Source organism: Rousettus aegyptiacus, unplaced genomic scaffold (genome assembly GCF_014176215.1).
Source record: "Rousettus aegyptiacus isolate mRouAeg1 unplaced genomic scaffold, mRouAeg1.p scaffold_m13_p_2, whole genome shotgun sequence".
NCBI classification, from domain to species: Eukaryota; Metazoa; Chordata; class Mammalia; order Chiroptera; family Pteropodidae; genus Rousettus; species Rousettus aegyptiacus.
In genome coordinates, this window is record NW_023416295.1 from 112,471,630 (window position 1) to 112,530,372 (window position 58,743).

At 36.4% G+C, this 58,743-nt stretch overlaps 1 long non-coding RNA gene and 1 pseudogene across 1 annotated transcript; one reads left to right on the forward strand and one right to left on the reverse strand.

Annotated features, from left to right (window-relative positions):
- The first annotated feature begins 18,482 nt into the window (after positions 1 to 18,482).
- LOC118613617 lies at positions 18,483 to 55,477 on the forward strand. Its single transcript, XR_004955551.1, has 3 exons — positions 18,483 to 18,528; positions 20,905 to 20,974; positions 55,431 to 55,477. It is a non-coding gene; the product is annotated as an uncharacterized LOC118613617 (long non-coding RNA).
- A 1,004-nt stretch (positions 55,478 to 56,481) lies between these two features.
- LOC118614727 lies at positions 56,482 to 56,600 on the reverse strand (annotated as a pseudogene).
- Between the last annotated feature and the right edge of the window lie 2,143 nt (positions 56,601 to 58,743).

Sequence of the window (58,743 nt, forward strand, 5' to 3'; positions counted from 1 at the left end):
CTATTGTTTCTTTCTAGGAGATAGAGGTTACCTTTAGTTTTGCGATGTCTTTTTGCATTTTTAACAAATGCTACAGTTAACTGAGTCCTTGGCCAATTCAAGCTGTTATCATTGTTAAACGGGCAGTAGTACATCGTGTTCAATAATTTTCATGTCCAAATGCCCCTAAACTGAAATGTTAACACGCATTTCCTTTGAAGGTTAACTTGTCTGATTGAACTGACTTTGGCTAAATTAAAAATTTTATGGAAAGTAGTCTAAGAGAACAAAATTAATGTGTCTCTCCCAAATTTTATGATTATTTCAAAAGAGAGGAGAGAAACTCATATAGAATTTATCTGGCAGTGAGTTTAGCTGAGGTAGAGAGATAGCAGCAGAGGAGGAAAATTGCCTGAGGATCTGGCAAGAGCTGGTTTAGCTTGTGATTTGAGTGTCGATTTGTGTATGGTTGTAACTTTTCAGGTATGCCAGAGGGAGACAAAAAGCAAGCAAAAGAAATTCCTCTCACCTGCAGGAGGAGAACAAAGAACCAAGGATAAACATCCACCTTTATTTCATTCTCCCAAACAATCAGACTGTATGCAAAAGGGGCTAGATACCCTCTTTTGAAGAATAATCACTAAGACTTCTCTAACTTTTTCTAGGTGCCCGTGCTAAATGCTTTATACATCTTAATCTTCTTCACAACTGTATAAGGAAAGTGGATTAATATTCCCATTTTGAAGACATCGAAGCTAACATTTATAACAGTAAAATTGCCCGAAGTCCCATACTTAGAGGAAAAGCTAAGTTTTGAACACATTCTCCCTGATCCCAGACTCTATGCTCATGAGTGCCTTTGTGGCTGCCTACATTCTTGGCAAAAGCTGTCAGTTCCTGTGCTCCTTTGGAGGCTGATATCTGTACAGTGATTATAAAGTGATAGGTAGCTCTGGGTCAGCAAGAGAAAGATACATCTTCCCTGTAATATGTCACTCACCAGCCAAGTCTCCTCTTACTAGGGTGTAAGAAATTTATATTTTTCTTTAGAGGTCATTCGTATGGGATTACGGAAAAGTTATCAACATAAATAGGATTATAGAAGAGAACATGTTGGTATTTTAGTACCAGTTGGTTAATCGGCAAGTATCTTTAAAGTTGTTCAAGGTACATGGATTTGGAGTGATGTTTCAAAGGTACATGAGAACTTACAATCTCCACAGAGAACATGAAACTATTAAGGGTTACGAGACATAAGTTTGAATGCTAAGTGCTATGATTCTAAGTGTCGAGGATGCTTGGTGGAAGGAAATGGTTTGTGTGGATCTTTAATGTGTTATTTGAAGAGTGAAGAACTACTGTGTCTTAGAGAATTGAGAGAATTTAGAAAGCAGAAGGAAATGAGGCACTGAGAAAAGCTGTGTTGTTATTTATTATGTGCTGATTGCATTTCAGTGGTGAACAAAGTATAAAGGGAAGGACTTCTGGAAACATTGGAGCTGGCTTTTACTACCTATAAAAATGTGTGCTGAATTAGTTCACTGCCTTCTGTATCAAGATCAGGATGATGGATGGAGTGTATCAAATTCAGTTTTATGTGCTGTTTGCAAAATATTAGAGTTTAAATTCTTTGATAGTAATGTCTAATGTTAACCCATTGTTTATTCTGAGCTGATTTTATAACTTGACACTTACAACAAAAAGCATGAGGGGTTTTCCCCACACCACCAATCTTTATACTCTGAAAACCATCCAAATGTTCAAAAATTCAATTCAATTATGAAACTAATTGCCAAGAGTTAGTACAGACCCCACAGGTTAAGGTCTCAGTCCCGTAAGACTGCCTCCACTTTAGATGCCCATTGTAAGTCCCAAACCTCCTGTACTTCTAACCTATGACCCCTTCCTCAGGTTGATAGTTTCCTATAATGGCTCACAGAACTCAGGAAAACACTTATTTAATATTACCAATTCATTATAAAGGAGACAAATGAACAGCTAGATGAAGAAGTATATAAGATGAGGTCTGGAAGGATCCTGAGCCTAGAAGCTTCTGTCCCTGTGTCGTTGAACTGTACCACCCGCCTGGCGCACTGAAATGTTCACCAACCCAGAGGCTCCTTAACTCCTCTAATTTAAAGGTTTTTATGGAGGTCCCACTGTGTAGAGCAATGATTAAATCATTGGCCATCTCTGATTGAATTTAATCTCCATTCCTCTCCACTCCCCAGAGGCCTGGGGTGGGTTAAAAGTTTCAAACTTCTAATCAAGGCTTGGTCTTTATGGCAACCAGCCACCTTCCTGACACTGTCTCTAAGAAACACTCAGTCAAGAGTCATGTCATTAGTATATCAAAGTTGTTCATATAACTCTGGAAATTCCAAGGGTTTTAGGAACTCTCTGTCAGCATTCAGGGGAAAGGATTAAATATATATTTCTTAAATCATAATAACATAATTATCAAGGCATGTAACTAAATTTTCTTGAACAAAACACTATAGATTATAGTTATATTTGGGGAAAGGTCAGGCTGGCATCTCTGCTTGCTCAGTAGGGTTACTGAAGTCCTTGGTACCTACCCCACTGGTCAAGGTGGCAGATGAGGGGTCCAGGAAATCTCTTTGTGAAGCTCTACTCAGACAGTTCATTTTTTTCTTATCAATGTGCTACTATTGTATTTTATGCATAGCTGTTTCTTAGCATCCCTTAAAGCATCTCTTCCACCATTAGATTGGTCAAGGTAGTTAAAGGTCTGCGCAGGTTCACAAAAAAGGAAAATACACCTTACTTCTTGATGGAAGATGTTAACATCACATTTTAAGAAGAGCATGTTGAATAGCATGTAAGTTTTTTTTCCCCTCTTATAATGAGAACTTTATTTATTTATTTTTAACATTTTATTCCCCCCGCCCCTCCTTCCCTTCTGATAACCACTAGTCCATTGTCCATATCCATAAGTCTCTGTTTGTTTGTCCTGCTCATTTGTTACTTTTAGGTTTATATCCCACATATAAGTGATATCATGTGATTTTCAACTTTTTCTGTCTGGCTTATTTCGCTTAGTATGATTATTTCAAAGTCCATCCATGTTGTTGCAAATGGCAGTATTTCAGCTCTTCTTATGGCTGAGTAATATTCCATTGTATATATGTACCACAGCTTCTTTAGTCAATCACCTTTCGTAGGATACTTCGGTTGTTTCTATGTCCTGACCACTGTAGTAATGTTGCTATGAACATCAGTGTGCAAATATCTTTTCAGATATGAGTTTTCAAGCTTTGGGGTAAATATCCAGTAGAAAGATTGCTGGATCATATGGTAGATCAAGTCTTAGTTTTTTGAGGAAACTCCATACTATTTCCCATAGTGGCTGTACCAATCTGCAGTCCCACCAGCAGCATATGAGGGTTCCTTTTTCTCCACATCCTCTCCAGCATTTGTTATTACTTGTCCTGTTGATAGCTATTCTAACAGGTGTTAGTGGTATCTCACTGTGGTTTTGATTTGCATTTCCCTAATAGCTAGCAATGTTGAGTATCTTTTCATATATTTGTTGGCCATTTGTATGTCCTCTAGGGAGTAGTGTCTGTTCAGGTCCTCTGCCCATTTTTTGATTGGATCATTTTTTTTTTTTTTTTTGGTCATTGTTGTTATTGAGTCGTATGAGTTCTTTGTGTATTTTGGATATTAAGGCCTTATTGGAGACATTGCTTGCAAATATATTTTCCCATTCGGATGGTTCTCTCTTTACCTTGTTGACAATTTCTTTTGCTGAGCAGAAGCTTTTTAGTTTGATGCAGTCCCATTTGTTTATTTTTGCCTTTACTTCCCTGAATAGCATATATATCAATGTGGCCATATTTAGAAAATGCAATCTTCCCCAATATAGAAACCGTGTAACCACACAAAGTTTAACTTTTACTAATATTACTAAATAAGTGTTTTCTTTAAGAATGAACCAGTATGTCTTCCTTTTGCTAGAACTTTAAACAGTAATTAAATAATTATTTAGTTGTGAATTGTTGGTTCGAGCTTGTCTAGTCTGCACCTACCTGCTCCTTGCAGAGACCTCTTAAAATTGAAGAGTTTTTAAATTTTACATTTTATTTTAAAATCATTTTAAACTTAATGAAGTTTTAAGAGTAGTACAAAAAACTAACTCTATAAGCCCATCTGGATTTACGTATTTCAACATTTGACCTTATTTACTTTCGCTCACTCTATCTCTGTCTCTGTTTCTTTGTCTATCTCTCTGCTATTTTAGAGTTAGTATCAGTTATCATACCCCTTTAGCCTTCATAAACCTATAGCACCATTATCAAATTCAAGAAATTTAACATCGATACAGTGCTGTTGTTTAACATACAAACCATATTCAAACTTCCACAATTGTCTTAATAATGTTCTTATTTTTTCTCTGGACCAGGATCCAATCCAGGATCACAAATGGAATTTAGTTGTCATGTCTCTTTAGTCTCTTTTACTCTGAAATAATTCTTTAGCTTTGTCTATCATAACATTGGCATTTTTGAAGTATACAGACCAGATGTTTGGTAGAAACCTTGATTTGGGTTTGCTGCAGGTTTTCTCATGATTAAATCAGATTATGAATTTTTGGCAAGCCTATCATAAAAATGGTGTGTGTCCTTACCAGTGTATCACCTCAGGAGGCATATATTATCAATTGATCCCATAGATTTCATTAACTTCGATCATTTGTGTAATGTAGTTACTGCCAGGTATGTCTGCTATAGAATTTCTACTTCCTTTTGTAATCAGTGGGGAGATAGTGAGACCATTCAACGTACTGTCCTCTCCAAACCTTTGCCTAATAGTTTTAGCATAATGAATCATACCTGAATCAGTTATTATTGTGGTGGTTTCAGAAAAGGCGGTTTTCTAATTTTTATTGTTTCCACTACTTTAATCCCCCCCAACTTTATTGAGGTACATTTGGCAAATAAAATGGTAAATATTTAAAGTGTACAACATGATGATTTAATATATGTATACCTTGTAAAATTATTACCACCATCAGATTAATTAATATATTCATTATCTCACATAGTTACATTTTGTGTATGTGGTGTGAATGCTTAAAATTTATTTACTAGGAACATTTAAAGTATATAATACAGTGTTATTAACTAGTTACCATGCAATACATTAGATCCTCAGGGGTTATTCATCTTACAACTAAGGGTTTATAACCTTTGACTAATGTCTCCCCATCTCCCCTCCCCCACCCAGCCCCTGTTAACTACCATTCTACTCTCTGTTTCTGAGTTCCACATTTCTTTAATTCTGCATATAAGTGAGAATATGCTGTATTGTCTTTCTATGTCTAGTTCATTTTATTTAGCATAATGTCCTCCAGGTTCATCCATGTTATCACAAATGTCAGAATTTTCTTTTTTTTGTGGCTAACTAATATTCCACTGTATATATACATATATGTGTGTGTATTTATGTATATATGTGTGTATGTCTGTGTGCGTATGTGTGTATATTTCATATCTTCTTTATCCGTTTATCTATTGATGTTCATTTAGGTTGTTTTCATATCCTGGCTATTGTGAATAATGCTGTATGAACATTGGTGTACAGCTACCTCTTTCAGATTTTGTTTCCTGAAATGAGATACTAATACCATTTCCTTTGGATAAATACCTAGAAGTAAGATTGCTGGATAATAAAGTAGTTCTGTTTTTAATTTTTTTGGGAAACCTCCATACCGTTTTCTGTAGTGGCTATACCACTTTACATTCTCACCAGCTCTGCACAAATGTTCCCTTTTCTCCATATCCTGGCCAACACTTGTTATCACTTGTCTTTTTCATAATAGCCATTCTAACAGGTGTCAAGTAGTATCTCATTGTGATTTTGATTTGTATTTCCCTGATAATAAGTGATATTGAATATCTTATTATGTACTCATTTGCCATTTGTGCATTTTCTTTGGAAAAAAATGTCTATTCAGTTCCTTTGCTTATTTTTTAAATTGAATTACTTGTTTTGTTTGTTTGTTTGTTTTACTATTAAATTATGTGAGTTCCTTATATATATTGGATATTAACCCCTTATCAGATGGCATACAAATATTTTCTCTCATTCTTTAGATTGCCTTTTTATTTTGTTGATTTTTTTCCTTATATTTCTATTTGCTGGCATTTTAGTGTAAGAAAAAGTTTTCCCTTTCACCTTATATATTTGAATTAGTGGATTTTTTTTGTTGTTATTAAATGAATTATAATCCAGTGTTATTAGTTAATTCATTTGAAGCTCGAATTATCTCAAATTTGTCCATCGGGTACCCTCAAAGCTCTTTTTGAGTTCTTTTGATATATCTCCTACATTAGTCTATTTGGGCTGCCCTAACAACATACCACAGACAGGAATTCATTTCTCACAGTTCTGGAGTCTGGGCAATACAAGATCAAGAGGCCAGCCAATTTAGTTCTCAGTGAGAGCTTTCTTCTTGGCTGGTAGATGGCCACCTTCTCTCTGTGTCCACATTCTCATATGGTAGAGAGATTGCTCTGGTGTCTCCTCTTACAGGGGTACCAGCCCTATTAGACTAGGGTCCCATCCTTATGACCACATTTAAACTTTATCACCTCCTCATAGGCCCTATTTCCAGATACAGTGACATTGGAGTTAGGGCTTTAATATATGAATTTTGAGGGGATACAAACATTTAGTCCATAATGTCTCCCATAATTTTTTTTTTTGAGCACTTATTTACTTTTTAGTATAATAAGATATTCCAGACTCTTCTTCTGTTTCTTTATCCCTGCCCTCTGTCCTCTGGCTCCTTTCAGTGAGCAATGGTACTAAGATCTGCAGGGAAGCATTTGTGCATGTCATCTAATGTTGAGGCTGTTTAGGCAAAAAAGAGAGAAATTATGAAACAGAGACTTTCTTGAATTAGAAAGCATAGAGGAAAAAACCATTCTTATTCTTAATGTCCTTTTAGAAAGAAAGAAAGAAAGAAAGAAAGAAAGAAAGAAAGAAAGAAAGAAAGAAAGAAAGAAAGAGAGAGAAAGAAAGAAAGATATTAGAGTGCTTCTTTAACCCTTGCCTAAAATGTTCTATATACAATATTATTTTTACATCCAATCAATAACAAAGCAATAGAATAAGAGCCATATGCCTGGGCTCTATGGAAGTGAGGATCTATTGAACACTGAGGTGGGAAGGCAGAAAGATTGTGAGATAGTAGGAGGTCAAAACCCCAAAAGAAAGTACAGCATTTGTTGGGCACCCACTTTTCAGACCAGCAGACAGAAAGCATCGATTTGAAATAGTGACTGTTTGTACCATCTGGACTTAACCAATCATAAAACTTGGTTGATATTCCAAAGATAATATGGTCTTAGAGACCATTTGTGATTTTTGGCTCAAGCTCCCTCCTTTTCAAGGATCCAACCCTTCCATGTAGAATCAGATTTCCCTGTCTTGCACGGAACTTGGATGGTCTTTGTCTATCCTGGATCTTGATATTACTTAGCCTCTCTGATTATTTAGGACAAGAAACAGCAGAGACAGAAGGAGTCTTGTCTCTGGTACTCATTAATTATACATCTTTTGATGACGAATTGACACTGTTTAGACCTAAGTCCCTTCTCTTTTCTGGGCCTTGGTTTTCTTATTTGTAAGATGAGATGCTGAGGCTAAATTCTCTCTAAGTTCCCTTCTAGTTTTCAAGTTCTACAAAACCATCCCTGCCTAAAATCTATAAAGTGCAAATTAAACTCTCACATCAAGATAAATCACCAGAGGAGCTGAGTGCATTACAGAATTTAAGTCTTCAGAGTCCCAGCAAGCCTGCTTTTCAGAGAGTGCTTTCTTTTTACAGCTGTGAAGAGGAATCAGCACACTAGCTGTAACTTCATATGACTAATGGTAACCATGGCGACCACTAAATATTCCTCCTAGACCTTGCATCTGCAAAGCTCACTGAAGCAGAAGAAATAAACGTTGCTGCTTTGAAAAATGATAAAAATAATCTGAACCAGTGACAGGCTTGGAAGGAAAGGAGAGATCTCACATCTGAAGGTCAAGCCATTTCATCTCATTATCTCTCAAGGCTTCGTTTAATCTCAGGAGGCATTCCGTGCCAACTGAATGGATAGGTCACAGGCCTGAGGGCGTTAGCATTAGACTTCTGAAGTACTTGACCAATTTTTAAAGAAGGTTCTGGTGTTCTGGCGATATTTGCTAGGTTGATGTGATGACCCCTATGTTGAAATATTGAAAGTGAACAAGAGAACATCAAAAGAGGATCCCTCCCCCCAGCTTCCTGTAGTCCTTGATGTCAGATTATCTTACTGGTTTAAGGTCAGAGTGACTAGAAGTTGGGCCAAGGTCAGATCACACTCAGAGAGCAAGAACACGGGCAAGGGAACTGGGCCACATGAAGCCTGTAAATTAGACAAGGAGAAAGCATGACAGGTAGACAGTGGTGCGTTGGGTAAAACATGAGGCAATAGCCAGGACAACTAAAACTAGTGGTGACATCCAGGAGAGCCACACAGGAAGTGTAAATGAGTGGGTTATTCAAGAGCCGGTGATTCTGTGAGCAACTGAAGAGCACGTGGCCTATCGAAGGAGAGCAGCCTGTGTGACCACGGGGGATCCAGACCTCTCGTTTTGCAGCAGGGGCTGGAAATCTGACTTTTTTTTTTCAAATATAAAATTTTAAAATAATGTCAAAATGGCGTGGGTTGCCATTTTTCATCCTGTAAAATTATACTTTTCGAGAATGAAAATAGGAAATGCCGGAGAAATGGGAGTCTATGTAATGACCTGCACAATAACCATGAGACCCCAAATGCAACAAATTCAACCAAGTCGGCCTTGATCTGTAATGTCAGGTAGGCACAACTGTGTGTGATGGTTTACATTTAAGTAATTGCATTGGGTTTGGTTTGGAGAAAGAATATGTCAACAGATAAAAATGACCTGAATGTCAGATTTAAAAGGGGCCCAAAATGACACATATTACACAGTCTGTCTCTAACACTAGAAGCTGTGAACACACTTCCAAGTGGTTTATCAGTCTTCCTGAAGCCATCTCCCATGGCCTCCCTCCCCTCACTATTTTCACCTGAACAATAGGCGCTAGCACTCAGAATCCAGCACTGAGGCAGGCCTATGCTTTAGACTAGTCTGGGGTCTGCAGATAAGTCATAAACACCTGACTAGAGTGGAGAACGAAGGGACAGAAAGAGCAAGTGGGCAGTCTCTGACAAGAAAGAAGCCAACACATGTAGCACTGACCACTAGCCTATCCACCGTGTTACCCTACTGGGGACTAGTCTGGGTACTGCCTAATAAAACCATGTGCCTGGTTTTCAGTAGGGAGCATTGGATCATTTTACTCTTTAAAAAAGCATACTTTTCAGATTATAGAATTATTATAGGAAAATCTGAAAGCTGGGGATACGGAGATAACTTGTAATCATAGCATGAAATAGAGATGAAGAGTCATTTCATAGAAAATGAGAGACTAGCCAGTAAAATGTTTCTTGTGGGAAATTACTTTAACGCAATGGGAGTGTCACACTAGACAAGTTTTTAGAGGTCATAGAATAGAAAGGCTCACAGACTGAATTAATTATGCTGCGGTCATGTAATTCATTGAATTAATTTAAAATACAAAGTGAGAAACAAGAGACAGGGGAACCCGACGCACTTAGGCAGGGTGTGCGCGGGAGGAAGGACCACACTGCCTGAATCTTGTGGTACATAGTGTTCATATGTGCTGCTGCTCTGCCACATGAACCTTCCTTCCTGGCCATGTGGATATGAAAAGCAGAGTTGAGGGGGATTACGGGGCTCAGCAGATGGAAGATGCTTGGAGCTGGTGCATAGGTCTTCTTTGGGAGAAATGAAGGGCAGGCATACCAAATGCAGCTGCCTCTCCCTCATTAACTTGATGAGCATGTGTGTATTTTAAGTGCATTTTCTAGGCAGAGGCTTTATGGTGCCAAAACGAGGCCACAATAGGTGTCACCAATGTGTAGACGATTGCGAGGATAACATAGTCAGCCCTTTGGAAGTGACATGACTTGTACCTTACTAATACTTAAGGTTTACTTGTATAGCTTTGAAACTACTGACACTGATGCGAGGTTGTCTTGCCCAAGTTTTGGGGACCTCGAACCCTTTGCTAGGAAGGACTCGAGTTTGAAGGCAGGAAATGATGGACAGAAATATATTCATTGCTGCTTTTGTGTGAAAAGAGTGTGATGCTTCCCCATGAAACTCGGAATGGAGCTATATAAAAAAGTAACCAGGTCTGAAAGAGATCCCCCTTAAGAACTAAACCAGCACTATGTTATGGGGGCCCTTAAGCCTGTGAATGCCTCGAATCTGCAAATGGGAGAGGAGATGTATGGAGTAAGATGAGGGGAGGACAGAACTCCAGAGAAGACCAACATTTAAAGGGCAGAAGGAGAAAGGGAAAAAACACGTGAAGGGGAGGGAGAACGAACAGAGAGCTTGAAGGATCAGAAGACGCTGTCACAGAAGCCAGGATACTTCATAAATCCTGCTGAAATGAAAGGGGCCGTTCATGAGAATGTCTAAGAGAGTACACCCATCTAGAAGGGAGAGGGAGGGAATCAGAGCTAGGGTAGCTCCTGCCATTCGGGATGAAAGTAAGGCAGAGAAAGACTACCTAATCCTGGTGCTTCTTACTGCACACAGAGAAGCATGGCGGTAGTGTCAGGAAACCAAAGTGTCATTTTTGGTCCCCCTCTTTGAAATTGCATCACTCCGGACTGAGGTTTATAGTATCCCGCTACCTGCCCCTTTCTTTCATTCTGCACTTCTAAGGGGTTTGCCTGTGTGCACATTCTTTTTCAGATGTCTAATTCTGACTCAGAAAATTGCTGGTTTCAACTCTTTTGCCAGATGGCTGAGGAAAGAGCAATTGACTGTTAGTACTAAATGTCTGTGTCAGAGCCCAAAGCAGCCGATTCCAATTAACATGAAAGCAGAACAGATCTCCTAACATGCAAGTATCAAAGGATGGGATGATGAAACCTTGTCCTGGCTGAAAAACGAAGACACACTGCATTCTTTTCCCTCTCAGATGCTGGCCACACTGTTGGGTTGAGAGGGGACTATGTTTACGAATGAGAGGACTACAAATCATTACCCCTAGAATGTCACCATTGGTTCCTTTCTGCTTAGCTGTAAGGGAGTGGTTCTTTAACTCACATGTCAGAAGTCTTTGGTTTTTTGTTTGGTGGATGGAGCACTCCATTGTTTTCAACACGATTTTCTGGTTTCTCAAATGAGATTTATTTCATAGAAGCAAGAGGTACTACTCTTTACATGAATGATATAGATAAAGAACTCTTGAATTTTTACATTTTATTTTTAAATTTATCTTTTTGACAGATAATACATTTAGAGACGTCAAAATAAAAATGAAATAAAAAGATCTAAATTGAGACATTTTGTTCCCACACATTTCCATCTACCCTATTTCTTTCTGCTCTTAATAACTAATCATTTTAATTATCCTCTTGCTTATTCTTTCTGTTTCTTTATGAATATACAAGTATACATGTATATATTATATATATGTATATATTTATACTCTTATTTCCCCTTTTTTCTCATAAAAGACGGCACCTTTTGCATACTATAATTGTGCCTTGGTTTTTGTTACTGAACAATATTTTTGGAATTCTTTCCATGTTAATACATAAAGTGCTTCTTTATTACTTCTGCATTGTATCACCGTGCGGATGTACTACTGTTCATTGGACTAGTCCCTTATTTTTGGACTCAGTGTTTTGCTATAACAAACAGATCTCCAGTGGATAGTCTTGGACATGTATTCTGTGATATGTATTAGAGCAACTGTATGGTAGATTCCCAAAACCAGCATTGTGGTTCAAATCTATTTGTAATTTTGATAGATACTGTAAGATATTCTTCCATGGAGTTTGACCATTCTGCATTCCCTTTAGTACAGTATGAGAGGGTCTATTCCTTGCAGCTTTACTAACTGAATGTTGTCAAATTTCTGGGGTTTGTTTATTTTATTTTTATTTTTGCTTTCTTTTTATTAGTTTTTATGATAGTTAATAAAATGGTAGCTCAGGGGAGTTTTAACTTGTATTTCTCTTATTATACTTTCTTCAGAGAATAAAACATTCTTATTTTTCTTTGTTTCCATGATCTCTCAGAGAAGGATTATGACCTGATGATGCATGGAAAAAGATCCTTTCCAGGTGCTCCACTTTGGGCCGTTTAGGACTTCATAAGATTCTGGGCTCTTTGCCATGTCCTCCTGTGTTAGTTTTATTACTTCATGTTTCCTTATACTGATTAGTAATTATAATAATACCCAGCATCTATTGAGTGCTTACTGTACTCCAGGCACAATCTAAAGCACTCTCTATATTAATTCATTTACTCTTCAAAAAAGAAGGTTGTTCTTAGCATCTCTTTCTTCTCTTTTCATTCCAAGGAGTTGCACAACACAAGGAGTCTCCAATCATATTATCTTTATTAATCAAACTCCTAGCAGAATGCTGCTGCTTGTCTTTGGTTGTCACCATTTTTGTCACATTATTTTGCTTACAGGCCAGGTCCTTGATACCTCACCTATCCTACATTCTGACACTACCTATTTTAGTGAATTTCTTTCTGGCTCATTCTTGATTAAGTCAAAGAAAACTTTCCCTCTAAACTTAAGTCACTTTTATCTCTGTTCTGACGAATGAGTCTGTTTGTCCTGATTTTTCCCCATGCGGATGTGTAAAATAGAACCCAGCATAACATGGGTCTACTTACAGGATGTCCCACTTGTGTGCTGTCTTAACACCTGACCATGTTATTTTGTACTATCTTTGGCTGTTTATTATTCATCTCTTCTATTGGGTTATAAAGCCATTAAGGGGAACAGTGTGTCTTGGTCATTGTTGAAACTTTGGTGCATATCTTAGGGTTTGATATACAGTGAGTACTCAACCAACACCTGAATGAAAATGAGATATTAACCCCTTCCCAACATGGTAGTAAGATTAACAGTTTCCATAGATAAATATACATTTTTTCAGGTTTTTGTTTGTTTGTTTGTTTGGTATGTGGATAATATCAGAAACACTTAATGGCTTTTCTAAAGAAAAAAAAATCTCATATAATCAGAAACATTGCCATCAGGGAAAACCATTGGTTGAAATGTATGAGAGCAAATATAAGGTCTAACTGCCTGTTAGTAAGCAGAGTATTTATTGTATTTTGATCAATTAATATTCTCTTCAAAGTGTGATATCTACAAGAAGTTCAATAATAGCACCCATTACTATAAACCAACATGCAGTACTAATGCAACTATATAATTTTTCAAGAGCATCCATACTTACCAATTTTCATTGTTTTCAAAAAAAATTAATTCAGTTGTTATATTTTCTGTTTCTCAAAAAATATTGACTCCATTGTTAAGTTTCAAAGAAGTATTAAAAATATCTATTAGATGAAAGGAGACTACAGGACTTATGAAAAACCCAAATTGTTTTTTGTTGACCGAGTATTGATAGGAGGACATTATGGGGACAGAGTTAGAGAAATGGGGGTGGAATTTTAAGTGACATGAGACTAAGATTAGAACTGGAATCATTGTTGTGAGGAGTCATAATTATACCAGATGCTAGAGTTCAAAGAGTAAAGTGGAAATGGGAAAAAAATAGCAAGGTCAATAGCTAAAAATAGGACACTACTAAGGCTGTAAATGGCAAATTGGTGCTTGGTATGTATTTAAGGGGTGAATATTCTCCCTGTCTTGACATAAAGCTCATTAGTCTTGTCCTTGGGAAGTTCAAGCCTTAAATATGTATTGTATTAACTAATACTAAAGTACTGTGTATATGTCTGTATAAGTGTGAATATAGAGAGTGAAAAATAGGCAATTTATGAAAAGATGTCCATATAAAATAGAGCAAAGTGGGAAGCTGTTTTTGAATGAGAACACAAATCATGTACGGATACATGTTGATTCTTCTTATAGTGAGTTTTATTGCTTTAATCTAAACAAATTACTCTTTGCAAACTTGGGAGCTAGGGAAAAAAAAAATCTCTTTTGATATGAAATGCCTTCTTAGCTATAAATAAGCCAAAAAGTCTTTGGTAAAACTAGCATTATAACCCTTGGGCCCTATTCATGAAAATGTACACACCAGCAACACAGCTCTCTTTTGCTGCTAAGCTATCTCCAGTGTTCACTCAATCAGTGTTCCAGTATTACCCCAGTAGTATTCTACAGTGCTTTCAGAGCTGATGCTGAACATTTTTTGAGGTTATCTCTGTAAATAATAAAGTTTATCCCAAAGGTTTCACTTCAATTTGTGTTTCATCAGTTGGAAAACTTTCCGACATTACATGACTTTTTTCTCTCTCTTTGAATTTCTTCCAACACTACTTCCGGCCTGTTTCTCTCTTTAAAAGTAAGTGCGAAAGGAGCTGAGTTTAATTTTAACAGCTAAAATTGGTGCCTTGGTAGGTAAAAATCACCAATATTATTGATCAGATGAAATTGTTTTGTAGACCTCAAAAGAATTTAAGTTCCATTAGGATCCTCTAGCTTGAGAGTTTTAGCTGGACCTTGGCAATCTCTTTGGCCCTAGGAATAGGCTTAGAGAGCAGAATACTGGCCTTTTTCTCTGTGGGTGCAGGATTCATCTTTTTATTTGAGCAAAAGTTGTTCTTTGGTCTTTCAAATTCATGCTATTGTGCTTTGCTTATAGTAAGTGCTTCATTGCTGTTAATTATTGATGTAGGTGATGATGGTGATATAATCTCATGAGACCAGGTGGCCATGACAGGTTTTAAGCTTTGTTCCTCATTCCTACTCAACTCAGCATGACTTTATCCTGGTATTTTCCATGTTACCAAGGTTTTGGATTATTAGAAGAGAAATGCAAATTAAAAAAAATAATAATCTCACGAAAAATTGTAGGGTATTTTAAGTCATAAAATAATTATTTTTGTCATCCTGGGGCACCATATTTTGTCTGATAAGATGCTTTCATTGGAGACAAATCTATTAGATATAGTTAGTATTTCTCTGGTTGGTAACTGAAAAAATTACTAGGTAATCTTAACACCTTGCTTTTGGCTCATTATCTACTATAATGCATAAAATTTAATCACTTCAATGTCTTATCTAAAAGGGTGAAGACACAGGGAGTAGCATTCATTTTTTTTTTTCATTCATTGTTTATTGAGTCAATAAATATCTACTATGTGCCAGATACTGTGTTAGGTGTGAGAAATACATCAATAGAAGAAACAAAAAAACTCATGATACATATTTTTTTTGGAAGACAGAAAGCAATTAAATAAAGTAAGAGATAAGTACTGTTAAGGTAAAGAAGAGAATACCATTGATGAGAAGGACTAGTCACTAAAAAATGTGAATTCCTCAGGTGTAGATAATATGTCTATAATAATCATAATTAAATAAGGCACAGTAGTATATCATATAACTACTGACCATCTGGGTATTTGCTATTTACTACAATGACTTTCTTTTTCCTTTAGCTTTTGATTTCTATTTTTATTCCCTTTAAGTTTCCTATGTTATAGGGCATCAAGGTGAGGGCATGGGAAAACAAAATTGCAGAACTTTTGATCTAATACTTACTTAGAGATGATCCAATCTAATCCCCTTCACTTTGCAAGTGATGAAATTGAGGCTCAGAAAAGTTACCTGACTTGCTCTGGGTTTCACAGCTAATTACAAGTAACTAGTGCTCCCTGTGAACTTCCAGGGAATGGCGCACCTCTAGGTTTTTAATTTATAAAACCCCAAATCTGGACTTTCATGGTCTCACATGTGAACATCCCAAGTTCTTCAGGCTCCAGGGGTTACCTTCTATTCAATAACTGATAACATACAAGCCCCCTTTGTAATCTCAGATCAGCAAGAAATCTAACCTTTCATGTGCTCTCACCCACCTCCTCTGTCTGGCTTCATGTTCTGGGCTTCTCTGTGGATGGACTTAGGTAGTTTCACAACTACTTCTCCAGGCTATTGGAAATCTTTCCACTTCGCTTAAGTCTCAGCGTGCATAGAATTCCTTTTCCAAACACTTCTAAAAACAGGCTACATAGTTTAAAAATTGTTACCATTAGTTTGCAGATAATAGAATAGAATTATTCTACACAAAGGGAAAAGTAACTTGAGTGTTAGCTATCACCAGAGGTCATTGGTCTAGCTCAAGAAGAGGTCCCTTTTCGTCATTTCAATCTTTCAAATGTCCTCTGCCACCATGTTGCAGAGACCAGTTTCACACACACCATGGCCTTTGACCAGTCCCTTCCTACCTGGAGCCCAGGCTGTTAAGTCTTCATTGCCTCTAGAGAGTCAAGAAAATCCTTTCTTCTCTCGGAGTGGCACTTTAGTCCACATTGATAATAAACTTTGACAAAATTATACCGAGGAATTTGTTCTTCATAGTCTCACATTTTCCATTCCAGATGTGAATTTGAGCTTTATTTTCACATAATCAAATGCTCTAAGTAAGAATTTTTTCCCAAGAGACAAGAGTACCCCCCCATTATGAATGATGCTTCTACTTTCAGCTAAATTTAAAAAAATATTTTTTTAAATGTTGACATCTTTGAAATAACTGCCTCACATACTTAACAGCTAGCTAGCAAACTTTCAGTCTTATTGGGTCAAGTTTCTAAACACTTTATATAATCTGTAGAATTTCCCTGACTTCTTTGCTAATTGCCTTCCCTTATCGTCTTCAAAACTTGTTTCAAATTGAACCCTTTCCTGGAAGCCTGGTCAGCTTCATATCCTTCTAATTAACACTTTATTCTTAGTACTTCTTATATATTCAGTTTGTATAATGCCATTTCATCTTATTTTGTCATTTATACATGTATATTCTCTTCCCAATTAGAACTCAAACACTTTAAAGACAATTATTTTGTTTTAAGATTCCTGCACTCCCTGTTTGACAACAGTGCCTATTTAGTACTCAACAAATATAACATATTTCCTGTCACATTGACATCTACTGTTTACCCCCAAACATTGCCAAAGGCCTTAGGCTTACCACATTGCTATTTCTATTTTGATGACTTTCATTTCACCTTCCTACTGAATTTGTCCCATGTTCTGTAGCCACTGCTCATCTTGAATTCCCATTCAAGAGCATCGTTTAATCTCATTTGACATGAGAAAATTTAATCTTTAAATCTCATACTATGATTTTCTATTGTATGACCCAACAGGAGTATAGTATGTTGAGATGCCAGAGACTGAACTGAAGCCAGGTGTCACATTGGCCCTGCTTTATCCAGTTGGACTGTATGGCTTTTTGTGAAGGGGAAGAGGGATGCTGGTCATCTTGACAGGGAAGTGGGAACTGTAATCAGAGCCTGGAGAGGAAGGTATGGGCCAAGGGATAATGCCTACTGATAGGTCTTACTGAGAGCAGGAAGATGAGCTAAGGAAGAAAAGTGGAGGAGCCTGAGCCAGTTTACCCTCAGGCCCAACTGTGGCCTGAAAACTCGTAACATGAGAGAAGGAGGCAGAGAAACGGGATCAAGGAGTGACGACTAAATTTTACAGGTCTATACTGAGTTGTATAAGTGCTAAACTCAGTGTCTGTTTTATATTAGAATTTTAGGTCAATAAAATAAAATGATAATAGATCTAATAATATTTTCATTACCCACCCTGTGCTTAGCCTCACTCTATCCTCCTTTAAAGTTTAATACCATGTAAAAATCCAAGGAACTTCGATTTTCCACTGTTTGAAATTATAAACATGCTTAAAAATACTATTTGATAGCTTTGAAGTTTTTGGTTATTGCCTTATTCAAATTATATTTTTTTCTCATAACGTTACCTATTGCTAGGAATAAACAATGTAATCCATGTTAGAAATCCAGACCCTACACATTTACAATAGTTTTAATATTAAGGAAAACTGCTTCTTTGGATGTCAGATCATGTATGTAGCTGTACATATTTGATGAAATGGCTATATGGCTAAAAGAATACAGAGTAGATACATTTGGAGTCAAACAGCTTGGGTTCCAACCTTACCTCTACTTTTAATTAACTTTGTGATCTAAGTGAGTTAACTTAGCTTCTTTAAGTGTCTGTTTTCCCATCTGTTAAACGAGGCTGTTGGTAATAGTATTTAATCTTACAGTGGTGTCAAAAGTTTAAAATGAGTTCATATGTATAAAACCAGTAGAATGATGCATCCTGCCAAATAAATGTTAATTATTATTATGATTATGCTCTTGCGGTCTAATTTTGCAGTAAGTTCATGTTTAAGGTGCTTGGAGGTGATGATTTCATTGTTAATCAATTTTATAAATATTGAAAGTTGAATTTTTTTCTTCTTTTCTTCTGAAGACTGTGTGTGACATACATATAAATGTGTACGTGTGCAAATACATATGGTAATTTTTAAAGTGTGCTTATTAATATTTTTATTATTCAATTATAGACTGAATCTTCTTTCCCTGTAATGCTGAAAATATTCTACTCATGGGGTAAGTTTTTTCTCATCTTAATCATCAGAGTTAGAATATAATCCAAACGAGGAAGCAATTTCAGTGAAGGTGTGAGCCCACAGAGTATTTTTTATATTAGGGCCAAAGGAACAGTTTAATTTTCTCTTTGTTATGTTTTAAATGCATCTCAAGCTGTGCAGGGAATATCACTCTAAGATAAAGGGGCTCTCACAATTCAGCACCTCCTACACACAGCTAATTAAATAGAAAGATAAGAAGCAGACAAGAATCAAGCTCATAAATATTATACATTTTTATTAATAACATACAAATGATCTTAATTAAATCTGCATTTTCCATGAGTAAGTCTCACACACAGTTTTGTTCCCTTGTCCAGGAACTCCAGAGGGGGTGGAAATGTCCTGGAATTTTAATATAAGGAGACTCCCTCTTGACATAACAGACTCTCCCTATCCTGTGCTTCATAGCTTTTCCCAGTTTCTAGGATTCAGCTGACTAAACGAAAGACTCGCATTTCCTCTGAGCTCTAGATGAGCTTGTGATCCTATAGACAAGTCTTGCCATTTAAAAAAAGATTTCAAATCAAGATCCATATAATCCACAAAGGTCTAAGTTAGGTCTCCGGATGTCACCCATTCTTATTGCCCCCTTCACTGTACTTCCTCAAATTCGTGATTATATATTTTTTCTGTGATTAGTATTTTAAAGTCTGTCTCCCTCTCTAGATATGAGCTCCTGAGATCGGGAGCTCTATTTATCTTGTTCACATTCCATTTATGGTGCTAACTAAGCACATCACTGCTCTGTGGTAGGTTTTTTTGTGATTTGGGGTGTGTTTGTGTGCATGCATGTGTGTATGTATGTGTGTTAGAGAGCGGTTAAAGCCAGAACCTTCATGGCTGGTTTTTAAAATTGAAAATAATTTACACACAAAACAATTTGCCTTTTAAAGTATATACTTGCATGTGTTTTGACAAATGTATAAGAGTCATGTAATTTTTACTGTAATCAAAATAAAGAGGAGTTACATCATTCTCCAAAGTTTCCTTATGCCCCTTTGCGGTCAGTCTCTTACTTTGCTTTTATCCCCAGCTCCTGGCAACCACCAATTTGTTCTCTGTTCCTATAGTATTGTTTTCTCTAGAATATTGTATCGATGGTCTCGTACAGTAGATAGTCTTTTGTGTCTGGCTTCTTTCATTTAGCATAATGCTTTTGAAACCCATCCATGTTGTTTTTTGTATTAATAATTCTGTTTTCCTTTTTATTACTGAGAAGAAAGAGTAGATTCTTAACAATTATTTGTTGAAAACATAAAAAGGAACACAGATCTGGAAGCACATGTACAAATGGATTGAGAAAATCTAAATATCTTTATCCACTTTAAACACTTGCTGTGTGTGGATAATATGTTAATTATGCTTTAATGGTAATCATAAATTTTAATACCAGCTCTTATTTTTATCTTTAGATTTTTTGATGGAGTAGTTTTCTAGGACATTTCAAATAGTACCATCTCTAGCAGAAATGAAAATTTTTGCTTCTGTGATACCTAGGAGTTAGCATCTCAATATTTTCCCATAAAACCTGAGAGAGGCTCATATTTTTGGCATAGATTGTTTCCACTAGGACAGTGGGCACTACACTTTTCAAGTAAAATTTCATACCTCAGCTAAAATGATGTCAAAATTATCTTAATTAGATGTTTAAAAAGGAGATTTTAAAATTTAGTGTTTGCCCAAACTTAGCCTTAGAAAAATAGAAATCAATATAGGATGCTCCCTAAAAATTTTATTTTGGATCCTTGAAGAGTATTTTCCTCAGTGCTTACTAGGACCATGACCAGGAGAACTTTGATATTTTAAAGAGTGTTAACATCAGGTTATTGAGATGAAAGCAAAATCAGGTCTGTCCTTTCTAGTGACATAAAGGATTAAAGAGAGACAAAATGTATAAGAAAAGAACACTAGATTACAAATGAGATGTGGAATCTTATGACAGTGGTATTCTCTGCTAAAATTGAGATAAATAACTCAGTCTGAGATAAATCTCTCAGATTGCTCCCCTCCCTCCAAAGGTAACTACAAATGCTTCTAGCCATTACATTCTCTTAGGATCACCTGTTCTTTTATAGTGAGAGTCCTGTATAATATTTTAACATGTTGCCTTCTCCCCTAACTTAGCAGTGGAGATCACTGCAGAGAAAATTTTCTTTATTCACTCCTTTGCAATAAATGATTCCATGAGCACAGAGGAATCTTGTTATTAAAAATATGTTAGGTTTTAACTCTAAAAGGATATATGACAATTTATAAGCTACTTTGCAAAATTCTTTGCATTTGCTTAAAAAAATTACTAAATATACAGCAATTTCCCTAATACCTTTTTTATTAGTATTTCCCAGACTCTTTGCTAAGAGCATGACATGAATTATTTCATCTAGCCTTCACAACAATCCTCTAAGGTAAGTTAACTTTTCGGCCATATTTCATAGATGAGGAAACTAGAATTTCCATTTTCTTGTTGGTTTTCTGTTCAGTTGTTCTAGTAGCAGCTGGTTTTCATGGCTACCATTATTGCAAGGCTGTTGGTTTTCAAGACTATTGCAGAGTTTTGGAGGGCGGGATGGGAATAAAGCAAGTTAAAACTCCACAACGCTTGATGTTCTTATCAGGATTTAGCCTTTTTTTTTTTTTTTTTGGTTGAATAAATGCTTTTCAGATTGTCTTAGGCTAATTTCCAGAGTTCTGGAAATGTTATTTATGAGAGATTTTCCCCATGTTCTCATTGGAATAGGTTTTTGGGGGGTTTTATTCTACCATTCCCACTGATGTCATGAGCACAATAGTTTTTTAGCATGAGAGGTAATGGCTAATTTGAGCCATTTCTTTTAAAAATCCTCTTGTACATACATTATAAATACACAGATACATTTTGAATAAAGTTGAATTGAGCAAAATATGGTTGAGGACCGTCTCCATTGGAATCACCTGGAAATTTGTTAAGACTGCAATTTACTAAACCACCTCAGTCCTTTTAAACCAGCTTCACTGGAGAGAGAACCCTGAACTTTATACTTTTCACAAGCTCTCAGGTGGTTGATGTATACGTACAAACTAAAATTGAAAAAAATTACCACCACATAGTATTCTATTATTGACATAATCCAATATTTATATATTAGATATTGGGTTGTCAAATTGTTTCAAATATCTTAAAATTTAGCAACAGGAATTTTGGCAGATAATGATTTTCTGTCAGATATTTTAACATTGCCTTTACAAAAGTATCATATCACAAAATATCTAAGAGTTGTGTTATCAAGCTTTCATTATATCATTTAATTCTCAAAGTTATGACTTTTTATCTCTGTTTTAAAGATGAAGAATTTACCCAGAGTTATATGACTAACAAATGGAAGGACTGGGATTTAAAAGAAATATCCCTGACCCTAAATCCTATGCTTTTTCTGTTTTACTTTCCTGGTTAGCTTAAGCTACATCTTTTTAGACATTTCCCACTTGAACATAAGGATCATTTTGCCAATAGATTCACAATACTTATTCATTTTAATTCTTTTCAAAAAAACTTTAGGACATTAGATGTCTTTCTTATCTTTTTGTTATGTAATCCAATATCTCTTTGTCTAAAAGTTATAGAATAACTGGCAAATAAAGTGATTTATATGACACAGGCATGAAATGTGGTATGCAAAGGCAAGGAAGTAAGATAATTTGGAACCTCTGTGTGCTGAGGCTGAATTTCACAGTGGCTCTAAAATTAAGATGAAAGAGGACTTGAGGCCTTAAGAAAACCAAATGAAATTAGTTCGGAGAAAAGGAAATGACTTCCCAGATTAATAGAGATGAGCTGGCATGTGTGTGTTAAATGCCTTCATATTTTTAAATGACCTTATGTCATTTACTCAAGGCTGTGGGCAATGGGTGTATATTTTAAAAGATTATTTCCACAGAACAATTTTTCTCAATAAGCTGACTAGCATTTCCTGATGTTATATTGCTATTTCTTAGGATTCTGGATTTGGTTCATTACATGTCAAAAAGAAAGAAGATGGCATGAATGGGTACCCTGTATCCCCAGATGTGACCTAGAGAATTGACTGACCTGACATTTAGAGCTGTCAGCTTATGACTTTGATTTTACTCTCTGTGTCTGTGCGAAATTCCTCAGGTTAATTATATAGCATAGGGCACTCAAGAAATCCAGCTGTACTGAATTAATTTTGTGTTCTAAATATTATGAGATTGATTCATATACGGGCATTTATTTCTTGGTAGATGTCAATTTTTAGATAACTAGACTCAGAACTCTTTGAAACAAGCACCATTTCTCATTCAGCCTTGTCTATCACCAAAACCTAATACAGTGCCTTGTACACACTAGCCAATCGAGATGTTTGAGGAATGAATGAACAGTTAGAGTCAACCAACAGAATGCAGATCAATAAATCACATTTGTCTCATGTGTTATAAACCTATTGCTTTATTTGAAAATTTATTTTTTTAAAATATAGATAATAATTCAGTAAGTATAAGGGTAAAGGCTAACAATAAAACAAATCCATGTACCCACCTAGCTTAAGAAAAAGAATGTTATAATTAATTTTCAAGTCTCCTGAGTATCTAAACTCCTTTTCTTCAATGTATGCTCTACCTCCAGAGATAAATACTATCTTAAACTTTGAATTTACCACTCAGTCTGGTGTATTAGCAATTAGTGTGCTTGTTGTCATTATTAAAACACTGTTTCTTTTTTGTAGAGAAGGTAAGATTGGTTTCTGTTTAAAGCAGCAATAATTCTTATTGATGGGATAAAATTTCATAAGAGGAATAATGTAAAGGTCAAAAAGGCTTATCCCCTCAAAATATACTCATATCTTAGTAAGAGTTCTCATAGCCTTCCCTCAGAGGAGTAAATAACACAAGAATTTCAGTTTCCTTATTGGGATGAATTAAGGAGAGATTTTTGGTGAGGATTATTCTTGCCGTCACTGTATATTCCCATTAGACCTCACAAGCTGCTGTTGTTAAAGAAGTCTTCAGTGGCTGGAGAACTGTTGCCTCCTGAAAGCGTGGATCTATGGAGTAGAGAAAGATGGCCGCGATTTCTGTTATTTTAATATCTGCTCCTGGTAGATCCATTGATTATGACAACAGTTACAACATCCTGTAAATTTGGAAGGCATGCACCATTTTAAAAGACAGGCTGGATAAATCAAAGCTGATTTTCCATAGAAGATAAAAGAAGTGGCTTACAGTTCACTTACTGTCAAGAGTTTGGGTGAGACCACAAGAGAAAAAGGCCTCTCTTCTAAGAACCTGATTGACTTCTTTGGGGACTTTCCAGAAGAAGGAAGATTTGCTCTTGTTTTTCTTTCATTTTGCTTAGTGTTCTAGAGACAAACCTTTCTATATATTTCCTTATAGAAAGTATCAATTGATGTAGCATTCCCGGCTTCTCCGAACTGGGCTGGTCTGGCTTAGCCCTTCTTTCCTCTCTGCTTTTGGGATAAGCCTGTATGCTCTGAGCCACTGCCTCTGAGTTGGAGGTAAGATAGTGTTGGGGCCTTCCAGGTTTCCAGCACAGCTGTGACTGCAGATGTCTGTCTAATTCTGTAGTTCAGATTAGGAAACTCACTGACACCATGTACCTAAGCAACATTCCCCAGTCTGGCCTTTGTTAGTGTTATGTTAATACTTGATCTTCATCTGCTTGACTCCATTGTCTCTCTAAATTAGAATTTAGGTGGAGGTGAAAATGCTGTTAGTGGTTCATTAAACCTCAACGCTAAGCATCAAATATGACACTTATACTAGAAGAAGTGATAAAGTGTAATTTATATACTAGTAGTTTTCAAATTCTGCTCCTCAAAAGGAGTATAATGAGCTGGCAGGGCTGAATCCTATTGCTTTCACACTGCCTTCAGCGAGCACAGATTTGGGTCTATTTTATGTATTAGGCATCCACATACATATTTAAGGTTAAAAGGAGTTTAAGAACCAGTGCTTTAGGCATAGTTTTCAAACCTTTTAGACCACAATCTACAGTAATGATTACATTTTATATTATATACACTCATATATATTGTATACATTGTGTACCAACTCCATTCCATTCCATTCAACTCTATTCCACTTCATTCTATTCCTGTCCTTTCCATTCCATTCATTTCCTTTCCATTTTATGTCACTGGAAAGAAAACTTTCACTAAAACTTGCTAAATTGATTCCACCACACTCACAACATGAAGTTTGAAAAATCTACATCAGACCATGTTCATTTTGCCAGAAGAACGTACTCTGACAGGACACTTATCTGTCAATGACCTGACCTTCTACTGATGGAATCTCTTTTGCCCTATGTGCATTATTCCTTTTGAAGCTTAATATATATGTTTTCCAAATATACATAAATTAGGCTTAAATTTACTGCGAAATTATGGTCTCTTCTGAGAAAGCATATTTTTATCATTGTTATTATTGTTGAGACTTTCGACAATACCAAAATAATGTATTGTATCCCAAACCTGACAAACATTACTAAATATTTTTTTTAAGGCTCATTTTAAACCATATTATTATTACCGTCCTTTTTTGTTTCGTTTAATGGGGTAATTTTCTATCAAATCACAGTAGTGAATGAAGCTGATAAACATTCTCAAATTTATAGAATTTACACTCTACTAGAATGTTCCTTTTGCATAAAAATATTCATTAAACTTATATTGAATGAATTATTTCTGTGAGCTTATGCATCCCCACCACCCCATTCTTGACAGTATGACATCCAGAAAAAGGCAGTGTGATGGGGATGAGGAGGGCAGTATTATTTTTGTGCTTGAGCTAGTGCCTGAGTGGCGCAGGGGTGGGTAAGATGCTCATAAAGGGCACCAGGCAACCCAGTGAGACTGGGCACAGGAAGGTCGAAGAGTCCAGAGGGATGTGCAATGCTCTGAAAAGGAAGTGAGAGAGCATTAGGGCAAACAAGGCCTCCTTCCTGACATAGCTTCAGACCAGTCCTGTCCCCTGGTCTATGAAGCTAACTTCAAAGCAATAAACACTGAGAAGTCAACCTGTTACTTAACTTTTGTCTCCAAAATTGGACATCTAATTAAGAGAGGTTCTGATGAGGGGCAAGTGGTTTATTGTCAGATGGAGGGAGAGTAATGCACATGCCCAGAGAAACTTGACCACACTAGATACCAGGTTCAGAATCCTCTTTCCTGCCTCTCTCAAGTCACTGCTTGTTCACTTTAAATGGCGGTAGAAACAGGCAAACACAGGTGCTGTCTGCATTGGCAGTGCAGCCTTTCCTCCAGATTCAGGCTCTCCCTGGATGGCACTGGCTGGTAACCACAAGAATGAAGATCTAATCAAGTGAATGCTGGCTCTCTGCCCACCACGAACTGGTTTTATTCAGCTTCCCCATTGTTGATAATAAAACACAAGTGAGCCTTCAGTTTCTTGCCTGCTGGTTCCAAAACCAGCATTTGCTATAAGCTCTCAGACTCGCCGTTTTGTGGTATCATGGAAAGAACACTTGACTACAATCAGCAGACCTGGCTTCTTGTCCAGCTTTTGCCTCCAACGTACCGTGCATGTCACTTAACCTCCCTGCGCTTTATTTCAAACAGAGATCCTAATCCCAAATGTTGGCTAAACTTTGTGGTTCTTTATCTCAGGGATTTATTAAGGCAGAACGCAGAAAACACTTAAATTCAAGGCTCTGTCTTAAAGTTTTAAATAGGTTAAAGGGTGTAACAGAGGGAATTAGGAGCAGGAGAGAGGCAGTAAGGCTGGAAGGAGAGATTTCTGGCTACTGGGAGAGAGAGACTCGGAACTCAGAACTCGTACTCTCCTCAGGAGGGGACAAGACCTCAAGAGGGAAGTGTCGACGAACAGTGAGGGCACCTTTAGGAGGCTTGGGTTCTACCACTCATCTTTTTCCCAACTTACCTGGGATTTCTAGCCATGGCAAAGAAATAGCAGAGCCTAGGACAAAGAGTGTCTCAGCCATAGCCAGTATAGACTCGTGTCGGACAACCTGAGGGGATTCCCCACTTTGGAACTAGGTAAGATCTCAGGGCTTTGCACCTTTGCAGGAGGAAACCCCCAAGAAGGCCTAAAGTTTAACTTCTTCACATTCCAGTATGATGGGACTTAGAGTCAGAATTAAATTGATTAAGGTAAATAAAAATAGCTAATGCAGACTTTTTACATATTGAGTGAATGGAATGAAGTTCATGCTCTATATCTGTCGCTGTATTTATTGAATGAAATAAATACAACACTAGAACTCCATGCTAGGCAAGGCTGCCCTTGACGCAGTGTAAGCAAGGCCCGGAACGAAGAGCAAGATGAGCAGTTCGAGGCGTGGAGTCCTGCCTATTGGTGAGTGAGCGGCCTAGGCAGGCCCAGGCAGGGCTCTGAAAACCCGCCACTGAGGAATATCCCCACTGGAGGCAGCATCAAGGGCAACATACTTCAGTAGCCAGGGCTCCTGATTCACCAGCCAAAGCCATTTAGAACTCATAGGTTCTCAGGGCTTCCTCAGCTCCAAGTTCATGACTTCCCTCCCCTAACAGAGAGACAGGAACCTGGAAGACTTCTGGGCCAAAGTTCCTCTCCCATTGTAATGGTTTCCTAAAAATGGAGACTTTGCCTTGGCTCCTAGATTCAATTCTTGTTCCATATTTCACTTTAGGAACGTGCCTAAAAATAACCACCAGCTGGGCCCACAAAGTTCAGGGGTGTGCGTCCACAGCTAATGGAGAAAGTTTGAAGTCAGCCTCTGTGGTTCTGGAAAGTCAGCTGTGGTATACTTGCCAGAAGGGCCCTTCAAGTCGTATTATTTTTAGTGTCTCTCAGGGCAGCCTCTTTTGCGAAGGCGAGTTTTCCCTGCCTGCAAGTTACTGAGGTCACCCAAGGATAACAGCTTTAGGGAAAATAGGAAGAAGAATAAAACATACTTTTAGTGCATGTGCTCATGGCTTTTTGTTTCCCCTCCTCTTTTTTTTTTTTTTTGTTTTTGGTTTCTTCTTCAGTCTCCCTAAAGCTCCCCTCCACATCAGCCAGGTAGCAGCCAGGTAGCTTCTGTGCCTGTGCCCTTCCTGGATGCCCAGAGACTTCCACAGTTCCCTGAGCCTGCCTTTCCTAATAGCCCCCTGTCCTGGATCTCACTTTCTCTTTTTTTATCAAAACAAACATATCCGTTTCAGGCAATGAAGCTAATCTGATAAATGAACTTACAATAAAGTATAAACAAGGATGGCTTAAAATGACCTGTTATACAGAATGTGGAACATTGTTTTAAATTGTAGTTTAAAACACATATTATTTAAATTTTCCATCTTAACTATTTTGAAGTATTCAGGTCAGTACTACAAGTATAGTCACATTGTTGTGAACCAGACCTCCAGAACTATTTTCATCAATTGAAACTCTATATCTGTTAAAGACATCCCCATTTCCCTCCCCTCCCAACCCCTGGCAACTACCATTCTACTTTCTGTATCTATGAATTTGACTACTTTATATACTTCATGTAAATTGAATCGTATAGTATTTGTTCTTATATGACTTGTTCAGGGTTCATCCATGTTGTAGCATATGACAGAATTTCCTTCTTTTTTAAGGCTGCATAGTGTTCCATTATACGTATATAACTCATCTGTTCATCCATCCATCCACTGATGGACATTTGGGTTGCTTCTAACTTTTGGCTATTGTGAATAGTGATGCTATGAATACAGGTGTGTAAATATTTCTTTGAGGCCTAGCTCTAATTTTTTTTTGAATATTTACCCAGAAATAGGATTGCTAGATCACATGATAGTTTTATTTTTAATTTTTTAAGGAACCGCCATACTGTTTTCTATAGGAGTTGCACCATTTTATAATCCCATCAATAGCACATAAGGATTTCAATTTCTATGCATCCCCACCAACACTGGCTGTTTTCTGTTTTTGTTTGTATTTTTTTTTTTGTTAGTACCCATCCTAATAGGGGAGAGAGTATAGTTCAATTTTAACAGAAGATTTTAATGCTTCAACCTAAAGGAGTAACAGTGTCGTTGATTTCAGGGTCTGGCACAGGCCATGATAGTTATCAGATGTTTTGGTTAGGAAATTCTTATTGCATCCTGTAGATCACATGACCTAGAACTCAGCAGAGTCATTATATCACCTGAGTGACAGCCCACATGTTCAGGAACATGAAGTCTAGTTAATATTACTTTCTCTATACCTTATTCTAGAATTGAGAAAACTCAGATTCATAAAACAGGATTGTGCAAATTGCTGGAGGGTTTATGTCTCATGGCTTCATTTCTGGCTCCTAGGTTCTGCTTATGCTAGGGTTTTTTTTTTCTTTTAACTCTGCTGATTATACCATCCTTGTTTTGTTTCACATGAACACAGACATGAAACTGATTCTCTTTCATTGGAATAGCCATTCACTCATAGCTTCTTTACATACAGCATTTATAGTGAAGTTTTAAGGAGGGATTTGTATTGGAGAAAAGCAAGCTGTTTAAAATGGAATATTAGCACTCTTGCTTCCAAAAGTTCTTTGGACCATTCTACTTCATCGCATTTGTTTTCCCTACTGTCTTACCAACTATACAGCCTTGCTCACCATTTCGTTAGCTTCTCTTTCTCTTCCTTTCTCTAATTTTTTTACCCTAGCCTTTTCTATCTTCTAGTCAGCTTTGAATCTAAATTTCTTTTACATCTTTCATCTTTGGGTTATAGAATCCATGGCTATCATCCCAATTAAAAGGACTCAAAGCTTTATTATAAAGGAATTGGGCCCTGTGATAATCTTAGTCACTCTTCTACATGATATATAAGTGACATACAAGTATATGTCTGCACAAAAGTTTATAGATTAGAAATACTCTTTTTAAACTCCAGCAGACCTCATTGTTTTATTAGTACATAGTGTTTACAAGGTTTGGATATTATTTATTTCATTATTCTTCCCACTATCTTTAAATGCTCATTCTTCAGTGGTTAACTTTGGCCTTGACATAGACCCTAAAGCATTTTCTTTATGTGATTACTCCCAAATGTAAATAACAGGAGAAAATTAAGGACAACAACCATAACCATGACAAATTACTAATTTTTGAGCTCTCATTTGATCTTTTTTATTGATAAATTTTATTTTTTTACTTTTATGAAATATCTCAAGCATACCAAAAGGACAGAGTAACATTTCATTTGAATTTAAATAAGCTATTAGATTAACTTGGATATTTTTTTCCTCATCTAGAACACCTTCTCCTTATTGATGTTTGCCAGAATTATCAGTGAGTATTATTATTTCATCTGACAAAAGCATGATTTCTGAACAAGATACATAGATGTTTATCTTTTCTATGAAAAGTTTCAAAATAAGATTTCTGGCAAATATGGCCCCTCAAAAATATACTCCCTGACCTACATGAACCAGGATTAGAAAGTGAAAACTCCCATATTTTCCAGAATTATTAATGAAAAGCCGCGGCAAATAATTTATTTTTTAAATTCTTATATTATGTGAATACATTTATCTTTAAAAAGAAGACATAGGGTAACTTTGGCCAAAAGCGCATGTGACAACTAAATGCTCAACTGTTCTGAAACTTAGAATGCGAGTTTTTGAGTAGGTTCTAAACTTGAAAACTATTTCCCATCCTTATTGATATGCTTGAAAAAAAAATGACACTAAATTTTATTCTTTCGTTTGTTTGTTTGATCAGTATTTATTGACTTCCCACATGTGCCAGGACCTGTGATAGGTGCTGACATAGGTTAATGAGTTGGCCCTGGCATCTGCCCTTATGCTGGTCATTGTTTAATGTGATTCTTCGTCCACCAGATTGGCTGATTTCCTCTTCATAAGCAGTGTATTGAATTTTCCCTCATCTTTAACATGGAGATGATAAAAACTGGGTTGTTAAATTTAGGTGATAACACATGTAAAGGGTTCGAACTTTAGTGCATGGCACATATTCAGAGCTCACTAACTTTTGCTACAAAATAAATTTTAAAAATCATGGAACTATACAGTTGTAGAAGACCTAGTTTATGTAACAATCCAACCTCCTCACTTTAAGGTTGAGGAATTTGATTCTTAGTTAAGTTAAGTAGCTTACTCAAGGTTACAACTTTATTGTTAGCAGAAGATACAATGGAACCCAAGACCTCTTTATACCTACCTTGTTGAAATGTTTACCATAGCAGCTGCCAGAAAAGTTGTGGGTTGCAGCACACAGTACATAATAAATGCTTATTGCATCAATATTGAACAAAATCATTACCTCAAGGAAAAATTCTGACGGTCTAAAGGCTTTCATAAGCTTGATGACACGTGGTTAAATGTTTTTATTCCAGCTGAGCATAGTCTGATTTCTAAAAGATATCACATTGGCTGGTGGTTTATGTATGGTGTGATTTGCTTGGATCAGGTCCATAGAAAACACGTGCCAGGTAAAAACAACTCCACCATTGTTTATTGATCAGTACAGTCTCCTACCTATTCACCAGATGTTGGCCACAAGACATGTTCACTCCAGCAGCAGTTTCCAAGATTATCAAAGGCATCCTCTTGGTTATAGAGATTTGAAAAATAGAAAAAGTCTTTCTTATTTTCAATCCAACATATTTAGTCCCACAAAATATCAAGGGGCTATGAAAAAGTGACAAGTTCTCAATGTGTTCTCACAGGTAACATCGAGAGAGAACCTGAGCTATACCATGTAGGTACATAAACCTTTAGTCCTATGAACCATACAATGTTTTAACTCACTATTTGAAGAGAACAAGGCAGCAATAGCCTGTTGTGGGTCCAAAGAGGAGAGTAACTTTTCTTTCTAAAAAGGAATGAAGTTCTGTTTGTGCTTACCTCTATTGTGCCTTCAAAGTTGTAAAAGGATATTAAAGAATTTTTGGTGCTTTTTTGAGATCAGCCTCAGTTACAGCCTAAAATGCCGCACACCTCTTTTAAATGCCTGCCGCAGACTTGAAGGAAAGAGTGAAATCACCAGCTCAGGCAGCCGTGGGCCTTAGACAAACAATTTTCCAATTTAGGAAGAGAAAAGAGAAGGAGAAACAAAGAAAGTGCAGAGGAATTAGGGTTAATATTAATTATATTTGGGTGAGGATCCATTTGATTAATGATGACGTTAATCCTCGAATTTCTAGGACAAACCTCTTGACTTTTCTTCTACAACTGTAAACATAGTTATCTTTTACTCCCCCCCCCCCCAATTTTTTGAGCAGTAACAGTGTAGTGTAGAACAGCGATTCTTAGTGGGTAGTGGTAGGAGGCGATTTTGTTCCCTAGGGGGCATTTAGCAGTGTCCAAAGTCTTTTGGTTGTCACAGCCTGAGGGTGGGGTGGGATGGTGCTGGCGGCATCTAGTCGGTGGAGACCAGGGATGCTGCTAAGCACCTTACAATGTAAAAGTCAGCCCTCGCAGCAAATTATCTTATACAAAATGTCAGTAGTGCCAAGGTTGAAAAACCTTGATGTAGGGGCTAAAAGCTTAATTTATGAAGCCAGATGAATTGAATTTCACTTCTTAATTTGGGCCTTATACAAATTATGTAACCTTTGTTCCTCAATTCCCCATCTGTAAAATGAGATAACAACAGTACTTTCCTTATAGGCTTTTATGAGGATTAAATGAATTAATATATTTAAGGTTTTTAAAACAGTGCCCAGCATATGGTCAACACCATGTAAAGATTAGTTGTTATTAGTAATTATTATTAATTAAGTAGTACTTAGTTAGTAATTAATATTAGTAAATATTAGTTGTTAAGTAGCACAGAGTATATATAAGAACCATCAAACAGTAGAATCTCTGCACGAGTTTGTTTTTGAGGGTTACTTTACTAAAAAAACCTTAAAAGGCAATGATCAATATAGACTTATTAATTTGATGAGACCCATAAAATATCGAAGTCCAAATGATAATGAACCATGTGACACTGTTATTACCATTTGCTGGTTTTCTGCAGCCAACTTAGTGCTATGATTTTAAAATAAAAACGATGTCAGTGTATGTCCTAGTACATGGTATGTGCTTGGCTAGTGTTTGAGATTAGTTTGTAATCATGTTTGCAAAATTCTTAAAATATCAAAGATGTGGCAATTTTCTAAGTGAACACGGAACTGTGAGATAGGAGACAAAGAAAAGCTAATGGACATACAATTGAAAATTGACTACTCGCTTGGCAGAGCTGTTGGTGTCCAAAAGAAGTGGAAGCACTTGACCTTTAAGATAACAAAGGTAAAACTCCGAAAGGCCAGAGTTTGATGAAAGACCTTGAAAACTAAAGGTAGTGATATATTTGTGGAGAGAGCCACCAGATTATCATATGATTTATTCTCCCAGTAATTATAGAGTCGAAGATGCCAAAAGGGAACATTTAAGTACATATGACAAATTATAGGTGTTCAGCAGGGAAAAGAGGCCGAATTGGCTGAACTGACCTGTCTGAATACTATGCCCAAAATTATATTTAATCTAGTGGTTTTGATTTGCATGAGAGTCTGAAAATATCTCTACTAAGCTTAGTTAAATAGTCCTTGACCTTGAAGCCCTTATTTTGTGTGCTAGATAATTTTAGCAGTCAGGAGACCCACTCTGGCTTTTTCTATTCTAGATTCTTTCATTCAGAATGAGAGTTTTAATTAAGAAAATGTTTAACATTAGGGGCTGTAGGCAATTTCACGAACCCTCAGGAGACCAACTTTAAAGTCACTATTTCAGGCCAGCCTATAAGTGCCATCTACTTTACATATTTGTGAACCTAGCAGAAGATCTTTACAGTATTCCTACAATCCTCCAAGTCTCTATAAAATGTGGCTTTATGTTATATACTCACTTTTAAGCTCAAAGAGCTGTAGTTCACTTGGTCCTAGTATAGTCTCCCACCAGTTAAGTGAAAGAGTTCACAGAGAACTATGTAAGAGTAACAAGTACCCTTTTGAATACCAGACATAAGCATAATCAGGTACTCTGCAAGATATTTTAATATTTAAAATGTATTCATAAGACCCTGCCCATTTTGTAGACAATAAAAACAAAGTTTAAAGAAGTTGGGTAACTTGCTCAAGATCAAGCTGGAAAGTTATGGTTCTAAGATTTGAGTCCAGGTCTGTCTCTCCCTAAAGCCTTGTTGCTTTACCTAGCTATCTCTTGAGCCATTAGCACACAAAACACAACTCTGAAGCGCTACCAACATCTGAGCAATCGCTGAATGATGAGGGGATGTGAGGTGGGCCATGTCTGGGGCTGGAGATCTGTTCATTTGGAATTAAGCAAAATCTTATGTCCTATTCTGATATTTTAAAATATGAGGATCCCAAATTTTGAGCAAATATTACTACTGCCTTGTCACTTATCATAATGTATCAGAGGGACACAAGAAATATCCCAGTTACAGAAGAACAATACGTCAGTGCATATCCTGTAGATTCTACCCCTAAGATATATTCAGAGTCTGAGTATTTCTTTCCATCTCCTTTGCTACCACTCTTGTTTAAGTCACTATCATACTCATCAGGAGGATGGCAGCAACTTCCCAACTGGTTTTTTTATTCCTACTTTCACGCCCCTACAGAACACTCTTTTCACAGCAGCTGTAATGATCCTTTAAAAAGGTAAATCTGATTATGTCACCCTTTGCTCAGCATCTTCCAAAGGTACCATAATGCATTCAGAATAAATTCCAGCTAACTTTGCATTGCCTTCGAGTTCTGGTGTTTACTCCTCCTACCTTCCAACTTCTCTGCCTCAGGCTCTTCGTACTTGCTGCACTTTTTAATGCCTGAAAAAGTCTTCCCACAGCTCTTTGCCTGGCAGCCTTCTCTTAACATTCAGGATCCAGTTCAAATGTGGACATTTTAGAGATGACTTTCCTGCTGACCAACCTAAACAAAAGTATTACATCCCAGCCACGTCCACCTGTTAGACATACAACTCTCCATCATGACACATTCTTTTTTCTCTTTAGAGCATTTATCACTGAACTCACATTTTCTCCTTTATATGTGTGTTTATTGTCTATCTCCATCCTCCAAGATGTTAAAAATTTTGTCCTTATCACTGCTGTATCCCAAGAGTCTAAGTACAGTGCCTAGTTTATAGTAAGCACTACAGCAAGTAATAAATATTAATTATTATTGGGAAGAATGCTTATTTGGAAGTCATAAGAACTGTATTAAATCCTGGCTCACTACCACTTTATAGAGCATGTTGGACAAGTCAGCTTCCTTGGGTCTCAGTTTGTTATTTCCTCTATAGATTGGATCAAATAACCTCTATGACCCTACCTAGTCCTAAAGCATTGATTCTTATAATGCCCAATTTACTCTGCAAGGCATGGAATGGAGTTCCCTGACTCATCCCCTTGTAGGCCTGAAGGTGTTATTCTAATACTAATACATGAGAAATGCCGTAAGCCTAGGTCGTCTTTAGTGGCAAGGAAAATTTGTTCTGTGATGTTAATAATAAAAATTTTGGTGCCCCTAAAGTGAATTTTCTATATAGAAAAATCTAATTCAATTTTACTCTAGTCACAGAAATCGATATTCAATTTAATGAAGCTAGAAGTAAAAAAAATCTAGTTCTGGGCCTTTTGAGCCATGCTTCTCTTGATCAGGCTCAGTTACACATCTGGAAGTATACTTTCCCTTCTAATAAAGTGTTTCTTTTCTGCTGTTAAAAAAAAAATTAAAAAATAAAGAAAATGAATAAACAAATAAATAGGTAAATAAATCTAGTTCTGTTGGCTTTTAATTTAAAAATCTTAATCTAGTAAATTTTAGCAACTACTTTGATGGGGTTTTTGAATAATATTTGGTCCCATTAAAATTTGGTCACTTAAATATCTTTAAACATTTAAAATTACATTTTATAGATTCGAATCCTTCTAAAAGACTTTAACTGGTTGTCAAGTTTTCTATATGTTTATATACATCTTATAAATCTTATAAATGTATAAATTTATCATGTACAAATATGGCAAACTAGAGTCTGCTTAAGAAGTTCTAATACTGAATATAAATACTTACATTTTAATATTTAGTTGGATTTCAACTTAAATTCACAAGTCGAAATTAATTTCTCATATATATTTTAAATTGAGATAAACGGACTGATCAAATATGCACAGCTTTCTTAGCATTATACTATTCTTTTGTTTTGATGCATAGTTTTGTACGTAATTTTAAATCTTCCTGAGATTGAAATATATGTAGTAAGGAAACAATTACACCATGTCCCTCCTTTCCCATGCTGAGATATATGTGCGCCTATGTACTCGGGTATTAATTTAAGCTAATTTCTAGCAAAATCAGTAGCATTGATCAGGAATTTACACTCCAAGAGTTGTCAGTTCACATGTAGTCAGAAAGATTAAATTCCACAGACAATTTCTGCAAAAACTTTAGCTATCTTTATCGCCAATCAACACCAGACATTTTTGTCTAATTTGCATGATGATGGAAATATTCTGAAATAGTGGCTTGTTAGCATAATAGTTGATAGAAATACACTTTTATATGTGGACTTAGAGTTATTAAAGATAGGTGGTTTGGCTAAAACATGTGAGACAGTTTTCACCTTTGGGGAAGAGCTTACAATCTTTCTAGTCTTTCAGCCTTTATCTCTAAATGTATCTGTATATGTGGTAGAATTTGATTTGAGTCTTACTGTCTTAATAACATAGTGATAAAATTGTGGATGATGAGTAGCTGATTGCTATTGTTATTTACCAAAAAGAACTAATGGTTGTTCCTAACTAATTTGGTGTAAGCCAGTTGAAACCATCTTTCTAATGTAATTTTGTCATTAACTTACAGTTGCATAATGAAAAGAGATTCTTTTTGGCAACCTGGATGGAACCCTATTATAGTTGCTACGCCAATGAATTTATAACTTCAGGGAAGATGGTGGTTTCATAGTCAGGATCTTTACTTTTCTATTCAGAGGAGTCTATAATCTCTACACTGTTTGATTAGATGTTATACTTCTTCAGCTTTTAATGATGTCAAATTTCCATTAAATTTTAAAGACTATTGAACTTAATGGAATCCTGTGTTTTATATTTTATATTCATAGAATCTCATAAGTCTATGTTTATTAAATTAATATTGGGCTAAATATTAGTATTCTTTTTCTCTCTCTTTTTGGTAATTGGTCAAGTCAGAACTCCCAAAAGTCATTTTACTGACAATAGAAATTAATAAAAAACAATCCATGAACTGTGTGTCAAATTCTTAACAAAACTGGCTCTGGAAATACTTCTATACCAAGGAGTGGTAGATCACTAGTGTTTTCTTCTCCAGAGAAATGTTTCAGAAGTATTGGTTCCCAAACAGGACATTGGGTACATGCCCTGGAATCAGCTGGAGTAGCTATCTCTATTTGAATAAAAAAGGGGGCCGTTTGGAGAAAGGAAAGAGGAGTGATATTGAGGGGGAAAATAAGAGAAGAAATTCCTTCCACTATTATTTTTCTACTCTCAAGATTCTAGATAAAATGTATTCAGTCAAGAATGGAGGAGGAAAACAGTTGAAAGTCATTTCTAATTTTTTGCTATCAAGAATTCCTTTAAAAGAAAGTTTCTCTGTAGATCCACATTTTGATATATTTGTCTCTACTAAGCAAATTATATTTATTACATTGTAAAGGTTTTCCCACTTTTATTAACCAAAGACCTGTACTTGATTATAGAAATTCTGATTAGCATACACTAAGTCGACTTGATCATGTCAGCTAAAGCAGAGGAAATTGGGATGCTACATAGGGACATTTTAATTAGCCTTATCACAAATGAGTTTCCTCAAAATCATTTAATGTTTGAAAATAAATACAGATTTATATTCACCAAACACTCTGAAATATAATCTCTTGGGTTGGGATACAGAAATCTTCATTTTTAATAAACACTGTCCTCGTTCTTCAGGTGGTTCATTCAGATCTCATTGTTCCCTCAACCACATTAAGAGACTATAGTAGAAATTTTGAAAATTGAAAATGGCTTCCAGACCTCCCTCTGAACTGACTTCAGGTTGGTGACTTCTAGAAGGGTGAATAATTGCAAACTCAATTCAGCTATTCAGCCTTAGGCACTACTTCAATAGAAGCTCAAAAAGCTATGACTAAGTTGACCTTTTGTCATATCTCTTTTCCTCCCTGTTTATTTAAGTTACCATCTTAACTGGCTTTTGAAGTCAAAAGTGCTTTTGTTCTCTGCATGAATGGTTTGATTCACATCACACCAATATAGCTTCAAAGGAAGAAAAGTCTCTTACCTTTGGATAATCTCTCTTTCCCCCTGCAAATGCCAAAACCCAGCTAAAGGATTTTAAAGGTTTTGTTTGAAATATTTCAGACTCTTAGATTACTGCTTTTTTTTTTTTTTTCCTCCTTGGGAGAAATAAGGCCAAAAGAAATAGCACCTACCTAAAGCATTTTTAACAAAGGTGATTTTCTTCATATAATGTTGTATTTAAAGCAATGATTCACAAACTGGGAGCTTAAAATGCACAGCTTGCCCGGAACTACCTCCACACTGTCTGATTCAGTTAGGGGAGAGGGCCTGGGAAATTGCATTTTGATTCAATGATTAGCTGGATCTCTGAATCAACATTTTAGTGAATGCAACCCAAAAGATCACTTTCCCAAAGGTGAATGATGAAAAGTGACAAATTCCGACTAGGAGGATTGTGTTCTCTCTACCTCTCTTGCTGATGGAAATAGAAAGGACAGGAGGAAATAAAGGCCATCTGAACCTCACATGCCTTCATTCACCTCTGTCTCTCTACCCCCTCCATTCACTCTATGTTTCAGCTACACTGAATTTCTTGCAGTACCTCATCATGCATGATTGTTTCTGTCTTTCTGCTTTTTTACATGTTGTTATTTCAGCCTGGAATTCTTGTGCCTAACTCTCCCTGCTGAACTTCAAGATTCCATTCAAATATTGCTTCCTTGTGAAGTACCCATAACACCTTGGGGTAATAAATTCTTCCCTTCTCTGTACCCAATTAGAGTTTTGTGCATGCTGGTATTGTGGGGCTGAGAAACTGGTGTATGTTCTATTGCCTATAATTCATTTAAATAACTCCTCATAGGCATTGTGATATATATATATATATATATATATATATATATATTTTAGTAATAAAGTCTATATCCTAGAGCTAGTTAGATGAATTATTCTACTCAGGAACCACCTCAAAAAGTGGAGAGTTGGCATTCTAAAATCTTAAGATCTATAATCTACGCTCTAGAGGAATGATAGCAATTTAATTGCTATCTAAATTGAGATCAAGGGGTAGTAGAAATATTTTTTCACAGGGGAAATGAGTGGTATTGGAGGTAAGTGGACTGTCCAGAAAGATGGTGCTCACGCCTCAGCCCTTCCATGAATGGGGTATGAGAACTTGGCAGGCTTAGCAGCCTAATAGCCTCAGGAATGTGCTCTAGGGGAGTACTCCCTTTGTTCCCATGTTCCTGTCACTGAACAGGAGGAATCTAGACTGGATGGTTAGCTGAAACCTGCTGCTGGAACATGGTCACCTCTGCTGCCAGAGAACCTCTCATGCATGGTACTGTCCTGAACGCCTAACTGATAAAAAGGACTTGACTGATCCTACAGGGGCAGGTTGTGTGATGACGTGTTTGTTTGACTCTTTTGCCTCTGTTGGGGAGGAAAAACTTTTCCTCTAAACTCTTAGGTTCAGTGACTGGGGAAGACTGAATTAAATTAAGAAAAACAGATTAACAAAAGAAAAGGCACGCAATTTTTATTAATATTTTATATGTGTGGAGTTCACAAAAAAGAACTAAAACTCTGAGAATTCATTGGCCTCTGGTGTTTATATACTATTTTAACAAAGGAAAGGAGGTTTGCGTTTGAAGATGATAAATCGCAGGAAAGAGACTAAGCAGTCTATGGTGAAACTAAAGGAGGAAAAGGGATATTTTAGTAGGGTCTGTTTATGCAAACTCATCTCGGTGTCAATTGTGTCTTTGGGGATAGGAATGCTCCCCTCTTCCTGGTACAAAAGGGAGATAGACACCTTCATAAAAGGAATATTTTTGCCCCACTTTAAGCAGATAAGGAGAGGGCAAAGAACTTCCTGCATCTGATGAATATCTTCTCAATCGCCTTCAGGTCAAAATAATCCTCATACCAAAGTGGCTTATTTGAGGTAGCATATTTGAATCCTCTTCACCTCCTAGTTAATACTGACAAAATTTAGTCTGGGACTTGCTTTTATTATAACCTGCAATGTTATATAAAAGCATTCAGGTTGCGCGAGAGGGGACTGGTAGCTCTCTCTTGCCTCTGGCCCAAAGATTTAATAAAGGGTACTTAAAGCTACCAAGAGAACTAACACCTGTGAATGGCCAGACTGTCTTGGAACAGCCATTTTATCCTTCTTTGTATACCTGGTGATCGACAGGGCCTGACATAATATGCATGCAATAAATACTTTTTTTTTTTTTTTACTTTAACTCATTAGATAACTATTTTTAAAATCTTGGACAAATCTTATGATCCTTTACTTTTTATAGAACTATATAGTCCACACTAAGGCTTTTATTTAAGTAGAATGGCAAAAACCAGATACTTTTGAATAACAGATACATTCATTTTTAGAGCCTGCTCATTTGGGAAACTTTGAGCAAAAAATTACAAATACCAGGTTTTAATGAAGCCACTACCTCAGGTAAAATGTATTTTAAATAAAAATATATATTAAATATAATGCCAATACATATCCTTTATGGAGATTTTATCCCCTGCTCCCAAAAAAAACCCTGCTAGGCAACTGATTTATCATCTCATTTCTTACAGTTTGAACAAAGGCAGATTTAAGAATAGCTGCTAGGAATGCATGATACACTCATTTGCAGCAAACAGTAGAGTTCATTTTTCTATGCTGTCAGGAAAATTTATCTAAAGAAATTATAAGCCTAAAGAGTCCCTACATGGGCCATTTGTCATTAGAAGCATTCCACACAATGAACAGGCATCACAGGTTGTTAAGCATCTCTAGGAACGTTGCTCATTGAAATCTGTGGAAGGATGACAGTGTGTTATTTAAGCAGAACTTTACATGTAATAAATAGCACATTTGCAGACTGCTGAGGAAATTGATGAAAAGGATAATGTTCGCCTTGGACTCTAAACAAAAGGCAATCAATTAGTAGGACCAGTTTGAATAATATGAAAGAAACTGTGCCTAGAAACTCTCCTGCTGAAAGATTGGGCCTCAGGCTGAAATAACTGCTTTCGCATTAAAAAAGATCTATAGCTCAGCATAAACATAGCATGAAATGGGATTGTGAACAGAATCAATTTCTGGATCCACATCACTCCCTAGAGCTTGATTTCTCATGAGGCCACTTTCTTTTCTCTGTCATGCCTTTATTATGGGCTGCATTTCAACTTCCTTCTGAGCTCATAGCCACACTCTGGCTGGCCAACCTTTAAGGTGTCCTCCCCAGAAAAGATTTTAAGTGATTTAAAAAGGGATCATTAACAGGAAGTTTAGAGAGTGCTGTTGATTTTGGGGACTAGCCCTCCAGTGTTAGTGTGGAGCTGCTGGCAAGATTCTGTGTTTTGCTGGTGATGAAGATGAGCTTTGATGATCATTTCTTTACATCAGAGGTCAGCAAGTATGTTTTTTTCTTTAAAGAGCCAAATAATAAATCTTTTAGTCTCTGTGGGCCATACAGTCTCAATCAGAATTCACTCTGAAATGCATAGCCTGAAAGCAGCCAAAATGTAAATAAATGAGCATGTTTGTGTTTCAATAAAACTGTACTTTTAAAAATGGCCAGCTGACAAATGAAGCGAACAAACAGAGACTCATGGACATGGACAGTAGAGTAGTGGTTATGGGGTCGGGGGTGGGGAAGGAGGGGGCAAAAGGGGTCAAATATGTGGTGACAGAAAGAAATCTATCTATGGGAAGAGGACACACAATGCAATATATATATGCCTTAACTGTTAAATTATATACCTGAAACTTACTGGATTTTGTTAACCAATGTTACCAAAAAAAAAAAAAAAAAGAATTAAAAAAAAAAATGGGCAGCTGGCCCCTGTTCTACGCCAAAGGAACAAGAGCATGATTGAACAAGTCCCGCACAGAACAGTCTTAAGTCATGCTTACGTATTTCCAAAAAACAACAATGATTTCTAATTACATATTACTTGTATATTATCTTTGCATCATAAACCGAATGGCCGGTATTAAACTTGAAGCCCCCTGATTTTTCCTTTGCGCCTTCCTCTCTAGCTTTCTGTGTTTCCATCAGTGCTTCCTAATATTTGATATTGAATCAGATTGTATCGGTCTCCCTAGGAAATGGAGATTTTGTGCCTGTGAACTGTTATGTAATTGTTGTACCAAAGCCAAGTGGATGGGCACATTTAATTTCTACCTAGCTTAATGGGTACCAGGTCAATTGGTACCAAATATTCTGATTTTCTTCCCTTTCCCTAAGCCCTAGGATTTTTATACAGGGGAAATCAGAAGTCTTAGAAAAGAAGTCAATTTAAAAAACAAAACAAAAAATACCTTAAAACACATTGAACCTGAGGGATGTCAGGTAGAAAAGTGACATCCACTGATTATATACATAGTAATTCTCGTAACTGACTTCAATGAACATGTTACTCAATGCATTGCTGACAATCTCCATTTTCTCTGTAAAAGAGACTCTCTGATTATCATCTGGTAAGTTTTTAAAGACTATTTCCAAGGCCCCACTCTAGACCTCTTAAATCAGAACAGCTGAGGTTGGGACTCAGGTGCTTCTAATGTATAGCCAAGGCAGAGAACCATTGTTCTAGCTACTCAAAGTGTGGCCTGTGGCCAGCAGCAGCAAAAGTACCTGGGAGCTTAAAGCTATAGCCTTTGTCCCACTCCAGAACCACTGAAACAGAATCTGCATTTTAATAGTATCTCCAGGTGATTTGCATGCATATTAAATCTGAGAAAGCCTGCTCTGGCAGATGCAAGCACTTTTGTCACTATCTGCTAAATAGCATGGATACCAAGGGTCAGAGGTGTTTATTCTTAAATCTGCATATCCAGTTGTAATTGTAATTATGTAAAGATTATATAACTGATGAATTACAATTGCACAAAAACAGTTGTTTCCATGAAACAAAATAGAATATTTTGGAAGACAATAAAGGTGAATATAAATTGCCTGTCAAATGAAGTTTGATATGAACTGTAAAAATTAGGAGAAAATTTATGAATTTCTAGATTGATTTTACAGTGATCTTGCTTCACAATTGTCAAGAAATTGTCACGCCAGTTTAAAAAAATTAAAAGGGTATATTTAGTTAAAAAAATTAAATGATATATTTGAAAAGTGGATCCACAAAGAAAAGACCCATTTAGATTAACACAGATAAACAAATATTTTAAGTTAAAATATTCAAAATATGTACTTTTTAATGATGTCCCTTCTCAATTGATTTTTTGATGAATTCACCAACTACTGCTCTGGATCATATTGGATAGGAAAGTTTCTGTTAACAATCAACTGATGAATCAATCACCTTGCCTATTTCCACACGTTATGGTCCAACTGCTTGCTCTATGAGAGTTATCTCTGGACTTTCGTATTTCACTGACAAGGAATATTTCAGAAGCATTTTGGGGAACTCACCTAGAATTGTCTACTACTTATGAGATGAATTAAGGAGGAAAAAGCAGCCCTATCATGTCTGATTCTTGATTTCAGAAAAGACAAAGTTAGAAGGACACAAGCTCAGGATGAAAGAGAGGTTCTCAGATGGCATTAAATCAGCTTTAGGAAATAAATTAATTTTTAGAAATTTATCTCATCTTACTATGAAGTGGCAAAAACCACCACAGCTCTGCTGACAATCATCTGGCAACCACTGCCCTATATGGTGCTAGGAAATGATGGAAGCACGGCATTGCTGACGTCTAATATTGACTCTTCACCAGGATGATATCCAGATGCCCCCTCCTGATGCAGTTAAGCATGTTCCCTTTGTGCCATGGGTACCACTCTTAGTACCCCACTCTGTTATAGCTATTAGTTATCTACCCATTTTCACCTCTGGATCGTGAACTGGATCATCCCCATTAGGTATCCCTTACACACAGCACAGAACTGGATACAGAGTAGTGAGGCAATGCAAATTTGTTTTATGAATGAATGTGGTAGGTCTGCTTCATATACATTTATGATACATTTATCATATACATTATGTCAAACAGAAAACAGAACTCATTGCAAGATATATATTATTCTGCCCTGCTAACATTGTGGTTGAATATTATTGCTGAACTGTCAATAATGTGATAATGTATGTCAGTAATTAAGCATTGTAGAATTGGCCATAGTCGGTTGTATTTTTTTTATTACTTTTCCATTATGAATCCTTTTACTGTACTATATTTAATTAATATTGACTTTCAGACTGAGAGAATTTAAGGATAATAAAAACATATTAACTGTTTTATTACATTACATTTTTATTAAATAGTAACTTTTGTAGCAAAGCTCTTTTGTTTTCATTAATACAATGGTAAGAAATTTTATTATATTGGTAACAATCGATCCAAGAGAAAAACTTGAAAATGCACCATAAAATTTTTCTGTTGCACAACTAACAGAAAGTAAGAGTTGTAAAGAGATAGAAGTACTCTTTACAACTGAAAATAAGACACTAAAGGAATAATTTATATCTCAATTTGGTTCTTATCAAAACAATTCTTCCTATATTTGAAATGATGTAATCTTTTGTCTATTGAATAACCAAGTGCCAATAATGCTTGGCATTATAATTAACCACAATGTCCTTATACTGATGTTCTATTTGTAAATTTGAATTTTAGACACCATATATATGGGATTTTTTTTTTTTAAGAAATAGAATGAGACACTCAGGATCAATACTTCCATTAACCTATATTCATCTTCCTGTGATTCAATAAGAATGTAATTTGGAATTGTACAATGTAAATATGAGCAATTAATTGTCTATTATATTTCAATAAAGCTGAAAAAATTTTTTTTTAAAGAATGTAATTTGGATTATTTATTAACATTTTTATCTTACTGATAATACTATTAACCTGTTAGCTAACATGCTATCCTTCATATGTGAAAATTCCTCTTCTGGTTTGTTATGAATCTATTGTGAGAGCTAAGATGTTTTTCTTCTGCTGGCGTGTTATCTACCCATATCCTCTGACTAGTTTCCCTTTGTGACCATTGGAATAAGAATGGCGGGCAGGTGAGCAGTACAGCTATTGTGAAGCAGAACAAGCCAACTGGTTGTTGTAGGAATGGAGCCCAGTATTGGCCTGTTTTTCTCTATACTTGGACCCTGCTATCTGATGCCTGTTAGATCACTAGTGTGGCTTGCTGCTTTAAACAATAGGAACTATCCCACATGAACATACCTGGCAATGGACTTCCTAGTACCTGAGTATTCTCCTTTTTATTTAAAATTTGGAAGTGTATTGACTCAACACTTGGTTTTAATTCAGAGTTATTTTGCTTTAGATTAGAAAAACAGTTCTGAAACGCAAGGCCAGATTTGTTGTTCTCTCTCTTTCAAGACCTTTATGGATCATGTCTTCCCATTCAGGAAACCAGTATCCTTCACACGTATAATATGTGGGATGGGTGGGGACATTCTTTTTGCTGTAGTCAAACTTTCATTACGGAAATATGATTTGGTGAATCAAGCTGCCATGAACATGGGGGATAAGCTGAGTCAGGAGCAGGATGTTTTGCAACGTTAGTGAAAACAGGGCTCTCTACCATATAAACCGTCTGTCTGGACCGTGCCACCAGGGAGGGGTTGGTGGGATGGGACAGGGATCCTGGCTCAGGAGTGGTTGATGCACAAAGTACATTTGAAGTTACAGCTGCATAAAAATAAAAAAGATTCTGCTAATTCAAGCTTATCGCAGCTTTATTCCCCCTGAAGGAAAACAGTATTTTATTTTTTCATTACATTTCATTTTTTTTTATAACGGAGTCTACAGGGTTGAGGACTCTACATGTGAGAGGAGAGTTACAGTATCTACTTGAATTATTTATCCAATTATTAAGCACAAGGGCTAGTCATTGTGTTTAATACTCAGGATATCAGAAAAAGGCAAAGAAGATACCTGTTCCCATGAAATTCACTATTCTACTCCGGTTTGAGTGTGGCAGTCTGTGATAGACAACAAACAAATATACAAATAAATGAAAGATAATTTCTGTAATTACAGGCTTTGATTAGTCTTGAGAAGAAAATAAAAACCGATAGAGGGATTAAGGGTCTGTCTTAACATTAAATACTCCAAGGCAAGATCAGGTGTTACCTCTAAGATACTGGAAAGGAGGCATCACCTTGCTCACCTCATTGCTACAGCAACCAGAAGCAATCAGAAGGCAAGCTGAACTTTCAAAACACTCTTCCTTTGTCATCTGCCTAAAGAAGTAAATTTGAATTTTCTAAGTCATTCACTATCTCTTGAAGCTTTTCCTAATAATTGTTCCAAATGGCCCAAGGGTAAAGTTTCTGTTGGTATTCTTACTACAGCCATAATAGTACTTAACTGTCACCTTAACAACTTTATGTACTACGAAGTTTAATGGAAAATGTGCCACCTCAGTGAAACCAAAGAAACCTGAAAATGGGATATAGGAAATTGGACTGTTACTATGGCGATGGCATCCCTTTGGCACTTGAAGAAAATCACTTAATAAAGTTTTAAAACCCTAGTAAATATTGGACAGCTTTATGGAATGTAATAAACTGAAGTAGTATATCAAAAAGCACTAAAACTTATTTTGCATTTATGGCACACAGCAAAATTGTAATGCAGATGAGGACTAAATGATCTATAAATGCTAAACACATAGTTAAGCATGGGATATGTCAGCCAGACTCTCTGTGGTTTTTCTATGCATATATTCAAGTTAAATGCAATCATGAGGAGAAACATCTGCCTTTTTCTAGGCCTATGTATATTTTGATGCCTCTTCTAGCCCAGAATATAGAACAAAAACCACATCCTTTTGCATGCAGATAATCAGGTAAGATATCAAGAGAAATGAGGAAACCAATGTCCTTGGATATAAATTTAACAAGGTAAATGCTGATAACATTGTTAGCCTGGTTCTGCTACTGCTCAGCCTGAACAAAAAAGTAATTGCATTTTGTGTTGCATGCCACATCCTCTAGTTTGTGAGAAAACCATTGATTTTATTTGCAAGGCAAAGCTATTGTTTTGTACTTTTCTTGACACCACTGTAAGAAGTTGAGTTTAAAGGTATTTTGAATAATGTGTCCTGGGATATAAAAACTTTTCAATTTGTAGGGAACATTTTATCGTACAAAGAAATTGACTTTATCCTAGCAGCTGCTCTAGCTTTCCTGCAGAAGGAAATTGAAAGAGGCAGGGTCTTCCCAGGGCACAAAGAGAAAGCATTTCCAGTTAAGACAATGAAGGTACATGTGCATATTCTTTACTATGTAATTCAGACAGCTGCTCAGGGATAATCAGAGGGGAAATATACTGCTCATAATCAGAGGGGAAATACACTGCTCATACATAAGTGAAACGGTCAATCAATGATCACATTCTCGAAATGCAAAACAACAGAACTGACTGATGGTTTTCACTGGGTCGACCAGTGATCTAAAGCAAAGCCATCAATATAGAAAGTCTATGTAGGCAAACCTTAGGTACTAGTTTTATTTTTCATGATTCATCCTCCTAGGTAGGTTTGGTACAGGTATCTCACAAGTGGCTTTGAGTGCTTCCATGCTCTATTTCTTTGGTTTCCATGCTTGAGGAGTTCTCAATTACTCTGGCTTCAATTTCTCAAGATAGCTTTCACACACTCTCTTGCAGCACTGGCCTTTTTAGGGGGCATTGCTTGGTGTATATTCTTCACCTCCTTTTAAGATGCTCTTGGATTCTATACTTGCTTAAAGGAATCTGTTGCACAGAAGAAATGAGAGCAACAATTCTTAAAGAGCATTCTAAGGCAAAGTTGTTAGTTTGACAGAATGAATAAAGACAAAAACTATAATAAGATTAAATGGAGAATGTTCTGGGTAAGTGTTTTACCTTCTATTAGAATATAAAATTTGAAGTGAGAAGTGGTGGTAGATGAGGCCGCACAAGTAGATAGTGATAATGGCAAGGTTGATGGAGCATGTTTTATATGCTAGTCACGAAGTGTTTATATTGATCATCCCATTTAAACTTTTTTTTTCTTTTTTACTTTTTAGAGTTGAGATATAATTGACAAGTAACTGCATTAATTTTGGGTGTACAACATAATGATTTGATATATGCATATATTGCAAAATGATCACCATAAGTTGATATTCATCACCACATATAATTTTTTTTTCTTGTGATGCAAAGTTTTAAGATTTACTCTCAGCAACCTTCAAATATATAGGACAGTATTGTTAAGCACAGTCAACATGATGTAAGATCCTTAGGACTTATTTATCTTACAACTGAAAGTTTGTATCCTTTTATCACTTTCATCCCACTTATCTTTACAAGCTTTAAAGAAATTATTATTATCTGTATTTTTTAGAAGGGGAATGACATAAGGAGAATAAGTAACTTGTTCAAGGTCACATAACAACTAAATGGTAGGACCGGGGCTCAAACTCAAGTCTTTGAATCTAAGTCCAGTACTTTCAACCATTATACCATATTAAGGTAAATCTGCTCTAGGAGTAGCTCCGTAGGGCAATCTCTTCTACTGGAAATGAAGGGTGCTGTAATTAGTACCCATCATAGAACTGAGACTCAGAACATCTTTGCATCACTAAGTCCCAGGAAAGCCATAGAATATACACTGACCCTCTTTTGGGGGGAACTTTAGGAGAGTTGATGCAGGGGCCACAACAGGGATGTCAGAAAATTAATGATCAAAATAAAATTAATGGAAATAAAACTATGGATAAGATTGTGGAATGTAGGTATAAATCAAAACAGGGATTATATGAATGGAGAAAGGCTGATTCAGACTAAATATTGCAAAATCAGAATTCTGACTCATGTGTACTTTTATCTACTTTTGTTAGGCCACAATCAGTACCATAAAGTAGAAATCCCCAACCCCCTGGCTGTGGACTGGTAGGTCCCTGGCCTGTTAGGACCTGGGCCGCACAGCAGGAGGTAAGTGGCGGGCCAGCAAGCTAAGCTTCTTCTTTATTTGCAGCTGCTCCCCAGCGTTAACATCTCAGCCTCAGCTCCACTTCAGATCATCAGGCATCATATTCTCATAGGAGCATTGGTCCCTGGGGCCAAAAAGGCTGGGGACTTCTGCAAGAAAGGACCTTAACTGAAAGAAAAGGAAGAGACAGACAGACAGATAGGGAGAAAGGCAAGGAGAGAGAGAGAGAGAGAGAGAAGGAAAAGGAAAATTATATATGATGTATTCTCATTATAAAAAATTTAGACCATTGAGGGAATTTTTTTAAAAAAAGAAAGAAAAAGAAAATTTACCATAGTTCCCACCGTCTAAAGAAAACTACATTTAACATTTTAGTATATTTCCTTCCAGTTTATTTCTCCTCTAGGTAAAATACTTACATACTTTTAGACAAATGTGACAAACTATACTGTTTAGTATCTAGCATATTTATAAATTTAACATAAGCATATTTTATATAATTATAATTCTTTATAAACATTGTCTTATAGTCTATATGATATTCCATCACTTAAGAGCACAGTTATTTTCTTTTCTCTTTGATTAGAGTTTAGTTCAGCATTTAAAATTTTTACCTATCATTCTCCAATGTCCATTGCTTTTCCCTCTCCAATTCAGGGCTCTTTCCTTATAGATATCCCTGAGGCGAAATCTGTGGATTAAAGGTTAAAAACTAGTTTTGACCCTTGACACACGTTACCAAATTGTTTTCCCTTCTTGCAGCAGTGTTTGAAGGAACCCTTTTTACTACATTATCAACAGCATTGAGTACTCTCAGAAAAACAAAAGGCAAAAGTAAAAATTAAGCAGAAAATGACACTCTGTTGTTTGAAAAATCACGTCTTTGATTCTCAGTAACTTTCCCATAAGATGCTTAGTCATTTTCATTTTCTCTTTTTGTGGGTTTTCTATGCACATCCTTTGCCCACTTATCTTAGAGTTCCTTTTCCCTTTCTTATCATGAAATCTACATTGCACATACAGAAGAGTGTTTAAAACATATGAACAGTTTAAAGAATAATTATACAGTGAACTTCCGTGCAATCACGGCCCTAGTTAAGGAATATGTTGTTGCTAAGACCCATATGCCCCCCTTAACTATCACCTTCTTCTCCATTGTGTCCCACTAACCCCCAGGGCATCCTCCCCACCCCTGCCCTGGTAAACACAATTCTGATTTCTGACTAATTGTTTCGTTTATCTTAATATTTATATTATCTATGTAGACGTTCATTAATAATTGAGTTTAGTTGTTCCTGTTTTTGAACTTCATGTAAATGGAATTTACTTAAAGCTTGTTTTACTCAACATTTCATTTTAGGATTCAGTCGTGTTGCTTTGGGGAGCTGCATTGAATCACAGTATTATTGTTTCCATTTATTTTGGTAAAATTCAAAAATGATAGCAATTTTTTTCTATCATGTGAGACAAATATGTTTTCCTAATTTTTAAAAATTCATTGTAATTTTGGTTATATTTCAATATACAGACATTCTAAACATAGTAAAATCTATGGATCTTTTGCTTTATTATTCTTTTATTCCTTTGAAACTTAGAAGATCCTTCTCCTCCCAGATGTTGATAAATATCTGCTCTTGTGTTAGCTTTCTCATACTTGAATTTTGTTTTTTGGGAAAAAAAAATCTTTAATGCTTTAATGCACATGTATTTATTTAGGTTTATGGTCTATTTCAACTTCTAGATTGATTTTCCCTCCAAATAGTAACTATTTGTTGAGTAATCCATTCCTACTCAGTTTATACTTCTTTCTTTGTGTAGCAGGGATGAGGCAGAACTGGATTTATGGGTAAAAAAAGCAAGTGTGTCCAGGTGTAGTGTTGGACAGAGGGGGAATTATTTAGTGTCCAAAGGAGTTAAGAAAGGCTTCTTAGAGGAGGGATAGTTGGCCTTTGTTTAATAGAACCAATGCGAGCGTGCCTTGGAAATGGGGGGTGGGGGAAGAGGGCGAGTGAACATTTCAGGAAGAGGAAACTGACAGAGCAGGGTAGTTTGTGGTTATAGCAGGAGCAGCTCTGGAACCAAACAAAGCCAGCTCTTCAACCTACGAGCTCTGTGATCTCCTGCAACTTACCTAAGCTTTCTGTGCCCTAGTTTATTCATTTATAAAACGGGGATAATTAGGTTTTACATCCTAGGATTATTATAAGCAATTATAAGATAATATGTGCAAAGTACTTAGCACACTACTCGATATATCCTAAGCACTCAATATTTGTTGCTAATATTATTTAAATATTAAACACTCATCGCTTTATTCCTACTTCCTACCACTAGGTACAGAGACACACATCAGACAATATGTATGCAGAGTGAATGAATGAAGGACAGAAACATGAAGCACCGCACTATCATCAGGAATATGAAAGTGGTTTGGTGTTGCTTGAATAAAATTTGTGAGGAAGTAGGTGGAGTAGGAACCAAGTCATGTAGGAAGGGCCTAGAATGCCATTCCAGGGATAAACTTTATCTTGTAGGCAATAGGGAGATAAAAGATGGTTTTAAGCAGAAGAGTGAGGAAGGCATAATGAAGAGAAAACAGTTACCTTAGGGTCATAGAAACTGGTTGAGAACTTTCAAGATCTCCAGACTCATATCCTCTGCCTCCTATGAAACACTGAAAAAAGACTTTAATTTTATCTTTTCTTAGTAATATTCAAAGATAGATACTGTGTACCTAAATAAACTACTGCAGGCTTCAGTAGACCTTATTAGATAAGGTTTTTTGTGGGACTTTTATTTCTAAGGCAATTCTCTATGTATTTCTGGGGCAAACTTTGCTTGTTGTCCCTTAGTATCTGTTTGTACCTCTTCTTTGGTAACTGAACCCACAATTTTTAGCTGTGCATTTGGCTGTCTGGAATTAGGACTACACTCCCCAGCTTTCTTTTGGCCAGCTATGAACCAGGTGACTGGCTAATGAAATGATAGTGGAAATATAGTGTGCAATTTCCAGGATCTGTTTGTAAAGGGAAGAGACATGACTTCTTTGCTCTGTTCTTTTTTTTTTTTCTTTGCTGAATGGAGTGCAGACATGATGTCTGGAGCTTAAGCAGCCATTTTGAACAATAAAGTGGAACACACTGCGTATGGCAAAGCTGCTTGCTAGCATTTAGTTTGTCTTTCCCCAGACTGAATATATGAAAAATACACTTCTGTTATTGTTATTTTGTTATTTCTGTCATTTGCAGCTGCGCCTGCTTTTAACAAGTACTAATTCATACCTATTTTCTCTTAATCATTAGACAAGAAATGCAGCATTCCCCTCTCTGTATGTATTTTTTGAAATTCCTCTAAAATAATATATAAGAATTGTTAGAATTTTTTCTCTATTCTCAGTGTTAAAGACTGCAAATCACTTTTTTTTAGCCTTTCACCCATATTGCTTTTTCTGATTTGCAGTGTTTTCTTTTGGCTTCCTAAAATGTTGCAATGTTCCTCCCTTAAGTATTCCCCAGAATTGCATTAATTCTGTGTAGAATGGAGAATTGCTTGGTATTGCCCTCAATGTAGATTGGTTTTATTTTTTAATTCCAGAATAGAGTTGTCATCTTTCAGTGATTTCCCAAGGGAGCATTATAGTTGTTAAGAAAATAAGGTTATACTTTCCTATGGCTAATTTGTTCATTTCTGACTTGTATGCATATAGTCAGCAAATTATATCCTAGCCTGGAGAATCACCCGGAACTTAATTTCTTGTTATGTACACAAGACAAAGAGCATGATAATAATACTGTGGGGAGAGCCAAGGTGAAGGCTGCAAAGGCTGGAAAGGAAATAGCTTTGATTATTAGCTCTAGGTGTCGAACTCAATAAAGTGATTTTCAAAAAGTATCTGTACATTGATGTTTTCTTATTCTGAGCAACAAATATATGTGTTTTCATTTCAGCAGGATTTGCAACTTAGAGATGGGTTTGGGAAATAGGTATCAGACGGCAAATGAATAGCAACTCAGAGTGTTAACCATGCACCCATTCATTGCTTCTCAGAAAATGAGGGAGGAATCACAGGTCCTGTTAAAACAAATTGTTGAGGTGAGGGAGTGGGAATGTTGTGTTTTGCTTGCTGATTTCTTTCTCTTTTCTGGATTGGGTTATTTATTCGGTTTATGTACTCATTGGAAAGAAATATTTTTTGGAGCATCTGAGTCCCACGGATGCACAGGCTATCACTGAATGGTCATGTGGGTAAGGAAGGAGTCAGAGGATAGAGCAAGGGGTTGGGCGTAACGCAGGGTATAGCCTGTGTGTATGGAAAAATACCAAGTCCATCAAAGACTTCTGGTTCGAATTTGGTATTTCACTCACATTAGAAAATGTAAACAGAGGGTTCTGTTTGGGTTATGACATTTAAAACCTTTCCACCCATTTCAGGTATCAGGTGGTTTATAGTTTTGACACTGACTCTCCCCCACAGAGAGATATACACTTTCTCAGGTGCAATACTATAGCATTTAAATTTTTACTTATGGTTCTAGGCCAGGGTGAACAAACCATAGGAATTACACGGGGCTAACATATTGTGCTTGAAGATGACCTCTTTCATGGAAAGAAAAGGCAGGGAGTTCCCTCTTTCCCAGGTCTATGGGTTAACATTTCTTTCCCCTCATGGAGAATTTGTGTGAATTGCTTCGAGTTACTTTACATAAACCCTGTGTTAAGGTGATTCCCTCGATTACACATCTGCTAAATTTGCAGTCTGAAAACCACAAGCTTGAGGCATTTGCGATGTGTAAGGCATACAAATTTCACTTGAGTACGAATTGATGGCTTTAGCTCCACACCAAATTTTATCAGGTGGTTTTGATTATATGTGTAACATTTTTCCTCTCCTCTGTCAGCCATCTTGTGCTCTGCTTAATGAGAGGACATGAGATAAGGTATAACAAAGAAAATTTGATTTAAAGGCAAAGTGCTATGCATATGTCAGAATAATAATTTACCAATTTAATTAACTACCTATATTAATCTACAACTTAGTCCCACATGCAAAAGTCCCTTGGCATACAAGTTTTCTAGAATAGGAAAATTAGATCTTTTTTTTAAACTTTATCTTCACTACCAGACTCACTGAGAGCATGTGCTTCTCCTGTTTTGGTACTTTGTTCCCTTGGGTTCTCACTGCACTGGATGAGACTGTCTCATCTCTGATTTTATAGAATTTCTGTTTTCACTGCATCTACAGCCTGGCTTAGAAATCAAAGTTCTGAAGCGTGAGATTATCATCCTATGGAGCTGTGGACGATTGTGTGTCTAAGAAAGGAAGTAACATCTGCTCTACATTAATGGCTTTCCTTGAATTTCGGTATAGTTCATTTGTTATTTTAGCCACCAAAAAGTGTTTCATAGGTCAAAATGTGCTCAGCTGTGGAGTCTCCTGGCTCAAGGAAGGGAAATTATTTTCTTAATTTTATTTATTTCTTAGAATTAAATTGTAAAATGTTGAAGATTAAACAGATGGGATGGTAAACTTTTAATGAATTTCATGGAGCAGGGAACCTAGGTTATATTATGCTTTAAACATTGATTGAATTATTGAATTGTGATTCAATATCAATAACTGATAGTCAGTCATTGATTTTAAACAATTGAATTCTGGTTAAAAATGCTTCTGAAAATGCAAACCTAGGCTCAGGATTTGCTTGTGGTTTCCTTCCTTGCTTGACCCAAGTGCGAATCCCATACAGGAGTTGTAATAGTAACTGAATTAGCAGTTTCTCTAAAACACTGGGGCACAGGTAGCCCTACTTTGGAGATCCTTTTAAATGGAGCAGGCGAAGGGGGAAAGACGCATCCTCCCCCCTTCTCTGGAGACCATGAGGGAGTCAGTGTACTAGCGGCAGCACCAGCAGATGACTGCACAGCCTAAGAGCAGCAGCCACACCCAGCGGGGAAGGGGATTTGTGGACCACATTTTCTGATGGGGACGGGTGCAGGTCGGGGAGACTTTCTGGGGTCAGAGTGCCAGAAAGAGTTGGTGGAAGTTGTATCTTTATCATTAATGTGACCTTAGACTGGTGCAGCTCTGGAAAATTCAATTATGTATATCCTGATATCCCAAGATTTTTGTTTTGTTTTGTTTTTTATTTCTATAAAATGGCATCTTTATTCTTTAAGACACCCAGAACTTGAAAATGAGTACATTTTGATTCTTCCCTTTCTTTCATTCCTAACATCCAGTCAGTTGATGAATCTCATAGGTATTACCTCTGAAATTTTATTGACATGTATCTTTTCCTCTTTTTACCGTGGCACTACTTGAGAAGAAGCCTTCATTTTCACTTGCTCACTTATTGTAAATATTTTCCTAAATTGTCTGCCTTATGTCCCTTGGTTCTTCTCTCCATTTTGAATACTAATGTTAGTCTTTCTTTCTACAACACAACCCTTATCATGTCATTCTTCTTAATTAACTTCAGGGGGTCTCATTCAATGAATTAAACACAAACTCCTTAGTTGCATCCAAAACCCACAAAAATAGGCTTCAGCCTTCCTTTCCAAGTGTATCTCCAATCACCTCTACTACTGATGACCACTACACAAGTCATACCCTGAATATGGCCTAAGCTGCTTTTCTCTTAGAGTTATTTTTCATAACTTCATTTATTCATCCTTTTCAGATCAACTTCAAATACCATCTCACTCATGAAATATCTTCCAAACCCATAACACCAATCAGGTGAGAGCTTTCTGACTTCCTATTATATTAGTTTATCTCCATATTATAAAGCATGTCTCCCTATTAGTATTATTATTTGTGTACTTGCTTTTGCTAATATGTTGTATACTTGCGATGTTCTAGGAATTATGCAAGGCATTTTGTTTATATTATCTCATTTAAATGTTAGGACTTAACATCAACTGTATAAACTAATTGAGGAAACTGAGATTGAGTAACTTGCTGGAGGACAAGTGCTAGATTTAAATCTAGATCCATCTTATAGCAAAGCACAATTTTCTCTACTAGACTATGCTGTCTTTTCATGGTCAAGGGTTCACTTTTACTCGTATATGTGCCTCTTGTAATTTCTGAAACATTGGAGGTGATTTGTATGTAGTAGACATCGGAAGATGTAGGCTGGGGATTGCTGGCAGTTATAATGTATCATGTGAAACCTGTTGAAGCTGAGATGGAGGAGCACTAAACCAAAACATGGAGAGGTCAAGTTTTGGGGACATTGCTTGAGTGTTTGTATCAACCCAGTTCTACCTTTGAACTGTCCAGGTAAACGATCTGGTACAGTTCAGTATGAGTTAAATTTTGTTTAGTAACTGAAAGTTGCTAAAATGATATAGAGCAAGAGAATGTTATAGACCTTGATTTCAGCAAGGTATTTGACAAAATTTGTTCTAGGTCAGTGTTGGAAATCAGAGAATAAGTGATATTCTATCTGAGACCAGAATGACAAGGGTCAATAAATACCTGGAGGCATCGTTAGCATTAAAACCACTCAGATGTAGGTTCAAATCTTACCCTTGCCAATGAGTAACTGTATAGCTTAAGGAAAATTACTTTTATCTTGGGGCTTCTTTTGCTCTACTGTAAAAGTGAAGATTATGATACCTACCAACTAGATTATTATTTTTTTTTTAGGTGAGGCAACTCTTGGTTGACCTCACAGATTGCAAGGACCTTGTCAGCTTACAATCCCTTATTTTTTATTTTTTTTATGCCTACAGCACCTGGTCTTCCTAGGTGGTCTCCTATCCAAGGACTAACCAGGCCCAACGCTGCTTAGCTTCCTAGATCAGACGAGATAGGGCTTGTTCAGGATGGCGTGGCTGTAGACGCCCCAATCAGATTTTTTTGAGGAATAAGTGGAATAACCTATGTGGAAACATTAGGCATGAAGAGATGTTTAATATTATAGATCTTGTTTTAAAGCATATTATTTAATAGGAATTGGCTAATAATTTATTGGAATCAGGGAAGGAAGGCCAAGAACCTGCAAGGCAAGGACATAGGAACAGTTATAGGGGGAATGAATAATTCTGCAGAATTCAGTCTTTCTTGTCCAGGAACAATTTGCCCCCTACAACAACTTAAGTTCTCTGCTTAGCGCTTCATAAGAAGGAAGGAAACAAGGAGATACAATCAACCTTCATAGGGATAGATGTGAAGTTCTACATTTAAAAAAACCATTTAGGTAACTATAGGGCACAGGAAAGATGGTGGAAAGTTCACTATTAGCTTGGTTAGAATCCACAGAGCGATGCGGTTTCTAAAATCTTGACATCCTTAGGGTACATTAACAGAAGCACGGGGTGCAAAGCATAGGACTTATAAAGTAGAATATGATTTGACCAAAAGCAATGCAACTAAAAATAGTTTGGTCAGCAGTCCCTTGGTTGACATCATGATGTGGCTAAAATTGATATTTCCTAGTCACAGATTTCTGGACCGTAATTTTGGTGCCTGATTTTCAACGGATTAATTTTACTCTGCTTTGATTTTTATAGTGAAAAGTTAAAATGATCTCAGTGTATTTGACTTCTTCATGGTTTTTAAATATTTATTTTTTCTTTTTATAAAATATGCAAATTCATTACAGAAAGTTAAAAAATACAGAAAAGCAACGGACAACAGTAACACTCATCCCTCTCCACAATTTCACCCATCTGTATAACACCGCTGTTACTGCTTTGGCTTACATAGTTCCAGGACCTTTCTTCTGTATAACTTCTGTTTGACTGAGGAAGAGGGCTGAGCTACAAAGTAGTGAGCTCTCCATTCTCAGAGGTTTTTAAGCAGAAGTGTGAAACTCTGTTAGAGATTATGTGTCATAGAGGAATGATTGTATGGGATGAAGGCTAATTTTATAATGTAAATTGTTCTTCTACTTTAGGATTCTAAGAAAGAAATACAATAAATGTCATTGAAATGCTTGCTTGTGTAATGTTCATTTATATTGCATTTGTTGGAGTCACCTAAAAAAGAACTTCTGGAAATCCCAGCTCTGATTTGCAATCCATTCTGTTGTTTCCCAAGGTATTGGCTCCTCAGCTATATTTGATTTCTGTGCTTGAGTAAACCTGCCCACACGCCAGACTGAACCCCAGTGCGTTTGACATTTTCCCTTTTGAACAGCATCCAACATAATGTAGCTTACTGGAAAAAATCTACACAGATGACTCAGTCAGTTATGAAGCTTTTTTTTTTTTTTTCCTGTGGAAATCATTTTTTCCCTCAAAATGAAAATGGGCCACATTATTTAAGGATAAGCAAATCTGAAATTGTTTCCAGTAACATCTTTTTATGTATTGGCTGCTGAAAATTAACTAAAAATTCTTCGCTAAGATCTTGCTTCCTACCTAATGTCTCAGTAAAACTAGTGTCATTGAAATAGAATTCAACTTTTTAAATTCTCCAACTAAAAATAAAAAATGGAGCCCTGCTTCCCAAGAGGAGAACCCATGCTTTAGTTTTCCTTAAGATGTCCCTAAGTTATCCAACATAGTGCCAGCCACACAGTATGCATTTAATGCTCTCTAAATCCAACTACATAAAGTAGAATTACTGTTTATGAGAAGTCATATTTGCCAATTGGCCTGGATTCTTCTTCTTTTACCTTCCTTTATTTTCTGATAAATTCCAGAAAACTTCCCAAATAAGCATGTGTATTATCAATATTCATCATTTAAAATCTATTGTTTTCAAGGAGTTACATTTTTGGGTATGCCTTTAGAATTATCAATGGAGTTTTATAAGATGAACAGGCATATTTGAGAAGTTCTTTAGGTGGAAGGGTTTCACAACTAGGAAACCACTTCTAGTTGGATGCGGTCATAAGTTGACAATATAAAAGGAAGGAACTACAGGACTATAAAGCTTAAAATAGGAACTAAGAAAACAGGAATGGAGAAAGAAGTAAGGTTCCAAATTTTTAATCAGTAAATAATAAAAACAGTAACTACAGGTATTGAGTGTTCACT